The 72089-nt window shown below is 39.3% G+C and overlaps 1 long non-coding RNA gene across 2 annotated transcripts; it reads right to left on the bottom strand.

Annotated features, from left to right (window-relative positions):
- Positions 1 to 19808: 19808 nt before the first annotated feature.
- Positions 19809 to 52924, bottom strand: LOC142361979 (uncharacterized). 2 transcript variants are annotated; one of them, XR_012764573.1, is made up of 3 exons: positions 52770 to 52924; positions 23555 to 23625; positions 19809 to 19941 (listed from the first exon to the last, which is right to left on the bottom strand). It is a non-coding gene; the product is annotated as an uncharacterized LOC142361979 (long non-coding RNA). The 2 variants fall into 2 exon arrangements; XR_012764572.1 differs by lacking the exon at positions 52770 to 52924 and adding an exon at positions 52039 to 52281.
- Between the last annotated feature and the right edge of the window lie 19165 nt (positions 52925 to 72089).

The following is a 72089-nucleotide window of genomic DNA, read 5'->3' as shown; positions in this document are numbered from 1 at the left end:
GGAAGTTAATTATTTCACAGTAATACAACTGGGCTGAATAATACTAATGATTTAGAATTACTAATATGAAGTAAGCTTCTTTTACTTCTGTTTATGTTGTTGTCATCTACCCGAAATCCTGTTACAAAAGTAGTACCCAGAAGATACAGCCATGCAATGAGCATTGCCTAGACTTTTAGATCCAGGCTACATGAAAATGACTTCCATAAATACCAAATGACTACGCTTTAAAGAAATAATTTGTTGTGGGAAGTAAAATGGTGTCCTGCTGTTGCGTTGTCATGATGTGACAGCATTGAACTGTGTGTCCATTAATAACTACAATTCCTAGGGAGGATGAAGAATCCTTTATAGAGACTATTAAAAACTCTGTACCCTAATTTTCCCCTTACCACTCTTACTATTTCTGGAAAAACATGCTGATTGAATCACCTGGAATATGCACCATTCATTATGCACCATAGAAAGGTTTAAATGACATAATGCACTTCAAAACAGTTTATAGAGCTCTATTTTCCACTTTGGCAAATACACCTATAATTAAATCTTGTGGGGTCTAATTTAACCTCTTGTATTCAGAGGCAGATGCATCAGAGGATGAAACACACATCACAACTGGCAAAAGTGCACATGAAAGATAATAGGATTGTTTTAATTATGTTCATAATGATTCCTTATAAATCTCCCAATATTACTACCAAAAGTATGTACCATAATAAAGCAACAATCCGTTTTCATCTGAAAGAAAAACTAGTATGGGCAGTGCAAAACCCGGCTGTATTTCATATTTATCATTGGTCACTCACAAGAAAAACAACTAGATCTTTCCTTCCAATTGATTGGTTTTGGGGTATTTAAGGCTTTTGTTAATTTAAAATTATCCTTTCCAAAGTCTTCATATTTCTCTGATTAATAGATAACTATGTATTATTCCACAGAACATGTATTAGAATACACATAGTTTATTTAATCTTCTCTAGTTTTAGGTCTGAACTTGCTCCCATTGAATGTAATTTGATTCACCTGAAGAATTCTTACTCCCACTTACTTAAATTGTCATTCTTACAACTCCCTGCATTTAGTTCATTTTGTCTTCTTGTGACTGACAGCACCACTGAAATTGTAGTCTCAATTGAAAAGTAGGGCTTGCAAACCAGGTGCTTTTTTTTCCTGTTTTTCTTTTCTTTAATTTTTACAACCCTGCAGATCTTCCAGGGCTGACGAGACCTCTGCGGAGTAAATATAAGCCTAGCAGCAGTAGGCTTCTTTTTTTTAATTGCTTTCTGTAGGCTGGAAGTCAAAAATAGCTCATGAGCCACAGGCTGAAAACTCCTGGTCTAAATTCCTAGTGGAGTGGGAGTCTGAGCCCATTCTCAGATACCAACTTGCCCAACAGGCAAGCGTGTTCTCACATCTGGATGCAGCCTGAACTTGTTAGAGGGGTCTCACGCGCCCAGGTTCTCACTTGCATCATTCCTGTGCGTCAGGCAAAGATTCCTGGGCATACCAAAGGCTACTACAGCCCGGTTTCCCAGCAAATACAGCGAACTCAGCTCTTCCGAAGCTCAGATGATCACAAGCAACTAGCCAACAATAAAGATGTTTGAAAAGTGTCACGCTAAGGACTCAGAGAGTAAAAGCCCACTTGCCAGCCCCTAGTGCCTGGCACAGGGTCAGGTTACCTCTCTGCCTGCGCACGTGCGTTCTGGGTTTGTTGTGGTGAGGGATGTTTCAGCAGATTGCAAACTCTGTGTTAAAGTGTTATCTATAACAATGCCTGCAGTTAAAAGGCTTCCTCCCACAGAATATTTGTGTTACACACTTCCTCACATGCACTGCAGATTTTTTCTTTTGAAGGATTACCTTTTGTTAATCTCATTCTTTTGCATTTCAATATTTTTGAGTCCTTCAAATCTGAGGAAAAAATCAATTGCAGCCATTACTTTCAAAGAGCAATTAACAGTTACAGAAAGAAAAAACAAGCGAGCTTGGAATATTCCCTGTATACTGCTATTACAGCATAACTCTTATTATTTATTTTGCTCTCTTGCCAGATAGACAGACAGACAAATAGACAAGCTCTTAGATGATGTTAAAATAAACTGTCCACAATTCCAGCATCATTGAAATTAGAGCAACACTGTCAAGCAATCTTAGCCTCAATTTCTGTTTTCCAATTACTGATTCACAGAGGAATTTACACTCTCCCGTATCTTAATACAGATAGTTCTTCTTAAAAAATTTACTACCAATTGCCACATTTCCTTTGAAGTTTTAATTAGAACCTTATTCGTTAAAACTATTGTTAACAAATATTTACCACTTAAAAATCCCTTTCCTTATACTTATTTAATGTTTCTGATGATACACATGTAAACTTACTTCTGTGCTTCAGCATTTACAAAATTAGACCCCAAAAGTACAGATTATTCCAAATTTAACTCAAACACAAGAGCAAGCAGCTTGCCAAGGGAACACCCACAGTTCAGTTACAGTGATGCAAAGAGCCTGTTCCATCTCTGCAGGTCTTCACTTCTCACTACCCTCTTTACAGTTAAAAATATTGCAAACTAGTAAATGAAGCATTAAATTATTTTCTGGATTTTTAAAATCGATTTGCTATCAGCATGTAAGGGTGCAGGAAGAGATGCTGCTGCGTATTGAAGAATTGCAAGAAACTGATATTTTAGTTGCTTCCTCCAGCCCCTTGCTACCATATGAAAATGACATAAGATTTACTATTGGTGGGAGAAATAAGAAACCTCTGGCCTCCTCATATGTTAGTTTCTCCCAGTGTGGCACATCGAGCCTACCAAAACACGACAGCTATAGCCAACCTGACAGTGACAATGCACAAGAATTAGGTTTGTTGTCCAGTCACAGACCAAGTACCACACGCAGGAACATTAACTTCCTCCAGCTTCTCTTCCAACAGGTTTCCATGGGTTACTCAGGCCTCAGTTCCAAAAGGAATTTGAAAAAGCAGTTCATACTTCAAAAGTTTAACTATCTTTGCCCTTTCTCCTGAGGCCATCAAGAACTGCGGCCATTAGAAGACTGCATTTTATCATGTCAAGACAGGGACCAGGTATAAGAGATGAACCATCCCTTGCCTTCATTCCTACCTGAAGTGGAATAATCCATTTTTGCTGCACACATCCAGGTGTTAATCTTGAGTGACAGAAATTGGACCTAATGGACTATCCTCAGGTGACTCCATGATACATATCCAGGCTAAAGTCTGGGTTTTTTTGCAACTGGAGAGATCAATCTTCCACAGTCCACTCGCATGCTGTGAGTGTGACACAGCTTTGAAAGCTATAAGCATTTCCTGCTGGATTGACCATTTGACCAGATATTTTTCACCAACATAAGCCTAACTATATTTTTGTGTTCTCGTGCTACCCATCAGCAGCTAATTTAACAGCTAAACACCAGTAAGCATGGTTTTTATTGTCCAGTTCTGTTGTTGAATTCTGCAGCACTGGCAACACCACTTATCAGCAGCAGATGTCTCCTATGGAATTTGCTCTCGTGTGCTCTTTGCCAGATCCCAGCTTTACTGACCTTCAGAATGCAACATAAATCAGCACGTATTGTTTTGTTTTCACTTGCAGCTATTTGGGAGGTTTTGTATTTCATCCCAAAGCATCTGCAGCAGAGCTCTGTGATGCGTATTGATGTTAGTGCTGTTATTATTTTTAAGTTATTTTAGTGTTTCTCAGCAGCAGCTGTCAAAGCAGTATCTGGTATAAAAACAATGAAACAAATAAGTAAATCTGACTTTTGCTAGCAAGACAACACAAAGATCTTAACACAGGTTTAGAAGACGTCCCTTGAATGTGACACAGTATAGCAGGTTTCTAAATGTGCGTTGTGTGAAACTATTTCCTGACAAAAGAGCAAAAATTTAGGAGTCAGCTGGACCACAGTACAGTGTCTAGCAGCTAACCTCTAAAATTACCATTACAAATTTTTCTGCTAGAAGTTTGACCGCTGTCAAGGCATGAAAAAACACCTGCCAAAGCCTCCCTCCCTCCCCAGAACTCACATAAATGATGGTAGGCAGCCTTGCAACTACATATGCATACGAAAAAAATTTGTTTATGACCATGGTGTTTGCCAGTAGCCTATCACCAGCTCTTCATCCTGCATTAGTGCAGTATTTGAGTAAAGCCAGCCCAGAGATGTATTAAATTTATTAAAGGAAAATCTTTTGAATTAAACTTTTTTTGGCCACAGAAGAACAGAGACGTTTGTTACAGAGCAGAGATACTCATATGGTAAAATAAAGTTCTTTCTTGTTACTTTTCTGTGCTTCCTTGTACACAAAGCATATACTCAAAGAATATACGAATTATCTCATTGCCGTTCTCAGAAATTTAATAATCTGGCTTCATTGCTGAGTTTGCTCTGTAGTATTTGACAGACAAGAGCTGTTGCTATACGTCATAAAATAAAATGGCAAAACCACAGTGGAATCCTTTCTAAACTAAGAACCATTGATACGGGCAGTAACAAGCTGCGGTTTCTAGAACATCTCACTGCTCTTCATCTAGACACACCAGACAGTCATTAATACATCAGTTTAAATTCCATTACCAAACAGAGTTTGGGGGTCTCACTTGAGAGCCTTATATGTCCTAATTAGAAAAATAAAATAAAATACTGCAACCTCTCTTGTAATTCAAGACAAGTGTCCACTGTAGCAAACACAAGATGGGTGCCCTTTTCAAGCAAAAAGTGCAGTGCTCTCTTACAACATAACAAGCTTGTCTAACATGTGTGGTCTTAATGTAAAGGCACCCTTGTATTTCTTTCATTTGGCTTTTATGGTGACCAGCCCTGGTCCACATTTCATGAAATGTCTTAGTGTGGTCATTCATTACAAGGGCAGGGGAAGGCTGAATCACTCAACCTTGCAATGTTGCAACACTGAGAAACACAATGGCAGATTACGCTTTGTTCTCAATGCAGAATTCCGAATGCAGAAGAGATTCAGTCTTTCAACAAAACCTGGCCACTGAGCTCAAAACAATCTTAATCTTATTTCATGTTGTTCTAAGACTATGCTGAATTGTACATGTGAAATAAAACTCCTAAGTGTGGCTTTTTGTTCGAGACTTTGCCTGGCGTCCCACAATGTTATTTGATGTCTCAGTTTTTGCACTTGAAGGTCAGGTAAGGAAATGGTTTGTAAGGGAAAAACTTCTGGAAGGTTCACCATTAGCTAGATATGAAGAAACTGCTTTCTATATCAGCACTAGTAGGCTGCAATACGAAGTGAACACAGTCTTCAAGTTTTGAAAACAGAGCACACTCGTTCCCTCTGCCAGAGTGCAGAATTTTTCAGGTAAAGTCATTAAGGGGGTCTCAGGCAATGTTCATCCCAGTTCCACAACCCGTAAAAACAGAAGAGGACATCAGCCACAGGGAGCTACCGGTATATTCTGAACTGCAGAGCCAATCTCTAGAAAGAAGGAAAGCTGAGTTGTGAGATGAGTTGCCTGTGAGCTTAGAATCAGGGCTGGATAAGTTTCTGGAGAGAATGGAGGTGAAGATTTCTCATAACTTCAAACTATTGCGGTTGAGATTTTATCTGATCTGAACATGGAAAACAACTAAGAATAACTTGACTATACCATTAATTCTAACTCCCCAAAAGGTTTTTATTACTAATTTTAGAAAATAAAATTATTTAAATTAATTCATCTGCTTCCTTTGAGTAAAGCTGAGATTTGAGGAAATTGTAAGCACTATCAAAACAAAAAAGTTATATTGTTTAAGTATGCTATATAAAAAACAGATACCTTACACTGAAAATATACATGCTTCAGTAATCACGTAAGGAGAAACACCATAGTGTTCTGTCTCCCTCAGAGAGACCTGAAAACTAGGTAGGGCTTATTTTCCTCTATCTCAGGTACAGTAGGGTAAAATAATGTTGACATACATACTACAGAAACCTACACCACATTGATGTTTTCAAATCTGAGCTTCAAACTGAAGTTAATTTCAATTGTGCATTTAAGCAGCATTTGTCAATTGATTTTTTAAAAGATGCATAAATGGCACGTAACGTGAAAAGCTTTTAAACAAACAAATTGTACTGTATGTTCTATGGTAAAGGAAAGGTAAACTTGAGAGAAGTTTACGCCTGAGAAGAGGCTCTCATTACTAATTATTCAAAAATGAAGAGTAAGCAATACTAATGGTACCCATGCATTTTTGTACAAATACACTTTTTCTACTTTTCTAATGGCTAAAAAGCAAGCTTGCATGCAACATTTCAGTTAGCTACAGAAATGTTTGTTGTTACTTTAGTATAAAGTAAAAGAAAATCCCAGTGCCTTTAAATTGTAAACCTGATCAGAGGCTATATCATATCTGAGTGATGCTGTGTGCTCTTTACCATCTGAAAATGTAAAATCAAATTCTTCATAGCCTAAAAGGAGTGAGATTTTCAAAGATATGTAAGTCCTTTGAAGATTTACAGTCATTAAAATTTGTATGACATAACCCATACATGCATGGGTGTAAACAAGCATGTTTACAACCCTGCACGCCAGCCCAGACAAACACAAGTCAGATACAGCCCAGAATCCAGGTAGTACATTAGCATCACACTGTGTTGGACCTAACACATCCTGTCAGCACAGGCAAGTAGCGTTGGCCTGCAACAGCCCAACAAGATGCAAGTCTGTTCAGCTGCAAGCACAGGCAGGGAAAGAAACTATCTGCATACATCTGTGTCAGCACATACAATCGGCACTTCTGAAAATCCTAGCTAAAGCTTATGCAGCTCCCACTTATCTTTCAAAACACACTCCCACGTGGTGCTCAAGTGCCTCCCCAGGCTCCTGCATACCCTTCGTCCAGCAGTGAAGTTATTCTGTAGGGAAGAACTCACTCTTGGCTCTCCCCAGATCTGCCAGCACTAGGGAAGGAGGCTGGTGGCACCTATAGGTGGGCTGTGGACAATCCAGCGTTAGACTCACCCAGCATGTTCCATGTTTGGGGTCATACAAGGTTTCTGTGTGTCCATAAATGTCCTCAGTAGGTTGTTATCGTAACAATAACAATAATAATTTGTAAAAAAAATGTTGGCAAGTAATTTAGCTATTTATCATCATTCATATAAAACAAAACATACAGATAATTCAGTAAAGGGATGTTTTTCTCACACAGAATTTATCAAGAAACAGATATAAGACTATGAAACATGGCTTGCATTAGAGATTGACACTCATCTCTGTTTGAATGGCTACTGAAAGACTTAGATACCACACAGCAGTGAATGAAACCTTAGTAGAGGACTTCTAACTCTTCCTACCTTGTTCAAGAATTGTCCAGCCCTATGATTAAAAAATATTCAGCCATAAATGAAGAACTCCTTTCTGTTAAATCAACCTCCACTCAAGATCTAAGATGAAGGCACAAATGATACAGCACAAATTGCTCTAGCATAAGGCACTAAATAGGGAAGTATAAATGTTCTTGGTTGTGATTTCGTGGCCCCACACAGACAGCATTGTATTAAACAGACCAGTTACTCAGGTTATCTGAGACAATATGATATGACAAGTCCAGATGTTTGAAACTGTTGCAGCAATTCATGGACTGGGAGCAATAAATTACGATAAAGGACACATTTAAGTCAATTTATAGCGGATTTGGCACTGTCAGAGGTATGGAATTTCTACCTCAGTATAATACAGAAAACCATTACATGCTCTAGGGAACTTTGGAAGTAAACTAGTGCAAGACAGAGGACATTGTTGTAAAGCTGGAATTCTTTCTATCTGTTCATCAACACTCTCCGTACTGCATTGCTATCACATGTTGTATTACTCTAGATTTGACTAGTCAATAATTAGCAGAAAAATTCTTTATGAAAAATTCACCAGTGTTGTGTAGGCTCAAGTTCTTTTCATCCTATTTTGAATTTCAGAGATCCATGTAGCATAAACCTTTGAGAGCAGGATGTGGACACAAGACCAAAGACGTTATATGCTGCCCTAAAAACACTTATCTAAAGAATATGTTGTGCATCTATTTCATATTCAGCCACTTTTTATGTCAGGTTAATCCATGAAGACCATCCATCCACGTAATCATTGACTTAAGTATAGTTTATATACCTATGCACTGCAAGACAAGAAAATAACAATTTAAGTTTCTTTATTATTAAGGCTATAGAGCCACAGAAGTGAGCTGTTTGTGTTTTCTCCTGATTAAGGGTAATTTTCAGTACACCTGCTAGGACGCATAACTACTCCTAAATATACACCTGCATATGTGTGTATATATGTCTGTCTCAAGGTCTGTCAGAAATAAGGGTTTATTGAAATGCCTGATCCACATGCATGCCAGGAGACATGAAAAAGGAGTTTTATTTTTACAGTGGTGATCCTGCCAACAATCATTCAGGTTGTGCACTATTTTAGATTCTTCATTCCCAACAGATTAAAGGCTCAGTTCTGTCATACAGCCGGGATGGTTAGCAGCACTATTTTACACACTTGTTTATATTATTCTTCCATCTGGAGGGATGGGTATTATTATAGAATGAGACCAGACCTGCTCCATTACCTCTAGAATTGAAAAAAACTTCTCATTGTACCACATCTCCCTGTCTTCATCTCCTTCCTCTGTGTATGAAACCATATGTTCTATAATTTTCCCTTCTCTTTCACTAGTTATAAAACACAAGAAAGACAGTGAATCACAGAACAGCGAATCCAGTTTATTCTTCTGCACAGGTTCGTAGCTGCAAACAGGTCTGTTGATATTTTTAAAGCACTGCTGCATAAGGCCTTAATGCAGACCATTCAGAAGAGTGTTGATATTTACCTGGCTCAGAATCAAATTGTTCTGTTTTCTTCAAGGACGAGCAAGTCAGGTACCATCACAAGTCTCTGCCTTACCTCAGTTCCTTCAGTACCTTGTAAAAGGTTTGATATCAAGGACTGTTTTAGCAACAACGAAGGTACTCTGTGGTATTTGGAGTTATCCCAGCGGATGCATTCTCTATCAACATGTTCATGCAAATATTCAAATCATCAGTGGCATTCATTCCATAGCCACTATCAAAAGACCCTAGCTTGAGTTTAGTTTCAATTTCAAAATCTGAATCATTACATTAAAACATTGCTTAAAAATGGAGACTGACTCCCTGAAATACTCTCCCAGGTTGATAGTGAAACCTAATAATATCTCACTGAGCCAGCTGTGCAATAAAACTTGTGGGGAAAACATTATGCAGGCCTGACTTTCTAGCTTAATTCCGAGAACTGACGTGACAATACAGTAGTTGTACTAAGCTCAAGATACATCATATCTGCAGCTCCATTAGGCAATTTGCCTTTTAGAAACAGAAAATAGATACATGAACTATAATGTATTTTTGACAAATTCATGTTGTTTATCAATTTATTATTCTCCCTGTTGTTACTAAGTAATATTTTTTTTCCAGCATCTCTCTTGGAATCTATGCTTACAAAAGCCTAGCATTTCCTTTTTTAAATCATCCAGATTTTCAAAGATAATTACTCACACTTCAGAGACTAGTTTTATTATTAAGTATGCTGCTCTAATTGTCATTTGGTCCATGCAATGTGACCACATTTATTTTATATAGGCATCCTGCAACCTGTTGCTTCTGTATTCAGGATTATTGTTCTGTTTCCTTTGAAAAATACCTACATCATAATTTTTTAAACTACACACAATACCTGAAAATGGAAACAGAGAAATCATTCACCGCTTTCTGAGTATCAACTGCAGTTTGCGCTTCTGCCCTTGTAAATGAATACTCCTTTTTCTTCCTCTTATAATGAATTCCTAGAGCTTTGTTACATGCTTTGCTGTTCCTTAACTCTACTTTCTATAGACATAGTTTACTATTATACTGTTATGACAGCTGCTTTCATTAGATGACAGCCCATCCTTATTCCCTGCTCTGTCAGTTTGCCTTCCCAAAGACTTTTACTTATCAGCCTCTTGTATTTTCTGAAAGCTGATTTCTCAAGTAGTTTCTTCAGATATATGTTTTATTTATAACTTCCTTACACTGGAATAATAAATTATTTCACTGTATAGTCCCTTCCACTCAGATTATCATCAGTCCTTTCATAAAGGAGCGATCCCACTATTGGCATTAGCATCATCTGCAGTACTACGGAGCCCATGAGGTGCATCATTAAGCTCTATGAGATTGTTAATAGGGAAAAACAAAGTACCTTGTATCATCTTGAAGTTGTAGAAACAGTATCAACCTAAAGTGCAATATATTTCTATGAGCAGTTTGTACATCGCATTCGTCTTACTAAACTCTGAAAACTGGTATTCCTGAGAAATTCACAGAGTTAAAAATAATGAACAAGGTGAAGTTCAATCTCTCCTCTGATATCCCCTGACTTCTACTTCAATTCAAATTCATGAGCAGTGTTCCTTCCCCTCTTGTTCTTCCCACTGTCTATGAAACTGCAAGTCCAGGCCAGTTGTGGGGCTACCACACAAGCAGACTCTGGTAGATCTGATGGGATAGTGGACAACCAGGGAAAAGATCATGGATAGGCAAAGGCTGTTCGAGAAGGACAGGCAGCAAAAAAGAGGAGGGAGACTCACACTCTTGTGTCAAGTAGTTCCAGTATGAAAGTGAAGATGTGTCTGTTGCGAGTCTCTTAGTCAAGATCAAGATGAAGGGACACATGTATTTTTACAAATAACTAAGAGAAGTCTCCTAGTCACAGGCTTCCATCTTTACAGACGATTCCACCCATACAGCCATCTACTGGGAGAGCAACAGCATATTTTTGAAGACATTCACAGCAATTTCACAACATAAATGTTAGAGGGAACAAGCTGGGTGATACTCTAGTTGTCCTGTCGCTCAAAACAGCAAAGAACCAGTGACAAATGCAGTGAGAAATGCAAAGAGGAGGCTGGGAGGAATCTAAATACAACTTGTGGCTACTTGAAGGACGTTACGAAGGTGATGGAGATGAACCTTTTGCTAGTCGCAGCTCATAAATCTCAGGAAAATAAGCACAAACTGCAATTTAGGAGGTTCAGACTAGATATTATAAACAACGTTTTCACCAGGAAGCTAATGCATCACTGGAACAATTAACCAGAGAAGTGATGAAATCCCATTAGAGGTTTTCAAGACTTGAGTTGATAAAGCCATGGTTGATCTGATTGCTTTGGCCACAGTCCTGCTCCAGTGGGATGCTAGAGTAGAGACCTCCATTGGTCCTTTCTAACCAACATTTCTGTGATTCCGTAACTGTATGAATCTTACATAACTTTGCAGATTTCTTCTGGAACAGTTATTTAAAAGTTTTTTCCCTTATCCTTCAGCACGTTCTATCCAAAACGTCATTTTGGATATGTGTGGTCATTAAGCACATCTGATCATTCAACTTCTCAGCCAAGGTAATGAGAACTGACGAATTATTTTCTGCTACATTAATACCTCACCATTGTTTGCTTGGGTAAGAACAGAATTTTTTAAACCTTATTATTTTTTCTAGCTTTTTCAGAAAGCAGTTACATCGTAAGAAATTGAATTACACTACTAACACATCCTCTATGTATCAGATCCAAAGATTTTGCTACCGGTCCATACCAAGTCCAGTTACATTAACGATCGATGTGAAGACAGTATTTCTTTTTGCTGTTCCATTATAGTAAAGACTGTTTCTGTACAGATGTGTTGGACAGTGCTTTTCCCTAGGGAAATCGGGGTGATTTTTATACTAGGCTAAATCAGAAATGTGTTTAGAAAATATGACAGAAAAGAGATATGTGGATTATATTCTGAAGAAAGGACAAGTCTGGAGCCTTTTTTCTGGCTTTGCTTTACATCAAGGACACAACACTGCACAGCAATCCTCATTAGTAATTTTAAGAAAGCAGAGACGACTTATTCACAGTAAGCCAGTAATATTGGCTTGAAAAGAATGTAATCTCACAGATGCTTTTCCAAAATATAATTATGTGTATATGTAACTTCATGCTACTGCTAGAGACCATGTACCTCTCTTTCAAAGCAGAGATACTCATGAGGTTGAAGTGACAGCCTTTCAGGCAATTTGGCTCTGAAAGAGCATGCTAAAGTCTGCCTAGGACAGACTGTATAGCAGAAGTGTAAGTGGCACATGTTCTGTAATGGAAGCAGCAGCTTTGAGAAGGTCTCTGGTTTATCTGGTGGCTTAACGAATTGACGCCTCTGGTGTGGTATGTCCACTATACAGGAAATTCCAGCTCACTGAGGCTGATACTAATGTTATTATTGCATCAGATGTGTAAAAGGAGCAACTGTTTATATCTCATTTTGCATAAAAGAAAAAGGTCTACATATCAAATAGCAGCATGAACAGATTGTACAAAAATTAAGGAAATAGAGACGTTGTGGGTTTTCTTGAAAGACAAACAAAGGTACTGATTTAGAATCATCACTGAAGTGAGTCTCAAATTTACAAAATTTCTGCAAAAATCAGGAAAGCGCTGGAAAGTGGAGAAATCTGTCCCCTTAATATACTTTCAGCAGGAAATTCCAATCTTATTAATCAAATTATAAAGCACATACTTCACCTGAAAAAATATGAGAATAAACAAAGAGCACCAAAAATTACATAAAAGTGGAAGCAGCTTTCAGTTAAAGTTTACTATTCCCCTGCATTCCAACTATCTTCTGCATCACAACCCGGGATCAATATCTAGACAGCAAAATCTTATTAATAATTTTCTCCCTTAATTTCCACTTCACAAGAAGAGGGACAGGATTGGGTGATGTGCAGAGGATCACCATCAAACACTGAAGCTGCAGAAATTATTCACACAGACAAATTTATTACAGTGAACTACAATTTTTTTCTGCAAGTACTAATTAGTCTCCACTTTGCTGCCACTGAATGTGCAGTTCTTATTGAAGTTGATAATAACTGCAGACGTTCAGGCTCTTTAAAACTCAGGTTGTCTTATCTTAGATGTTTCTGTTTACCTCCAGTATAGTAATTAATGGCTAGATCCTCAAAGATATTCAGGCACCAACATGAAACTGATGGAACATCACTGTCTAAATATTTTTGCAGATTTTATTCTAAAGGTAAGCCCACATGTTTCAAGAACATCTGTGCTTCCAGCAGTTATTTGACTCCCTGCTTTCAGCCTACCAGTACTAATAGGCCATTCAAACATTCCTGGGAGGGAAAAAGAACTTCAAAGGATTCATTTTTTGGAGGCCAGTGTTTTAATAGTGCATTATTAGGAAGAGAACAGATTTCAGAACCTGGAAATTCCCTCAGGAAATTCTGATACATCTACCTTAGCTTTTGGATTGAAATGGGTCTTGTCATTCATTAATACTTGATGTCATATTTAATTTTAACACATCTGAAAGAGCTTAACCCACCAACATCACTTACTGGCTTTGAAACGAGTGGATGTGAATACACGTAATTTATGACAATAACTGAGTTTCACCTAAATGATTGCTGTTCCTACATAAGGGCCTCTAGGGTGGCGTGTACAATGCTTCAGGGGCAGATGCATCTCGTTGCTGCATGAACATGTGCTGCGTTGACTCGTGTTAATTAGCAGGCAAAAGCTTCCTTTGCCTCTCTCAGTAAGTCTGTATTTGAATGATTGCCCCTCTGCAGAATTTCTTTGTATTTGATAGTCCCACCTTCTCAATCGTGCTACTCCAGTCTTTCTCATTCATTCACTGGTTCCACCACAGCAAAACAAGTAGGCTTTTCTCCTTTTTATGGTCTGTGTGCAGAACTTACAAGTCTGTCCAGGACAGCTGCAGACAACGAAGAATTACAAATCAAACAGTAAGATACTGTGGTGGGTTTGACCTCGGCTGGATGCCAGATATCCACCAAGCTGCTCTACCACTCCTCTCCTTGGCTGGACAGGGGAAGAAAAAACACAACAAAAGGCTCGTGAGTCATGGGCAAAACAGACTTGACTCAGGGAAATTAATTTAATTTATTACCAATCAAATCAGAGTAGGAGAATGAGAAATAAAACCAAACCTTAAAAACACCTTCCCTCCACCCCTCCCTTATTCCTGGGCTTAAATTCACTCATGATTTTCTCTACCTCCTCCCCCTGACTGACACAGGGGGACATGGAATGGGGGCTGCAGTCAGTTCATCAAATGTCGTCTCTGCCACTCCTTCCTCTTCACACCCCTCCCCTGCTCCAGAGTGGGGTCCCTCCCACGGGAGACAGTCCTCCATGAACTACTGCAACGTGAGTCCTTCCCACGGGGTGCAGTCCTTCAGGAACAGACTGATCCAGCATGGATCCCCCACGGGTTGACAAGTCCTGCCAGCAAACCTGCTCCAGCGTGGGCTCCTCTCTCCACAGGTCCTGCCAGGAGCCTGCTCCAGCACGGGCTTTCCATGGGGTCATAGCCTCCTTCAGGCATCCACCTGCTCTGGCATGGTGTCCTCCATGGGCTGCAGGTGGAGATCTGCTGCACCATGGGTCTCCATGGGCTGCAGGGGGACAGAGCACCTCCTTCCCCTCCTTATTCACTGACCTTGGTTTCTGCAGAGTTGTTGCTCTCACATTGTCTCACTCCTCTCTTTAGCTGCAATTGGTCGGCTTTCTTTTTCCCCTTCTGAACTATGTTATCCCAGAGGCACTACCACTATTCTTAATGGGCTTGGCCTTGGCCAGCGGTGGGTCCATCTTGGAGCCGTCTGGCACTGGCTCCATTGGACATAGTGGAAGCTTCCAGCACCTTCTCACAGAAGCCACCCCTGTAGCCCCCTGCTACCAAAACCTTGCCACGCCAACTCAATACAGATAAACCCTGCACTAATTGTGTGACTGGGCCAAATTCTGCAAGTTCTGATTTGGGCAGATCTCAATGGGAAATTTTCCTCCATGGACTGCAGAATTTTACTCACAATAAACTAGAGGTTTCTTCAATTTACAAATAAAAATATCTGACTCTTTCAAGGTGATGGCATTTCACTTGGCCCATGGAAGGCATTTCTACAGCCATTAGCCCTGTGTGTTTGCCAGTCAGATGGCTCAAATCATCTCAGAATTGCATTTAGCATATATTATTTTGAGACAAGTACTTTTGGAAAAGCTGAGAAGACATAACGGAATACAGCTTTTTTAAAGATCTCGCACACTCCATCTGCACACTTTCTGATCTCTTGAACCAGGATAGCAAACACTACAGAGGAAATTCTTTGTTGACAACAAAGATGCAATAGCTTTACTGCTTCTTGCACCTCCCCCATCATCCCTTATAGGTTGATCTTTACATCAGGTCTAAAACATTAATTTAGTCTCCCTTGAGCTCTGCTAACTTCACTGTCTCATTTCTGGGGAAAAAACATCAGCAGCTACAGTTGCCACATTTTTCTGTGTTTGGTTTTAAACATCCAACTAGATTAATATTTCCTGGAACCTCTTTTAAGTGTCAGAACTTCCTAAATATTTGCGTAGTAAAAAGTGCTATCGCTCATTACTACAAAAGTTTTTTTTAATCTGCCAAAGAACTCAGAACTTTGTGCAAGCTGGGAAAAATTTATGCAGAGACGGGAAATGATTAATAAAATACCACTGAGAATAATCAAAATATATTTCCAAAATTCATTGAAAAAAGATTGATCATTCTTGCACTTTGGGGTTTTTTTGAGTCACTATCTTCCTGATGCAGAAGATGACCTTTAAGTAGTCTTTTCTTGGATAGGTACAATCACAGACAAGAATTTCATAACGGGTAAGTATATTATACTGAGTTTCCACAGATCATTGTTCTAAGTCAATGAGATAAATAGGATGACATAACACAATTTTCCATAATTGAGCAACCACTAAGCTGTGTACGACTTTTACAATATGAAAGTATTTAGTCAACAGTGAGATCCTATTTGATAGAATTGTTATCACAAGAAATCTTACCTCAATACTTGGTGTCATCACATGCAATTTCAGAAAGCATTAGCCGCAGAAAATATAGAAGTAGTATATATTATTGCTAATGCCAATTGCATGACTCTGGGAATAAAATTTTGGGGAAAAATGTTAAATTTCTAGATTTTGTTCACCCTCTACTATTTTTGCCCTTGCCTAAGGCCACCAGGACTAGAATATCACTGAATGAAAGCCGAGATTCTCCCACATGCAACACATTTTGATATGACGCTGCATCTAACATCTGTAAAAGCTACCAGAAATTAGGCAGAGTACATTCTAAGACAAAGTATTGAATTTAAACTGAAAGAAAATCCCCAGACCAGAACCACATTCCTCGTTGATAGGTCATATCCTTATCAAGAGAAAAAATTCATTGGTTTTCAGGTGACAGTTACTTATAAAAACCACAACCTGCTCCAAGCCTGGAATTTACTAAACAAATCCAGTGATGGCTACGAAAAGAATTAAAACTTTGTTCAGTTTCTTTCATAAGTATCAGTAGTAAATAAAAACCTCAAAACTGTGAGGCAAGCTTTCAAAGAATTTACTGCTTTGAGCTTAGCAGAGAACAGACAAGATCCTATACTTTGTGAGGAAGTCTCCAGAGCTCCTTTTAACAGGAGAAGCACCAGGAAATGAAGATCCCTCTGGTTTGATGGTGTTATCAGACCACTCAATGGTACACATTCTGTCACTTTTGTTCACTTTTACTGTCCACCTGTAGAATAGTATCCATAGAAAAGAGTGAATCGCACAGTCTGCCTCTCCTTACCTCACTGTCCCTCTTCCACTGCCCAGCACGCTCAGCTTTCCTTCTTTCCTACAGAATCCCATCTGCCCTTTTCTCCCCTGCTTCTACTTTACTCTTATTCACTTTTCCCCTTAAAGCACTCCGCTCCAAAATTTACTTTTGCCCATAGAATATTTTGGAAAAAGCTGCATCAAGATTTGAGACCCAGATCCTTCCAGATCCCTAGAATACGGTTCTCCCATGGCACAGACCAGGGATCTGCTGAAATAAGGCCCCAGTTCCCTCCCAGCCCATGCACATGATTTCATTTCTACAGGAATCAAGTGTAGGCACAGCGGGAAGAACTGGTGGACACATGGATCTGGCCTTGACATAAGGCCGGAAAACGGGACAGGTCTGCACTCCTGGATCAGAGAACTAAGAAGTATTCTCATACCTATACATTTAGGCATTATTTAGAAAACAATTATGAGGATGAACAATCTACATGCTACCTTCTACATACTTCTACCTGCAGAAAAACATTACTGGTGAAGGGACAAATAAAGTTGTGATGCCTGCTCAGTTGTTCTACCTTCAGCTGAGAATACTTTCAGGTATGAAGTTCTGAAACTGTCCACTAAAACAAGATTGCAGTCTAAGTGATCCACAGTGTTCAACAACCTGTGATTACATTTTTCATCTACTTCATTTGCACCTAGAAATGGGAAACAAAACAGTGTATACAAGACAACTCCACGCTAAGAGAAAAGTTCACTGAGATCTCAGGTAAGTTCTGCCATGTTGTTATTTTCTCTCTTGGTTTGTTATCACTAGCTGAGACAGATGAAAGTGAGCAAGCATGAATTATAAGTTTCTGGAATATGGAAAGTCAAAAAAAGAGCAACTTTTACAGCCTTCTAGTGACGCACACTCTGCTAAATAATCTTGCTTTACCTCAATTGCCACATTACTTACAGAATTTATGATAGAAAAGAACTGAAAGCCACACATCACACATTATGTGATGCCTATTTCCAGTAATACTAAGAGATAATCATAACATTACCATGTGTGTCTCGGCATAATGAATTTTGGCTTGGACTAGGACATAACTTCAGTTAGACAGAGACACACAAAATAATGAAAATAAATCTTGTGAGCAGCTGACAGAAACTGCTGCCAACATACCTCATGTGTACTCTGAAACAGATCTGTGATAAAATAACAGCTACTACAGTAAACAAAAGGAGATATATCTACTACCTGCTATAAAAAGAGGCATTCAAGCCTTAAAGTGTAAAGCAACAATGCACTTCTTAGCACTTCCCTCCCAAGGAAAAACTGGCATGAGGAATAAAGAGGCATTCCTATATAGGGCTGGGTTTTAACAACAGACCTTGAAATACACATGACACCATTTACACAAATTCAGTGTTATCACACCAGTAAAACCTAGGCTCAAAGGATGACACACACATGGCAAGAGAATGTTCATAACTTAGGGAGATAGTCAGCTATATACTGACTTCCCATGCCAAGCAGGAACACTTAAAAAGTTGCTTCTTTTTTACTTTCTGTCTTGTATGGCAAAAACTGATTTACATTGGCCTTCTGAAAACAAGCACAGGGAACAAACTGTGGGGCAAATACCAAAATTTCTTTGCATTTGGATATCCTTAAAACTCATCTAACAACCTACACCAAAACTCATAACTGAAATGAAGCATTTTCAGTTAATTCTGTTTTGTGGCTAAACAAAAACACTGACAACCGAAGACAAACATAAGCAGCCTCCAACAGAGACACTACTGACTTCTCACTGTGAAAAATCTAGACTGTAGCTTTATTAATTCTCACAAGCATATGTATGGGTAAACACACACACAGACAGAACTCTGTGAAAAAGCTGGAGGACAACAACATATTAAATCTGTCATCGCAAACCATGCTAGTTCATTCCTAACCCATTCATGGCTAACAGAAGAAAAACAAACAAACCAAATCCTAGCTTGATTACACAACCAGCATTTCAGCCAGAGCTCTACAATGAGGTGGCTTCAAAGGTCATCCACATAAACTACGTTTTCAGAGGAGGATCCTACATAGGGATATTAGTTTTTAAAAAGATTAATTCACCTTACAGATTGCTAGTTTTCCATGAAAGACATAATTAATATCTTGGAAATAAACATATGAGTTCAGCTCCTTTTATACACTTACATCTGAATCTTCCTAGGGAAGAAAAGCTCAATTTTAGAAACATTTGGTAATTTTGTTTAACTCGTGGTGACAGAATAAGAGCATGTTCATGTTAAAGCAGCTAAATGTTCTGGCTTCCTTCTGTCACAGACTGAACGCCTAAGATGGAAATCTAGTCTGAGAACCGTAAGTCTACAAACTGTATGGGGAAAAGTAAGCACGAGAAGCGGTCCTAACACTAGCATCTGTTGCTCAAAACTGAAAAAAATCTGGACCACAGCTGAGGAAAATAGCTCTGTCCCATTTCATATTATGGCAGGTCTTCAGGGAATAAAAACCAGAAGGTTTATTATGGTTGCGTTAAGCAGGGGACTCAAATAGATGATACTAGAAGCATTTTGAGATGAGGATGTATTATGAAGTAAATTACTACAGCTTAATTCAAATTTTAAATTCAGTCTAAAGTTATAGACTTTTTGGCCCTCTCTACTGTACTGTATGAATCCTGGTGCCTACAATGCCTGCGTGCTGTGTTAATAATGAGACTGTACATGAAACGCAAGAATTTTGAGTTCTATTTCTAACTTAATGGATAAATTCTCTCAGACTTCTCAAGTAGCATATTGTAGGGAGTTCATTTTTCCACACTGGAGTCTAAATTTTATTGTTTTATTGTTACTGTGTAGGTTTGTAATAATTTTGCTTTATACTTGCGTGGCAATGGGGATTTATGGATCACAGAAACAGCAGACAATTTAAGAAAGTTTAAAGCCAGAGTTAGATATAAGTCCCAACCTGGATCTAAATTCACGCATTCCTCAAAATGAGAGATGCTACTGTTCTTGTGAAATGGATGTTAGCTGGGTTTCACTGTCCCCTTTGGACCTTTCTAACTTCCACAATGTCTAAGTGTTGCAATACAAAAAATATTTTCAAACTTTGTCACATATGAATTTGTACCAAGGAAAAGACGGCTCTTATAATAACTTGTCACCAAGGACTCTTCCATCATCCTGGGAATTTTAAAGAAAGAAAATTCCCTGGAGAACCTGTGAAAGTAAAACAAATATAAACAAAAATGTATTTGAAGTTCCCTTACATGATCTTATTTTAAAGACTGACAACTCCTATATTTGTTATGGCAAAATCTTCACTGGAAAACCCTAGAAATGAATGAACAATCCCACCCACAACTCTTCCCACTCTTCTGCTTTGTGGAGGTGCTGGTGAAGAATAGCTGCATAAGTACACAGAACTAAAAGTCAGTGTCGAATTCTGCACATGGTTTTATCACACATAGCTGTGTAACACCTGCTACAAATAACAAATTCTTCTGGGTTTTCTTGCCTGTAAAGAGAGGACTATAATATCTTACTTGCCAAGAGTGATATGATTCACCACAATTAGATTCAAATTACAGAATCAATGGCCCTACTATTCCTTTTAGTAAGACTCAGTAGAAAAAATTACATTGGGATCACATCACTAAAGGACAATCTGTTGTTTATTACATGTAACTGCTATCCTTTCAATGTGTGAGGGATGCGCGTGAATATCAACACATCTGTAAAAGTTCAGCAGGTTGGATCTTTCTTCCTTGTCAACAGTTTTGAACATGACTTTTATTGAATGCAGTCTGCTCTGTTTGGAAGGTTAAAACTAACTGCTGCTGGGAATTAAACTAAAGATGAAAATCTTTGTTGTTACCTCTGCCAGGAAGGAAGCTGGATAAGTTCTTCTGGGCAGAACTTCCTGAAGAGCACTGCAGGTATTATTAGTGGTGCCCTGTCTCTGTTGCTTTCAGAAAATGCCTGAAGGAGCTATTCCACCAACATAAGACACTCCAAACATTAAAATTCTGACTCCTTCACCAAATCACTGTTTCAGTTTGAATAACAGCTGTCTGTATCCTCATTAAGTTGAAAGGAATTTATTTTACCTGAAGGCGTACAAAGTAAAAGGGAGGAAGTGTTGATTTAACACATTTTCTTTCACATCAGCTTTGACAGAAGTTCAGCATATTTAGAGGGTACCAGGATATACAAAACTTTCTTATTTTGTATTGTCAAGTAGAAAAGTACTATCACTAGAATGCTATAATTAGAATTATCTCAGTTGTGCTTTATCATTAAGCAGGACACCACTTCTCTTGTGATTTCTTTAAATGATTTTGTCGACCTTTTCAAGAAGGTTCCTCAATCAGGGCAGGGGTTCTATTTAGTCAGAACCATCTTGGCTCTTCCGTCTCTTAAATCCAGCCTCTTGCTACTGTTCTTTAAGTGTTGGATGTAACTCGGCAAAGGGAAGATCCTTGCTCACTGACCCTGTTCATTGTTTTTTTTCCTCATAGTTTGCCAATGAATTGTTCGGGAAAAAACAGAACTTTCCTAGAAATGCCTAAGAGAATTGTAGAAATAAATACTTGCCAGTACTTCTACACTTCCTTTCTACCTCTCTCGCATCTTCCTTCCATAGCTTAAAATGTTTTGTTCCCTTTGAGCAAAGCCCCTAACTTCTTCACTTTCATGCCTGTAAAATGCACATAAAAACAGTTGCTTACTTGGTAAAATGTCCTGAGACCAGTGGATAAAAGACTATTGTGGATCCACTATTTCTATGAACTTTACTGTCTGGCTCATCGCATGCTCCCTTGTTCATCTCATAAAGATTCCTCGCAAAAGTTTTAACTAACATATAAAACACACTTCATGGCTCTGTTAAGAGACATATTCCATTTGACAGGATTTAGCCTGACTGAGTTTACCTATTGGCTGATGCACTTAAACCTCCTGTTCTGAGCACAGTCTGTGAGCCTACAATGCCTCATTGTCTGGCTCCTTATAGGTGATAATGAAATTGGCATTCAGCTCCCACTCTGAATGGTTTCCGTGAGACTTTGAAAGAGTTGTTTGCTACTCCTGGTATTATATAACCGTCTTAGTTTCAGCATGCATAAAGGCATGTTCTTGTCAAATACCTTATCTCCAGGACTGTATTAATAACTAAACATGAATCACGCTGAGCATTGGATACGTTTGTATTCATACATGATATAGTTAGGACTTTTCTAAAAACCAAAGGTAAATCTGTTAGCTAAATGCATTGTCAGCACATTACCTTCTGACTTGGACAGTCCTTCATTTACTACGCAAGTGGCCCTGATGCACTTCTGTCTATATACAAGCTAACATTACACTGGAAACTGAAGAGAGGATCACAAGCAGATTGCATTACCTGATAGAAATCTTGTCTTGTCCAGCTAAGCTTTAAATTAGGATTTTAAAACTGCATTATCAGTGCTTAAAAAGCCAAGCTGCAAAACACTGAGCCTTCTGATCCCAGTCCAGCAAAATACTGAATCACATGCTTCACCTTAAGGACACAAGTAGTCCCACAGATTTCAGTGGAATTAAGTATGTGCTTTAATGCCTATCTCTCTCAGTAGCAGCGTTCAGCACTTTGCAAATTGAGTCACCAAAGGAAGCTCATAAGCACTGAGCAAGGGATGCAATGACCTGGAGTGTATATCTACCATAAGAATAACAAGTAACTACAACATAGTACTCTTTATGTAAGATGTGAGTGGTTTGAAAATAACAGATATTCTTTTTTAAATGCAGCTTGGTCAGAACTGGAATATTCTATTAGGGAAAAAGAAAGAAGCCTTGTCCCAGTAAGCCAAAATAAGAGAAACAAATGTTCTGACAAACAATTTAAAACATAGATGCAATCTATAATCACAAATTCACATTGTCCTTGTCAACTTAAGAGATAGAAGTTGTGTGTGTGGTCCCAGTGCTCTGAACTGCAACTATATCAAAGTTCTGGACAATAACAGTGATATTCTGTTGCTCTTTTTAGTTACATTTATAAGCTGGAAGTATTAAGAAATGCAAAGCAGCTCCAATGCACATACTCACCCACACACAAAAATCTTTGCCAGATATTTCTACAGGCAATGAAATAAATTAAACCTTCAGCAATTTATTTTAACCTGTTATGTTTCATACAATATCTTACCAGGAAAAAGGGATATAATGAGGTTCTTCCAATCAACAAATATCTGGAACCATGAACAGTTTGTCTATCATCAGGCCTTCTCAAAAGTACTGTATTCCTTCATGGTTTTTTTAGTTTCTTCTTTTACTTTAATATGCAATTATTAAATGAATCCCAGCTATAAACTCATGCCCTTCGGTGCTTAAAACAGGATTTAAGCCTTTAGGACCAATAGTGCATCTCAGAATATCCCAGACAGATATCTACCTCATGTTCGAAGTGCCTGAAAACACTAGCACATCCCTTCTTGGCTCATAATGTACCTACATGACTGTAGTCTTGCATCACTGGTGTTCCTGAAATATTTGGCCTGGGCAAGGGATGATACTCCCAGATGAGATGTCCAGAAAACCAGTGATTAGACCCCCTGGCACCTAAATCGAATAGCTGAACTAAAGGCAAGTTGAATGACAGGATTATGCTCCTTGCAGATACCCAGTCAAGGTGGTGACTGACAGCACTTTGACTAGCTGGATGAGAAAGCATTCACATGGGATGTGGAAGATTTGGGATCAAATCACTCGTATCTGACTTCAGTGTCTCAACTCTGAATTCACATTTTAATTCAGTCTCTGACTCAGGACTGGATCAACTACCTCCTACCTTTCAGGCATCCTTTCAGGAGTCACTCAGGCCAAGTCTCTTTCAGCCTCCTCTGCTAAAGCTCTTCTAATCTGTAAAGTAAAACAATTAGATTTTAGTCAGGACGGGGAGCAGAACTTTGGTCACTTTTCTTGCAGACAAATCTCTAATTGGGCTGAGGAGTCATTCCTTACCTACACTCTATGAACATGTTAATTATCAAATAAAATGAACACCTTTGACAGCATGCATTGGTGTGTGTGTGTTGGGCTGCAGGTCCCCAAATTCTGCGTGCCATGCCAAGACAAGGGACACCCCTGAGGGGCTGCAGAGCACAGGCAACCTACACAAGGGCAGGGGTACTAATTAAAAGAGTGGCAGCAGATGACCTGTAAGAAGCTCAGAGCTGCAGACCAAAATCTGCACCCGCAAAGCCAGCCTCCTGCACCACTCCTCCCCTCACTGGGGGAATTTGTACAGACCAACAGTAACCCTCAACGAAAATGAGAGAAGCTGAGACTGGGAAGGGGGAAGGATAAGTGTTTGGCTGAAGCTGAGCCTGGGGAAGTGTCAGGAAAGGTGTTTGTTTAATTGTTTATATTCTTTTTCTTCTCAGTACACAAAACATTGATCAAAAGTTTCTGTTAATGGTCAATAAATTAAATACAAGTTCCCCAAGTCTGCTTTGCCCATGGTGCCCACCTGAGCAAAAATACCCAATTCCTCCACAACTGCAGGTCCAGTCCCAACCTGTCTCCATGAAGCATCATCTCATGAAAGCTGACCACCAAACTAACCAACGTTAACACAGAAACATTAATACGCTCATTCCTGTCCATATTTGTGAGTTGAGACGTATTAGACTCAACACACGCCCACAACAAAGATGTACAAGACATGTAGGTTCACTGTGGTGTTCCACCCAGAGTTTCCACGCTGTTGGCAACAGGAGGATAAAAATGGTGTGCTGCCAGAAACTCCTGTAAAGCAGGCAGGGACACAATATCTGAACTTGTCTAGTTCATGGATTCATGTATCTATATCGTACCTTCTCTTCCAGAAAAGACCCTAATATTGAGTGACTTCAGCTTTTCTTGGCTTACAAAAACAGTCAGGCTTCTTGATTAGGTTCTCTAATTATGACTTTCTAAACTGATCTTAACTTTTATTGGGTCCTTTGTTTTTTTGATAAAACAGGTGTCAGTTATGTTTACTAGCTTGGTACTGACAGTCATGGCCTGGTTTCTTTTATAGTGCAGTCAGTATCTTTTTTTAAAAAACTCAGCATATCAAACTAAAAAGTTAATTCAGACAAATAGCTTTTCCACACTGATAGGAAATCTTAAAGTCATCAAGGCCAAACAGTGTCCACCTCTGAGGTTTTGGCTCCAGAAAGTGACTAACTCCTCTTCTGCAAATAAACAGACATCTATCTGTTCTTGCCTCTATACCTCAATAAAATCTGTAAGCAGCACATGTTAAAAGCTCCTGTGAAATACAGCACAAAGTTGTGAAAAGTAATGTACTATTCCACTACTTGCAGTAATTACAGCTGCAGACTTCAGAAGCCCAGCTGTACTATAATAAATAAACCAGCTGAAATCTGCAATAAAAAAACCATGCAAGTCTGATCTGACTGATCAGACAGTAGGCAGGCACATAGCTCATCTTAACATGTATTAAAAATTGTTGGTGCCCTCATGCAAATAATCTGCAGTGAAAAAACTATCAGTACGAGCAATCCTCCAAGTCTTGCTTGAGATTCCCTGCTTCGGCCCATGATCAGTCTTCCCTGCTTTTTTGCTGAAATGCATACAGTTAGTTATGTAGGTCTGAGACAAGCAGGAAAACAAAACTCTCTCTCACTGAGAATATTATCTAGCAGTCTTTCAGAAGTTTAATGCAAACACAGTACCAGATTATTCTTCTCTATGACAATACTCATGATGTGCATCTGCAGCTATACACATGCTTGTGTACATCTTAGATGATTTCTAAGGGGCAATCATATCAACCTTTGTTGATAGCTACACGTTCAGTATCAGAATTTGAGCTGTCACTTTAATGATTGAAATGGCCAGTCAAAACTGCCCTAGCTTGAATCCACTAAGAGAAAACAGAGAGAAAAACAGTTCTCAGAAGAAAATTTTCTTTTATGTAGAATTTCTGTTTTGTCTAGAGGTTGATTTTAGTAATGTATCTTCTCCTTAAAAATCCACAGTTCTGAATGACTCTGAGAACTGTAATAATGGTAGAAACGCTTTTACATTTAAAGTTTAATTATGAACCTTATTTCTATCTTCTCGTGCCAGACAATATTTTTGTAGTCAGTGGGAGTTCTGTATATCTAAATTCACCTCTGCAAAAAAACCACACCACCCTTTAAAGAGATACTGCCAAGTAGATTTGAAATAGCATTTATAACATTTATATAGTTAGAATAATAAAGAAAATATTAGCTATCTAAAATATGGTTTCTATAAATGGCAATAAGTTTCAAAAAATGGTGTTAACATCCTCAGTGTACAAAGTTGTAGCCTACGTTTTTATGGAAATAATTAGCTGGCACTTCCAGTTCACTCAAAACAGGATTTTTGCTGGCTATGTAGAAAAACACTGCACTAAAGCTCTGTTTCAGAAGTCAATACTGCAGATTTTTCAATCGCATCCATTTAACTGTTGACTGAGCTGCCTTCCTATCAAGACGCCTCTCTGTTTCCTTCTCTTCAAATTCACTTAAAGCAATTTATCAAGTTACAAAACTTGATATATTTTATTCTTTAACTTTTTTATTCTCTGATTTTATGTGACTAACCCAGCTAGTCCTACTTCCCATGGGCAGGTGGATCAGAAGACATATTTTGGCCTTGTCCAAACTAAATTATTCTATGATTCAATAATTTCATCTTCCCTGGGTGAAAATCTGGATCAGAGACAAGATTCACTAAAATATTCTGCATCGGTTCACAGTACATTTCTGTATAACTGATCATTATATCATAAAACATAGTTAGACATTCGGTTTTGAAAACTAAACACTCAGTACTTGTTACAGTAAATGCAGATGGTAAGTGTGTTGCAGATAATACTGGAGAGTAATTTTCTGTTGATTTTACTTGTATGTAACACTTTTTTGCCATTAATTAAATCATATTCTGTATCAAGTATTTATTTTTTCCATGACAAGAAGAGGAGGCTGAGGGGGCACCTTATTGCTCTCTACAACTACTTGAAAGGAGGTTGTAGTGAGGCAGGTGTTGGTCTCTTCTCCCAGGTAACTAGTGATAGGATGAGTGGCAATGGCCTCAGGCTGCGTCAGGTGAGGTTAAGATTAGATATTAGGAAAAATTTCTTTACTGAAAGAGTGGTCAGACATTGGAATAGGCTTCCCAGGGAAGTGGTTGAGTCACCATCCCTGGAGGTGTTTAGAAAACGTGTAGATATGGCACTTCGGGACATGGTTTGGTAGGAATGGTGGTGTTGGGTGGATGGTTGGACTTCATGATCTTAGAGGTCTTTTCCAACCTATGATTCTCTGACAATTCCTGGAAATAATCATATTTACGTATGATATATATATACTATATATAACCTGTAAATAAGTATAGAACTTTTTTAATAGTCTCGTATGTCTGAAACTGACTTTTTCTTAGCAGTTTTTTGGTGGCACAACTTCTCTGTAAAAGAAAATAACAAACATTCCTATCTTGTAGCTTTCTGACATCAGTTTTCATCCAACACCAAATCGTGAGAATTTAAAATGTGTAACATATATATTTACAGTGAAATAAACCTGACAACTTTTAATCATATTCAGTCTTTATCTTGACTAATACATTTTTCTTGCAACTTCTTTAGAACTCCAGCTAGTGAAATATAACCTATTTCTTCTACAACAGGCAAGTTACCATTGTCATGAAGAATATTTTCAGTGCAGGAGAGAAAATGACAGAATATTGCAGGAATAGCTTCATGTTGACAAGAGAGTAGATTTGGCTCAAAAAAAGAACACTGCCCTGACTCCTTAAATGTACTTCACGAATAAAACATTTCCCTAAGAAACATTTACGGTTGCAATACCCAGAAAGTCCCAGAACTCCCAGGAAATGTATTGCTAATGCCACACAATGACTAAGCTTTCTAAAAATAGTCTCAAAAGAATGAAGGTCAAAAGGAACAGAAAGAAGACACAAATATACTATGTGGTTTGCCTTTCCTTATCAATCAGTATAACTATACAGGTCCTTGTCAGATATATGCTCTGTCCCTTTTACCTCACCGCATCGGGACAAGTTATAGCTACATCACTTTCTCGAAGCCATCCAAAATCCTGTCTGACTTGCAATCCTTGCACGGTCTGACGTCTCAGGAAATCTCCATTCTGCTCACCAAACACACTCACTCTCAACCCCTCTTCCGCATTTTTCCTGGTTCTTCTCCCAGAAAACCAATGCTTTTACATGACCCTGTAGCTGGATTTAGAGAGAGATCAGTTCAGCTCTAGCACTGTTTATGAGGAAAAATAATGATCTTAATACATCCAAAACCAACCTCTTGTAGCCTCTCAACCTTCTCCCAAAATTCTAAACTGCATTTCTCCTTAGTGAGGCCAACTTAACAAAACATGACCAAGTCATGTCAATGATACTATAAGCCAAGAATACAAGAATTTTGATAAAACAGAACTGCAATGACAGTTTCAAAATGCTTAAATGTTTATTTTGATCTGGTTACTGACCAAATTTCCCAGAGGCATCTAAAACTGAAATGACATGATGTGCACAAAGTCATTAGAAGTTTGTTTTCTTTCTGATGACATTGGGGATTGTCTGAAAATTCCTGGTATTTCATGAGTCTTGAACTGAGAATTTCTCAAAGAAAGGACTGAAAGTAGTCATGGGAGGAAGAAAAGTCCTGAGGTTAAAGCAGTGTAATGGGTCTAAGGAGAAATAGGATCACTTTTGTAATTTAGCAGGCATATAATATGTCTTTTTTACGGATCATCCGTCTTTCCAGTCTGCAGACTGAGGAAAACGATAGATCATGCACACCATTTCAGGTTTTTGGCCCCTGTGATTATTTTGTATTATAGTTATGTCAAGTACAAAGAGTTTACAATCTCACTTGGGACCTCCAAGACCTAGTGAAATACACACACATTCACACAAACACACAAGATAAGAAAAAGGTACTATTACTGTGCAAGTAAAAATTAAATTGTCGTGCCGTGGTAATCATTTAATGAATTAAATTACTACAACAAACTTCTTTAGGTCCTTTTAGGATTGTCAAAATTTGAATTACTTCCTGAAATTAACATTCCCCAGCATTTCACACTTCTTCAATTCTTTCTGCATTAGTCAAATATTAACTATTTTGGCTGAAATTTTAGATGCTTGCTTCAGGATGATTAAATTATTATCTTCTGAGAGATTCTGATGTCTGCAAAATTTCATTCAAATAAGGCCAGTCTAACCTCTGAAAAACATTAATTTTCTGGTGCCAGAGAGAGGATAGTAATAATACAACAGATCCTCTGCTGAGGATTCTCTCTGCACTGGACACGCTCAGTTCCCTCAGAGCACTCGTCTTTTAGCTGAATTACTGCACAAGCTGGTATACTCTATCTCAAATTTTAATTAATTTGCTGTATTTCCCATACTTGCAGTAAGTTATCACTGGGGGGTGAGGACAAGCAAATCAAAGGCAACTAAGTTTTCGTAATACTACTCAAATCCTGCCAATCCTGCAGCCAATGAGAATTCATATCCCTTCTTCTTCCCAGGTTTAAACCTATTTTCCTGTTTTTTAACAATCTTCTTTAGTACAAGATAGAGTGCGCCAAATTTCAGGAATGCCAGGATTTCTCTTTCAGCAGGACACTGTGGGTGCAGGGGCGGAGATGGTGATATAGTGTCAAAATTCAAATTTATAACACAGTTGTGGTACATATTCAGTTACTGAGCAATTATTGCCATTGCTTAGTAACCTGCTTTCCTCCTCATGCTTTGCCATTAACATTCTGGAATATTAATTAGTGGCTTTGAGGTCATCTCCAGCATCTCAACTATGCCAGGATGTCTCAACATTTGGAAAGAAGAAACATGAACCTTGTAAGATCCTAGGACCAGCTGCAGAAATAGATCTGTTTTGATGCAACCACATCTGCAACAAAAGATATTCAATTATTTGCACTCAAAATGTCTAAATTGTTACGAAATACTTCAGTAAAATGTATATTTATCCCTCAGGGAAAGCGGGTTAGAGAGGTGTCCTCTCTTGTAAAGACACCATAATGATGTCCACTGTGTGATCAGGACAAGTCTCAGAAGAAGTAAGCATAGAAAAGCACAAAGTCAAACACGCCACTCTGAGGCTTTGGTCTTTAAGAATATCCTTCAGGCAGATAGCGAGCTGCAGCATGGAAAGGGAGGGATGATGCAAATGACGCTTTGTGCCAACACTGGAAAAGCGATTCCTACTGTTGCTTCAACCCTCTGGGCCTTAGTGGGCTTACACCCTTTCAAGGGTTGTATGTTGGACATGCATTTTTCTTCCTAAATGAAAGGCTTGGCATGCTCCTGAGAACTTCACAAAGATGGCTCTCCAAGCAGTTACTGATGGTGTCTTGTGACTCTACAAGTTTGTGACAACTTCAGAGACTAGAATTACTGTAAGCCAGTTTTCTAGTAGCTGCTGCCTCCCACAAGTTGATGAGCTCCAGATACTATGTCCAGATACTAGTTCTGCTATTCATCCAAAAAATAGAGTTTGTGCCTTTGGTACCTCTTCCAGAGGCTGCTTGCCATTCAATCTCAGACTGGGCTCAGGCATTTGACTCCCCCCCCCGCTTTTTGATCCATATGCAAGACAAGCATATGATTTTTTAAAGTATTTAGGGCTGTTTAAATTTTCTTTAATGTGACTGAAAGATTACCAGCTAAATGAACCAGAACAATGGAAGTATAGAAGAAAGATCTTACCTGCTGTTGTGTGGTATTATGACTTGCCAGCAAAGTAACATGATTTTAGGGTAACTAATGAATGAACTGTGGTGTGATACACAAAGCATTAAGAATTTTAGGATAAAAATATTGAAGATAAATTCTGCCTTTGATCTCTCAGACTGTGATTTTGAAACAAAATTTTTAAAAATATTGTATAAACCCTGTAAATTTATTCTATTTTACCCTGAGAAGTACCTTAAAAAACAAGGGAAAGGTACCTAGACTATCGCCAGTTAGTCTGTTAAAAGAAACTATTGTTTTAAAAAGATAGCTCATCTGTAATTTTCTGAATTACAGGAATGACCTGTCACCACCTCCCAGTGTTTTCCAGCTGTATGCATGTTGGTATACATGGATTCAAGGGCAGTAAGAGTGCTATACACCACAATATATTGATCTGGAGCCAACTCCATCTAGCCTTTTTTTTTTTTTAATCCTTTTGCTGTCTTATCTACCACACTTACATCTATGCTTTATGATAAACTATGTTGCTAATGTTACTTTTGATCTTTCATTCAGCCTATGGGCTTAAGATGAAATCAAAGTTGAGATACGTAACATGGACTTACAGGCAAAGCATTTATAAAGGCATTATATAGATACTACTTACCAATTTTTGAATCATTTAAGTAACGGAAATAAGGCTTTGTTTTTTCTTCCAAATCTTTAATTAAAAATAATTTAACAACACATTCTTTATAATCTGTAAGGATAAATTCAACCAAGACATTAAAGCTGTATGCTTACTTGAAGTCTGAAGTAACCTTTTCAGACGAATAATAAACTGAATTTATGATTTTAAAAAATACATATATGCATGATGAAGATGACTTCAGCACTTTCTGGAAATGAACATTGTTCTACCTGCAATTATTTGAGCAATTTCCGAGGAGATGGCCAAAATATGCACGGATATATAAAAAAAAAATTCTTCTCAAAGGAAATATTACTTGTTACCACTGTATTTACTCAGCCACAGCTTATCTGACCTAATTTGGTGAGATCTGAAAACCATTTCACTCTAGCATAATCTCAGCTGCTGAGTTACTTATTAGATATTCTTCTGACAGGCTTAACCACTTTGATTTCACGACAATCACACAATCTGTTTTGCTACAGCATTGTAAAGCTAAGCTCTCTTTTCACAGAAATTCATGGGAATACAGCATGAATATTACAAGAGTACAGAATACAAGTAAAATTCTACCGAATTCAAAAAATATTAACTTGGTTTAAAAAAAAACACAATCTGGTACAAATTATTAATTGTAGTCATGTCTGACACACGTATAACAAGAAATGACTGGAACCACGTACACAGATTCTAAGTATAAAAAGGAAGAACCATTTCTCAGCAGGAAGCTACAGAAGAGAGATTTGTGACTGATTCGATCTATAAAAAAGCACAGCTGAAATCATCTCCAGGTGAGAGGATAAGTTTGCATCTGGCTGGGAATGAAAGGAACAGTTTTGAGCCCTTCTACCTACTACTGAACACTTCCATAGCAGTGACAAAACCGTGCTGGGGTTATCTCACAGCAAAGCACTCATGATTCACTAAAAGTGTAGAGACATGTTTTTTTTTAGGGTGGACATAAACCACGCTGTTTCAACTAAAGCACTTGCACATACCCTTATCAGACTGAGAGTGCGCTGCTGAATACAGACTCTGGTCCCTATTAAGACTGAATTTTAAAAGACATGAAAGGCATATACTGCTGCTACAAACTAAGTTTGTAACTCCTCCTCACCCCCTACTCCTTACATTTTAAAAATCTGTTAAAAATGAAAGGTTTCATTGATGAGCTACCAGCCTCCATCAAGTGCTTGGAAGGAACTGCTTTCTTAACCACTGATTTGACTCAAATTCTGGCAAGAGAATGCAGCATCATATTTTTCAACCACACCTCCCCCCCCGCCTCCCTCCCCAACCCCACAAAAAATATATGAAATAAAAAATCTCCTGAGCACAGAAAAAACTGAAACACAGGTTATAAAGGAACAAGACAACCCAGCTAAAGAATCTGTTGGGCATTTCAGGTTACACCTAGGTGCTAAGCAAAAGCAAGGCATACAGCTCTCTAGAATAAAGAATTGCAGGGAAGATGCCTCAACGGACAAGAACAAACATTTATCTACTTACAGAATTAGATCATATGCCAGAAGGTTGAAAAGAGTTGAAGAAAGACTAGGATTCTCTCTACAATGGTCTGCATCATCAACAGAATTATTTACTGTGTAACAGATCCACAAAGGGGGTTTAGCATCATTGTCACAGCACTGTCTACCACCTCAGGGAATTCACAGCTGTGAACAAGGCAATTCAGTTCCTGTTTCAAGGTGTTGCAGAGTTTAGCAACTAAAAAGGAGTTCCACAAAAGCAGCACATATTTGGGAGGCATTTAAACTAACAAGGAAATACTCCCTTAAGCTACAACCCTTCTCCAGGACAGAGACTTATTTTTTTCTAAAAGAAGATGATGATTAACAGTTTTCCAAGATTTTTCTTGGAATTCCAAGGGTTTTTTTTCTTGGAATTAAAATGTACGTTAATGGTTTCTCACAAACCACAGCTAGAAGAGGCAGCACAGTAGCATGGGAGATTTTTTTTAAATGTTTGCACTTCAGGTGTCAAAATTTGGCTTTCCTACAGAACACGATGCATAAATTGCAAATTTACAGTGATTTTCATAGTCCTGAATGAATTGCCCTGTTTTTAGGGAGAAAGTCTGTAAACCAAGCACACTCAAAACAACAGGGCAATGGAAAAGACGGGTCCAATTATGCCAGTCACTTTTTAAAGCAGAACCATTCCATTCAAGAAAACCAGTGAGGCAGGTAACTTGTCTGAATGTTTGGAAGGGAAAGTTACTGTAAATTAAATAGTCTTCAGTAAGTGTACTTTTTAGAGAGAGGTTTTTTTTAACATTCTTCTAATCAATTAATTACCATCCATTGCTTTTCACAACAGGCTGATTGTGGATCAGGAACAAGAATGTAGCTTTCAGTTACAATCAGACAGTCTCCTTCATCAGTACATCAGACATAATTTTAAAAATATGTAACCTGCAGATACCTGATTAAAATCTCTTAGTAGCAACCCCCTCAAATTAAGACCTTAAAGCTAATGGCTAGACAGGACATGGAATTACACTGAGAAAGAGTCAAAGACTGTCACTCCTCCTCCTGCGTAGTCTGTGCAATTTCTACTGTGTGTAATGAATCACCCTACTAGGAGTCTGGAAACTTCCAGAAAAAAAATTGCTACACAAGCTAAAGTTTGCAAGTGCGTTATCTTTAAGATGAGACACCACGCACTACTAGCTTGACTGGCTGGAGTAATTATGTCCTGCCACTCAACTACACATTTCCTGCAGCACTGCCTTCCATCACAGTCAGTGGAATTTGGCAGAGATAAAAATCAGGTCACCTTCAGCTATGCAAAGCCTGGCCAGCTTGAGCAAGGAGTGACAAATTAATGAAGGAAACTCAAAGAAATCACGCATGTCTCTCCCTAATAAGAAAAACAAACATCCTCTTCACTATCATAATTTCTTCACAGACAGAGAGTGCAGACTCAGTATATGACACATCAGGTAGAATGAAACTTCAGAATACCTGTCAGCATGCTAGGGTGAAAGAAGACCGTGGCGACACCTGGACATCTGTGCTTTGAGAGCACCTTCCCTTCAGCACTTCATCCTTACCTGCTTTGCTAATGTCAGCACACACAAGCAGTACCCTAATGGGAAGCTGCATTTAGCCAGCACTCCATAACAGAGAGATACCTGAAAATACACTTATGTCACAACACAGCAAAATACCATCCTGAAGAAAGAGAACAGACATCATTCTCTGGGTTATTTAATCCTCGACACCTCCCCCAAACTCACAACTGCATTTTGATTTCAAATAAGTCTGAGCTATGCTAAGTGTTACTAAGTCAGAGTTGGTGAGCTGGCCAGAAATATACAAGAGGATTTAACTGTACTCCTACAAAAAACACTCCAACTATATCTTTCAACTGTTGGGTTACTCCTTATGTCTGTGTTCCTCCCTCCACCTCTTGCAAGTTATTGCGTCCTCCTTGTAGCTTGGAAGCAGAATGAATAACCTTTAGACTAAACAGATTATTGTCAGAGTACCCAAAAATATGAGCAAGTCTTGCTGGAAATTCTTTTGAGCATTTCATTATCCCAGTCACCCAAAATTTAAGGCCCTGTAACTAGACATCATTTATGGTGGGTATTGTCATTATTTGGAGATGTGCATATTGCACAACAAAAGGGATACAATCCAATCGTGGAGCAAGAGTGATCCAACACTGCTGTTTAAGGCACCTTATTTGAAGTAGAAAACAAAATTGTGCTGTCATCCTTTGGCACAGAGATCAGTCATCCCAGAGTCCCTATCACCTCCCATCTCTTTAAGCAGCTATTCCTACAGCATCTCCTATGGTCACTCATTTCATGGGGCAGGAAGGACACTTTTAGAGTAAATAGTTCTTTTGCACAGGGAAATGCTGAAAGGGTAAGTGACTGGTAGTTTACTATGAGGACAATGTTGCAGAAGGATCTGGACAGACTGGATTGATGGGTCGAAGCCAACTGTGTAAGTTTCCACAAGGCCAAATGCCAGGTTCTGCACTTCAGTCACAACAACCCCATGCAATGCTACAGGCTTGGGGAAGAGTGGCTGGAAAGCTGCCCAGTGGAAAAGGATCTTGGGCTGTTGGTCGACAGCCAGCTGAACATGAGCCAGCAGTGTGCCCAGGTGGCCAAGAAGGCCAGCAGCATCCTGGCTTGTATCAGGAATAGTGTGGCCAGCAGGAGTAGGGAGGTGATTGTCCCCCTGTACTTGGCATTGGTGAGGCCACACCTCTAGCACTGTGTTCAGTTTTGGGCCCCTCGCTACAAGTAAACATTGAGTTGCTGGAGTGTGTCCAGAGAAGGGCAACAAGGCTGGTGAGGGGTCTAGAGAACAAGTCTTACAAGGAACAGCTGAGGGAGCTGGGGCTGTTTAGTCTGGAGAAGAGGAGGCTGAGGGGGGACCTTATTGTGCTCTACAACTACCTGAAAGGAGGCTGTAGTAAGACAGGTGTTGGTCTTTTCTCCCAGGTAACTAGCAATTGGACAAGAGGCAATAGCCTCAAGTTGCATCAGGGGAGGTTTAGATTAGATATTAGGAAAAATTTCTTTACTGAAAGAGTGGTCAGACATTAGAATAGGCTGCCCAGGGAAGTGGTGGAGTCAGTATCCCTGGAGGTGTTTAAAAAACGTGTAGATGTGGCACTTTGGGATATGGTTTAGTAGGAATGGTGGTGTTGGGCAGATGGTTGGACTTCATGATCTTAGAGGTCTTTTCCAACCTATGATTCTATGAAAAAAGAGTAAATGTGATGATTTTATACAAGACATGCTTCTACACAAGCTTAACAAGCGTACCATGATATTAAATGGCTCCCACATGTAACTTGCATATCCCACAACATCGCAGTTTGCAACATCATGTAAGGTTCTATAAACAGAGATGATATGCTTGAGGTCATTACAGTGAAAGATACGATAGAAATACAAAACAATGTTGAGTATTATTCTGTCTAAAAAACATGATCTTTTTCATGGATTCCCTAAAATACATTAAATCACTCGTAATTCTACTGGTTTCTTGTAGCCATCTAGCATGAAGGAATGACCTCAGAGGTGAAATACTGGAAAACTGATGGCCTTTCTAGTTAACTTTAGTGTTGTCTACATGTCTGTTCAAATAAACACACAAAAATAGTAAGACTATAGAATAAAAGAGATGGCAAATGTAAACTGCTATTTATACCCAGATTTCCCTACTCAGCTGCTTACACAGAATAGAAAACAATGGCAGCATCTCAGACACAGGCTGTTTTGGAAAGGGTTTAAAAGGTGACTGGATATTTAACTTAGTATCTCATTTTTTGGATTGTAGTAATATCTGTATAAATACAACCTACAAACTCTGTGAATTTCGGTATCAGAAAGTATTACCAGCTAGAGCTTTAGTCAATGACCTAAAGATGTCCTGTTCCCCCTGATTTCTTGATAATGAAGTGGAGAAGAAATCATGTTCTATCTGAGCACGACATAGATTGTTTCAGATGCCAGACTGCCTTTGAACTGAAATAGAGTCAAAACAATTTGTGCTCATTTCAACAGGCAATTGATGCTCCTTTTACCAAGCCAGGCAAACATTTCCTTGAAGTTTTCGAACAATAAGAAATGTTTTGCGCTTCGGTGCATGACTTTAAAAGCAGCCAAGTTTTCATTCTATTCACACTACATGCCATCTTATGTTTATCTTCGGGCACCTGCGTCCCTCCATCACACAAAACATGACATGATAAAACCAACAGTGACTAAACTAAATTGTTCGGATGGGACAAATTTGTGCTGGTGAGTTTTTTTGTTCCATCAGCTGAGGTCTAATGAAGAAGCATGTTAAAATGAGTCACTATGGAAGTGAGCAGTTCAGCTTCTATGTGTGATTCATTCCTAAAGAAGTTGGATGCTTGTACACGCCAAGGCCTCTTTTGAGAAAATAATGTATTTTGTGATTTATGTTGTTTCTCTGTGTAAGTATTGGGCAATAGTTTAATCTCAAACAGATCAGTCTTCCAGACCCTAATTTATTAATAAAGAATTAATAGGCAAAAATGCAATTCAGAAAGCTGTCCACCACAGCACTTAACTTGAAACAGGAATGTAAGATTATCAAATACTCACATGATTTGAGCAATGCTGCTTCTTTTAAAGTGTATGTGAGTTACAGCTATTGGAAGCATCTGTTTACTCAAATACAGTGTTTGGTAACCTTAGCAATAGTTTATTTATTTATTTATTTATTTAATGCACCACAGGTCAACCCCTCAAGCTTGTCAAATTGTTGGCAGTTTCTTAAACAGTAGTAGAGTCCAATAAAAAAAAATTGATCTATATTGTTGGGTCTTGAATAGTGCCATGTATATTCAATAATAAAGAACTTCGGTTTCTAAAATGCCGTTAATCTGGGAGATTTGAGCAGCACTTTACAAAAATACAAAACAAAAAACTCTTGGAAACAAAATTAATTAGTCTGGTTGCCTAACTGATTGATCTAGGAAATTCTTGCCAAACATTCATGTCTTACTGTTTCTTCCAAATTTTCAGAGTTTTTAATGTTTTTTAAATTATAAAAGCGACAAAGCACAGCATCATGCTGGATACCTCATCAACAGAAGTATGTTTTGGGAACTACTAAATTTAAAACTGTTGCATGGCACTTTGCCCTTGGCTTGTATCACTCGGGAAGCCAAGCATGCACACATGACGGAGAGGCCTGACAGTAAAAGAAACACTAATATCTCAAATGTTGTCATGATGCACGATTCATAAAAGCAGGGCACTGAAACTTCCTTCTTTCTTGAGACACCTCCTAAAGTGCTTTCACACTGGTAATTCCTGGAGTTTTGGTATCTTTCATCCACACACTGTGGGAAATAAAAATAACAGTTTATTCATTTGGTCTTCTTTCCTAATCAGGGAATTGTTCTCCCCTTCCCCGCGGTTATTATCTGACTTCCGCTTTCTTTTAGGGCTTTGAAGTATTTTTCTCTTTATAACAACAGATTCAGAACCTCCTATGGTTTGAACAACAGTGGTGCAAATGAGGCATTTCCATTTTATTTAAAACAAACTCCAACATCCTCTAATGACAGCTCAGAAAGGCTGTCATCTGCAGGGCTGCCCCAGGCAGCAGCATCCGAGGCAGTAGCACTGCTTCTCTGCCACCAGCTCCAGCGTCCTGCGCCGGGCGCAGACAGGAGGGGAGAGAGCAGGAACCAGGGCCCTGGCTGATGGGGCGAGCATGGGGTGCTCTGGCCCCTCCTGCCCAAACTGCACATCTCTCCTGACAGCCAACATGTCCTGACAGTCCATTCAGGGCTTCTGAGGCAAAGGAGTGGAAATGGCCCTGGCTGGATGGCTGGCTTAGCACACAGAGCGCAGAACACGCTGTGCTAGATGTCTCCAACATTACAGGAAAACCCAGGTCTCTAACACGGCCAGGTTCCTCGCAGACCAGTACCCCCTGCACAAGCCCTAGGAGAGCACTTGCAGCACTCCTCGCAGGCTCCAGTCAGCGGAGGCTGCTATGGAGGAGACCAGCTGGGGAGGTAAGACCTGTTCAGAGGTGTGGCTTCCAGCTCCAGCTTCTCCTACTGCCATAGTTCCTCCTCTACCCCCGCTCTGGCAGCCATGAGGGACAGGAGGCTTTTTCTTTCACTCCCCTTCCCTACACAGCCCAGGAGAAGCCCAGTTAAACCATGCTGTCCAAGCGCACGTGGAAAGGCAGAGCCATAAAAATGAAAGCTTTCTCATTTATCAAGGTTTCTTTTATAAAACTCTTTTATTGTGACCTACAACTGCATTTCTGCTAAGAACCTACACAAATTTGGCTAAAATCAAAATCCATATTTCACATTTCCTGATGGGGAATGCATAGCTCTGCAGACACACTCCCAGGTACAGTGCTCTCCTCTCAGTGCTCTGGCCATCTTCACCCCGTGTGGGACCTGACATGGCAAAGGTGGACAATCACTGAATGCCATCTGAATGCAAATTGGCAAGAAAGGTCTTCATTAAAATTGGATAAGAAACCCAGAGCAAGAATTTGGAAGTGAGATTAAACTGAGCTGAGTGTGGTTCAGAGGGAGGTGAGACATGACCAGAACAAATCAGGTAGTAGTGACCAGGCAAGGGCTGGGACCAGAAGAGAGACTTGGGTTTGCATGAGAGGCAAGGCAATGACAAGAATAAGATTGAAATGAAGAAACTGGAAAGCAGAGACTGGGACTGGACAAGGAGTCAGCATAGGGGAGAGACAGGACTGTACCAAAGACAGGCAGAAGCGGATGAGTGGCAGAGTTGAAGCTGGCAAAAACTGGACATAAAAGCAAACTGTGGTGATACAGTCCCCCTGACTGGACCTCCTGGTGATCTCAGAATGAGCTGACATTATGTTCTTGCCTGTACTGCAAGAGCAGTGAGCCAGGACAACTTGGCACTTGTACAAGAGCGGTGAGTTGGGCCAACCAGGGCACTCGCTGACACCCCTGGAACTCCTGCTGCCTGGATCGTACCTACCTGGTAAATGTCAGAACTGTACATTCCGGGAAGTACTGGAATTGTATGGTTGCTGTCAGGACAACAGAACTACCTCATACAGCTGTGGCCAGGATGGAAATCTACTGATGCCTAAAGTCAATCATCTCACGACTCTATAAACAGTGGTACCAAGTGAGGCCAGTATCTCCCTCTGGTGGGACGCCTCTCAGAGCCCTCCAATGAAGTTTGAAATTACTGTTGCTGACGGAACCTGGGCTGAACTCACTCCTCGAGGTTCAGCCTTCATCCACTGAGGAAAATAATTTGAAATATTTTACTGAACTCAATGAGAATTTTTAACAGGTACCTTTATCTATACACATTGTCTGCATGCGTGCGTGTGAATCAATTCAAATCATAATACCCTATTATTGTGATTGTAGTGAATTCTTTTTCATAATTTTATAAATGCTAAATCAACCAATGATTAATTACCGCTAAATTTCCGTGATTCTCTCTCTTTAACTATGAACAAGCCTTAAATTGCTGCTAGACATATCCTTGAGACATAAATCATTGTGGTCTGAGGCTAAGTCTGGATCCAGCTGCACCTAGGATCCTCTCTGAGAAGGAGTTTAGAAAGCAAGGGGGTCCATTTCAAACCTGGTGATTCAACAGGAGGGTCTTCCTCACCCGTTACATCTTTCTTCCATCTCTGTATAAATCATTCTACCTTAATCCTACTTCGATTCTGTATTCTATTAATTTCTTGCAAATACCTTTGACAGCAATTCTTTAAGTGTCCTAACCACTCATTCACGACAAACTTCTTCCCAGGGATGCTGCTGTACAAGGTGCAGGCTGGAACCACGACCTCTGAATACCACTGTTTCTCTGACTTCTGAACAGCAAAAAGCCTGTAAACAGTGTAGGTATTAAGAGGATGACATGCAATGTTTCTGTATTTCCACTCTGTTTTACGAATAACCTAATTTCACCCATCCCTGTCAGATGAGGACTACATCCACCTGTAGGAGAAATGAAAGCACACACCACACTCTCAAACACTGTGCTCAAAATGAGTGGAAACTTCTGATCTTAATGCTTCTACATTTGAATTTCCTTTCTCTAATAATATCCTCATCCCCTCTTACTGAGGTATTGTGAAAAACAATGAGGCACTCCAGGACTACAGTTATGGACATCAGAAGAAATCCACTACGAAAACAACCACTCAGTGTACAGAACAGGATTTCAACAGTGTACACTAAAATAACCTGGGACCATCCATTCTACCGCAAAGAACACAATTAAAAATAATCTTCTTGTTAAATGAAGGTCATTTAAGTTTAACTGTGAATGAGACAGAAAGCTTCTGGAGAAAACAGCCTATTTCCATATGATTAAAAATAAAACATGCACGTGCCTACACACAAGGAGACTGAAGCTTAATTCTGGCATTCCCTAACTTTTGCAAGCATCATACTGCTCCTTTAACATCAGATATCCTGCATATGTCTGTGTTTAGACTTAGATGGATGAGACACTGTGAGAGCCCATAATGACCAACACAAAGCTGAAGTGTTAATCTTTCAAGGTCTTGTGAATAGCAACTTACATTACCTTTACATATTCCAGAAAAAATACAATCAGCATAAGAGCCTCTTTCCCCTGTACGAACACCTGCTCATCATGGGAAGCAATAATTACCATCTATCATGGGAGATGCAGTTACACAGGCCATTCTGACCCAGCAGAGCAAATAGGGAGAGGAACCCTTAGACCCCAATGAGAATTGTGCCATCTGATGTAAACATTGCATTTCTAGATGAGTAACGACCAATTCGTGATCACGTAGTCTGAATTCTGGGATGGCTTTCTAACTCTCTAAAGTATTTGAAGACCTTTAAAGTCTTCTTTTTTAGTCTTGAAAAAATTCAGGCTTTGTGCGTAGACGCAGAAAAGGAACAGCTGCTCTGTTTAGCTGGTGTGAAGATGCACCACATCTCCAAGGACAGTGAAAGAGACAGTGTCCAAGAGACAGAACAACAAAAATTTTAAAAAGCAAGTAAAAATAATCAATTGAAGAAAGCAAGAAGTTGCCTACAATGACCTAAGATTATCTAAGGACTGCCACAGCTGTTTCTCCTTCCTACATACAGAAGTTATAGCTAACAAACAAGTACACTGGAAAATGCAAAAATCGCAGAAGAGAAGCTAGTGGTAACCTAAAGGCTACAAAGAAGGCCGTTTGCAGGGAACAGCTGGATTTCCAGGTTCCTGCAAGTCAGATATTTGGGTAGGATCTATTGGAGGCTTTTCAGAGCTTAAACCTGGATTACCTGAAATAGCTGTGTCTTAGGCATTTTCTTCTGAAATCACAGAACTCACTAGCCTTTGGTTCACCCTGAGGATTCCTTCAGGCTGCAATGACTAAAAGATTTGTGCTATTGCAACTGAAAGGTAAAGCAGGCCCTTTGATTTATTACAAAATGTAGCTGTTTTTCAAATCTTAGGTGACTGTATTTGCATGTTGAAAGGTTCAGAGCTAAAATGTGTTAAAGTCATACCAAATGTTATAGCCAACATATCTACTTACTGACAATAAGTAGAAAAAATACTATGACAGTAATACCACCTCAGTTATGGATGATGATGATGGTAGTAGTAGCAATAATCACCCCCTACCCTCACATTTTGTGTCTCCTTTTTTCCAGATTTCTATGGGGGTTTCTTGTGCTTTTGTCAGAGGAAAAGGTTTAGGTGGCTTTCTCCCTTCCGTATCTCAGCCTCAAAACATAAGGGTGAAAGGAAGATTGGAAAAATGCTGGAATTGCTGATAGCTTCTGTGGTGAGATGGTGTTTGCACTTCTAGAAATTCCAACATCACCTTAAAGAAGTGCAACTCTACAGCCAAGTCTTCACTCAAAATTGCACCAAAACAGACCATGCTTTTTTAAAAAATGTAAAGAGATCATCATACGCCCTTATAAACAAACACTTTTTTTTCAATTTCAGTACAAATCTGCAGAGACAGTTAGAAATATTTTTTTTTGTCTGCATGGAAAGGGAGATTATCTAAAACAAAATGTTTTTTCAGAAAATAAAGACGCCTTTTTCTATGAAAATTAGCATCTTTTTTCACTAGAGGATCTTTTTTTTTTTTTTGCCAAACATTATAAAGAAATCAATTCAAACACACTTGATTTGCATTTCAGATTACAAACAATAAATCTAGAGACTTTCCAGATATAGGCAGTGAGGTACCTGCAAAGTTCTGGTAATACAAACTTTTGGCAGGTAACAATGGCGGATGTATCAACTTATTTTAGTATCATTAAATTGAATTTGTGAATGTTCAGCATCATTGCCTATGTCATTGTACACTATCTTGGAGAATGTTTTTTTTCAGTGGCATTATCATAACTTTTATAGTAAACACGGCTCATCTCTAATCATTCTACACTTCTCTCTATACAAATATAGCCTCTTCCCATTTGTCTGTTGCTGCTATCAGAATGCACCGATAGCAGTAGTATTACCCTCTATATTATTATCCTCTACATTTTTTCTTGCTGAGATGACTTTTTTTATTTTCATTGTCTATGAATAGCAGCTATACAGTATCAAATATTTCCTTTGCTTTTAAGATCATCTCCCTCCTGGAGAACCAGAATAAATTTTATTTATAGGCTAATTTATTTTTAGAGATAGATATAATAATAAGCAATCCTTGACATGTGGTACCATCAATGAAGGAATTTTGGCCTGCTATTTCTTACTAATGAATGAAGTGCAAGATGAATAAAATCTCATCTGTTTCCTGCACTGTAGAATATATAAAACGACAGGAGCAAACTTCATAAAAGAGGTCCGTCTCTCAGGTCTGTTCTAATTGTATGTCCTTTCCACTTCAGATGGAATCTAGATGAATTACACTTCCAAGAGTTCTTTCATGTTCTATATGTCATACATCATTTTCCAAAGCACCATAAAGCAGTTAAGTCTCTGACAACAGGTTTCACCTGAAAAACATGAATCTGCTTCTGAAGGCAGCTGTATAGGATTGCAGCAGCCTAAGTGTATTTGCTCAGCTTGTAGATTCACTGTCCTGGGTAGTGACAGGTGTCATCAGTCATTGGAGCAAAGATACATTTATTTCTAGTGGTATAAATGAAAACCTTTCACTACTTCTATAAACAGATTCTAAATCTGCTTTGGAGAGAAGGAGTTTAAATGACTAAATTTCTACCCCAGATGTGAAATACTGACTTCACTACAATTCCAAAGCCTTCAAAAGATACAGAGGGCTTGATGCAAGCTGATCTTTAGGAAAAATGAAGAAAATGTGCCCAGAAATATCAAGGGCCAAGAAACATTAGCATCACCTTTTTAGAACATCGCCTTTTAAGAAGCATTAGCATCATCCCACTCAAAATTTTGAGCAGTGAGTTGCACTGGTCAACTAATGCATGGTTTAACTAGAAAGAGATGCAAAATATCACTGGTGACTTCCTGCAGGAAGACAGCTACAAAAGCTATGTAAATCAAATTACAGAGAAGTATGACCCAAGTGTTAATAAGTCTGCATGGATGGCCTGCAATCTCAGCCATGGGTTCTGCAGTGCAGGAAAAGGACATTCCACAAGCCACACTTGTATTTCCTCAGTTCTGAACAGACTCAAGAGCCAGGCAACCCCTGGGTATGCAATAGCCCAAGCACCACCTTGCTTCACAACAGTGTTTGTATTGAATCATTTGCGTCTTTCTGTCTATCTGTTTCTCCCTATTGCCTAGTGAGAAAAACTAGATAATCGGAGAGACAATGATACAGTCTGGTTCTCCACAGCAGTGTACTGTTTCTTTGAGCACAGCAGCCCTATGAAGAAGGGACTGGCAAGAAGCTGACACAACTAAGTTTTTTGCAAGTTCGCAAACAATAGTTGAGCATCCCCAAAGCCCTAGATGGGTAGATTCATGTTCTGCAACTTTCATCCATCTATTCTGATGTAGCAGATTCTGATTAATGTAGCAGAGCAATCTGAAAAAAGTTTTTTTCATTTTCCAAGAGTCAATGTAAAACTTACTCTTGCTTCTTCCAAGATATCATCACATTTCCTGAATACTATTTTGAGTCTGAGATTCAAGCAAATTTAAAAGTATGAGAAAAAAAAAGCTATGTCTTTCTTTTTCTTCCAAGTTTTACAGATTTTCCACATAAACACATAAGCAGATGTGATTCTGTTAAAACAAGTCACAAATCCTTACCAAAGTTCAGCTTGGAGGTTTTAATTATATCAAAAACACGTTAAATCTCACCTACTTTTAAATCTTCCATGTGATTGCTTTTCTCATCTCTGATATCAAACAACAAAGCGAAGACCTTCCTAAGCAATCTTCATCTTTATGCAAAAGACCATTCCACTTAAATAACTGAAGAAGGCATCTGAGTATTTTACCAGAGAGCAAAGTGTCCCAATCTTCTCCCCTTCTCAACAACCTTCTGGTTTGAAAGTCCAAGAACTTTTATGAAACAGTTGAGGATTTGCTTGGACTTGTAAGCAAAACCCAAGTGACACTTGTCCAGTGCTGCCCTGATGTAATTGTGGTTGGATTTTTACTTTCGCAATCCGGTTGCACTTAGTATTATTCTTTCTATTTCCAAATTTAGGTTTATGGAACTAATCTACTTCCAACAAGATCATTCACTGAAGCCCCACCAAAAATCCTGCAGAATGGAACTTTCAGTGTTGTTTAAACTAGAGCCATCTTGTATATTATTCATTTCAAAACCACAGCTTTTCAACACGCACAAGAAGTTGGAAAAACATGTTGAAAAGGCATTCTGCAAATCAAGTTTATTGACAATTCGAAATTTCTGTTAGCCAAAAAATTTTCTGAGTATTTTCTAGATACGCTGATAATCTTACAGGAATTTAACATGTGTCTGCTAGCTATGACAATGTACATTTAAAATTCTGTAGCTTATGGAGACAGCTACATATTGTTGCATGTGAACCAGACCCACAGGTGTGTTAGCATTAGGTACAGGGCAAATCAACAAGCCATGTCACAAACTGCACTTAGCACGTGACTTTGACCACTTCGCCTGCCTTCTGCCAGCAAATCCATTTTCTCTCAGACTACTTCTGACATTCCAGTCCTCTGAGCAATTCTAAATTCTAAACAACCATTGTTTTCCAAACACCAGCATGCCACAAAAATGCTTTCTACTTTCCCCCTAAATACAAAATTTCTCCCAGAAAATAACCCTGGCCTGATGTTGACACTGAGGAATATTTAGTCTTGCAGATCTAGAGATCTATAATGGCATCTTGTGACAGCAGAAATGGGACATTTAGATTATGCAAAAAATCAAGTCACTGGGTATGAAAGCAATTATGAGTTTTTTAATAGGAAAGCTATTTTTGTGGGGTTTTACTTTAGTTAACTCATTTATCAATCAGGATTTTCTTTTTGTTTCTGTGGGTCCTTAGGCTTGGACATCCATCTCCAGAATACAGATAGTCGAAGAAAGAGCTTTTGGGGTTTATTAAAAGGGTGAATGCTTATCAAAGATGAAATTGGTGAATTTTCCAAGGGTCTTGATTTTACTTATGTTCTCTCTAATTAGGTATAGTGAAGGCATGCCTATTCTTACTCAAATTTTCATTGCTCTAAAATGAGTTATTGCTTTCAGCAAAGCAGTGTTTTCATTATTTTGATACTCCTCATTTTGCCAAAAAAATACTTTGTAATTTTTTATTTTACTTTGTATAGTATTGATATTCTTCATAATCTCCAGAAGTCTTTCTTCCTACCTGTACTCTGAGTCCTTTAGACCACTAGAGTGATACGAAGGCATTCAAGTGTAAATGACAATAAGGCTCTGGTTTTCCAATCTGAGAAAACTGAGTTTTCTATTAGAAATCAGTTCCATTAGAAAATTATGACAATGACTTCAAATGAAAACAAATTCTCTTTGGTTTCACTAGGGCTATTTTTCATCCAGGAGTTGCAGCCCTATAAAAATGTCACAAGAGACACTGAATAGGAGGTAGTGCAACTAGAGGAGGAGGAGAATGAGCTAGGAGCAATGCACTTAATAGACAGAAATTAAAATAATGAAAAATATTTGCTCACCTTTTGTACAAACATCACTCTGAAAAGCAAACTGAACATCAGTCAAATTCAAATACAAAAACAAAAAATCAAAATTAGAAAGATAAACATTTAATGCAGACTGCAACCCCATGGGATAGATTGACTGCTCTTTAATTGTTGCAGGATAAGCACTAAGACCTCCAGTTTCAGGGCTCAATAAAGTATGGATTTCAACTGACTTTAGAGCAGGCCCAAAGAGCCTGACTTTTCAGACTTGAGGAGTTATCCTCCCAACTATAATCAGTAGCGGCAGGTCAGGTCTAAGTCGTTCCTAATAAAATCCTGTCTTTTTCACAGAGTGACTGGTTAAAAGTGGTGAAAGAATTATCACTCTGTAAATTAATTAGATGTATTAAATATTAAAAATGATAAAACAGTCTAATAAAAATATTATTAAAGATAAGCTCTTCTGTGGTATTAGTTTATGAAAACAAACATGCATTTAAGCACAAAGTATCCTCAAGAGATTTAAAGAATATCAATACAAAATAACAGATTAGACCGCGAAGATCCTACTCAGTTTGTCCTGAGGGAAAACTTTGAAGAAATTTAATGAGAAATTCTTTAAAATCCAACAGAGAGTTTAACTAATAAGATTAAATCCTGGCACTAGAGTGAAGCAATATTTTGATAGGACAAGATAGAGTCCAAGAAGAGGAAACAGAAAATATTCTCTATTTTGTTAGAAGTTGCTTTTCATAGTTTCTGATTTGCTCCTCTGTAGTAGGGACATACACTTGCCTGCATTTTACAGATTAAAAACTGAGGCGTATGGAGGGAAACAAAGACAGTTGTGTAACACTATTTAGATACACTATTTAGATATTAAAAAAGCAGTCTAGCATATAAATAATGTTGTGAAGATGCAATCACAGGACCATGCTTGCTTCCACGGCCTTATCTCCGAGAAGAAGGAAGAAGCAGCAAGGGACAGTGACAGATGGAAATAAAAAGCAGATCTTAGCCTTTCTTTGATTTCTTTCCAAACAAGTGCAACACGGAACACCTGGAGTGCTCCTCCTCTCTTATTGTACAGATCAGTGTAGAAGACATCCTGATGACTCCAGTGCTGGATTGTTAGATAGATAATCTCTAGAGTAGCCAAAGGCATGAGTAGTTGTGCTGAAAAAAAATCATTATTGAACTTGAAATCCACCTAACACTAGAAAAACTTCTGGGAACATCCTTTTGTTCTTCACCAAAACATTTCCACTAAATTTGTTTAATAATGTTTTCAACATTTTCTCACATTCAACAACTTTTGGACATGAGCCAGCAACATGCCCATGCAGTAAAGAAGGCCAGCAGCCTCCTGGGCTGCATTAGGAACAGCATCTGCAGCAAGCTGAAGGAGGTGGTCCTTCCCCTCTAATGAGCATTGGTGAGCTGACATTAGGAGTGCTGAATCCAGTATACGAGGGACATAGCGCAAGTCCAACAGGGCCACAAGGATCATTAAGGATTTGGGGCATCTCTCATACAAAGAGTGGCTGAGAGTGCTGGGACTGTTCAGCCTGGAAAAGAGGGAATCATATCCATGTGTACACATACCCGATGGTGGGAGTAAAGATGACAGAGCCACAGTGAAAGGACTTGAGCAATGGCCACAAACTGAAATCTCCATCCTTGAAGAAACTGAGAACCAAATGGACACAATCCTGAGCAACCTGCCCTAGCTGACCTTCATTGGAGCGGGAGGGGTTGGACTAGATGATCTCCGAAGGTCCCTTCCAAACTCAGCTGGTTTACGATTATTCAGGGAAAATAGCAGCAGGGAGGCAGTTGGATCACCACGAACACATAAATGTCTTGGCCAGTTTCTTCACTGAAAATTATTATGCTACATGGAATCAGTAGGAATTAGTAGTAATTTTGCATATTCGGTCTCTAATTTACACCCCAAACCAGGCTAGCTAGGCCAAATTTAAAGCATCACTGTGTTTGAGGAAGAGGGTTGTTCCCCTGTGAATGGGAGCTGGGTGAAGGGGAAACCTACATAAGAGCTGTTCAGGAATAACACATGTATTTCTTCCCTGCAAATAAAACACAATTTAACTGCTGATATAAGCTAGGTAAGAGAAATCATACTGCAAAATTTCACTTGAGGTACACTACGTGATGGTATTACTGCAGACAAACTGTTCTAATGCGATCTTAAAGCCTGACCAGCTAACACCTTTTGTTCCCAAATGACCAGCATATTCCTCTTAAATGCAGCATTATACTCATGAGCGGTTGCATAAGGACAAAGCTAACCCTAGAGGAAATCTGTGGGTCATAACCGCAGTCTGCTCCGAGTGAGAGCACTCGTAGGTAAAACAAGCTTATATGGATGCCAAGGTTGTCATTTCATTAAATGAGCGCTGGATGCAGTAATTCCATCTTAAGAACATTTCAGTCTTAAGAGCATTCCCACAACACAGCCTGCAACAATTGATGTAACTTTTTGTGGGTCAGTCGAATAAACTGCTTGGAGAACATACCCAGCTAAAGAAAACTGGCAAAAACTAGGTTAAGCTAATACTGGAGTTGAATTGTCTGCATTGCACACATTAGTTTCAGTCAGAAGCTAATAAATTCACCACCAGTATACACTAAAAGTTTTGCAGATATAAAGAGGCATTATGCTCTTTAACATGCATGTTTTTGTAACACTGAAAATCTTGTCTAGTGCCCTAGGGTTTAATTACACACTTCCACTTTTTTTTTTCCCCCACAGTAAAGATACTGTCCCACTTTTTTTTTTCCTTCCTGCAGTGCATGCGTCCCATGGAAAAATTCAGTAGAACTGAACAGAAAATAACAGAATTTTGAAAATATTTGGTGGCTTCTTGTCAAATTTAAGAATCATATTGTTGTACAGTAATTATAAAGGGTGCAGGAAATAGCTACTGAAGATATTGTATATACTTGATAATGGATATGTACAAATAGAGACCTAAATTGGCCTTTAGAATCACTGCAGCTAACTCTTATTGCTGCAACTGATAGTATGTGAACTACTTTCCATTGAGTCATAACACCTTTATCACAAAATATCAAAAGCTCTGGAGCTCAAGATAGCAAGGGTGTCATAAAAATAAAAAGGAGACCTGAGTAAAGAGTAAAGCTCTACCTTTTAAGTCCAAGTTAATTCTGGCTGCCTAGTGATGCACTTGTGTACTTCTGACCAGCATGAATTGAGTAAAGCTGCTCCGATTCAATCATCGTTATCTCGGAGTTACTTAGCTTTTGTTAGTTTCAGTCAGACTCCATAATGCTCTTTAAATTTTTAGAGTTTATTTTTGTTTAAAGAAAAAGCAAACTGAGTTTTTGTCTAGACAACATTGTCTTTAACTATAAGCTTCTGCTGAAGTAGCAGTATCTGTGGGGATATATCCTGAAACTGGCCTTGCGTATAGCTTCTTGCATTTGGCTTTTTGCTGGAAGTGAGATAAAGGAAATGAAGATAAAACAGATTTATATATCAATTCCTAAGATATTCAAGCATGGCATTCTCTTACCTACTGCACAGAGCTGAAGCAATGAGCTGAGCTCACCAGGAAGAGTTGCCAAGTGGAAAAAAATCTCTGTGCAATTTTCTAAATTAAAAATAATCAAAAGCCACGTGGCTAGTTTCAGTAGTTTGTATAACTACTAGGATGCTGCAGCCTGGTGTGTTTGAGTGTTTCTGTGTGGAGATTGCATTGATTTAATCTCGGATTTTATATGATTTGAGGGTTAAGAACATTGTTGGCTCTGAGAAATAAACACACTTAATACCACCTACTAAGTATGGTTTCACTTTCACAGGACTGCCTGCTTTTGCAGCATGAAGGCTCTAATCAGAGCCTTGACATTTTCAATGCTGCTTTCTGAGTGGCAGCTTTGAAAAACTTGTAGCTACCTCATCAGGTGTTACAACAGACCTGGCCAGGGACAAGTTAATGAAGATTATGCAACGATGGAAATATACTGCAAAGAAATGTACTGAAAGAATTGTATTAAGACAGGTTTAGGAATTCTAAGTCCATGAAGGCTCACATCCAGCCACGTAGGGTTTTAATGTATGTCATGCCCTACTTTTAACTCTGCATATTCATAGACTCTTCATATGAAAAGATTTAGGATAGATTAGATATTTCTGGTTTTATCAAAACCTCATTGTTTAATGGAAATAAACCTAGAATATTTGGGAAGGGATATCAGAGCATTATCTGATAGAAAGATGAGGTGGTTATGTGAGGGAAAAATTATCTTTAACATAACAGTTTTACAGACATCAAACCACTTGCACTCACTTGAAAAGAACAAATAGCTCATTCCTTTTCTCCTTTAAAATCATCAAGATTAGATGATGGAGACTCTGAACTCCGGAGTTTCCAAGCTCTGATGAACTTACAGCATGAGGAAGCAGACAATGGTGATGGAGCCTTGGCTTTACTGACTGGACTACCTCAGAGGTAGAGGACTCTGATGATACCACTAACAACAACTTAAAGATCTTCTTCTGTTATTCCACATTATCCTTTCTTCACAGTGGTTTTAAAAGCCTCACTCAAGAATAACTGTTGCCTAGATGTCTACTGAAATAAATAGATGATTTTATAATTGGGTTAAATTTCCATTTTCCCCCATAATTTCAGTTGTTTTCTGCAGTGCTAGTACTACAGGGAAAATTAGGACATTCCTGTCTTGTATAAGTAACTTATACATGGATAAAGGTACCAAACTTTAGATTCCTACTTTGGGACTAGGTTTTTCATAATCCCCTCAATTTAAAATCCTAGTTAAGAACAAAAGCAGCAAAGAGAAAAGAACCAATATTCAAAGGATTCTTGCATAAAAAGTAAGCAAAAAGAACTACCGTGAAGCAAAACTCAAGAAGGATATGCACAAATAAAGCACAAGGGCCTTTTTAACAATATACCCAGTTCAATAAATCAGCATTTTCTGAGCTATGTCTATTTCTGCTCAAGGCAGTCAAATACTCCCCTTACTTCTGTAAGGGTTGGATTAGGCTCTTAATCAGGAGCTCAGAGCCACATTAGAAATACCAGTGTGAGTTGGTTTAAAAAAAGTAATTTTTGTTGTGAAATGTTCCTTTGGACTTAGAAAAGGAAAATGCTTTGCATTTTTTTTCTTCTAAAAGAATAGGCCCCAGACATTTGGAAAGTATCTGCTCTGAGTCACAGGCACCGGAGTCTGCAAAGTGCCCCTTTATGCAATCAAAGACACTCACCCTTCCAGCGTTATATGCACGTCAGTACATCAGATGCACTATTTTGGGTGTTCCACAGGCACTTTGAGATCAGACACAGTCTTGGCAAACTTTGCAAATCATGTCTCAGCCTGACCTGACACTTCAGCCTCATGAAGTTGGAGCTTCTAAACGTTCCCATGTCACTGAGCAGGGACCTCGGCACACAGACTCAAACACATCAAAGAATCCTTTGACTGCCGAGTTATGAGGAGACTCCCTTCTCCTGAGCAAAGGGGCCAGGGAGAGAGACAACATATTTGCTGTGTTAGCTTTAGAGTCATACACTGTTTGCAGAAGGGGTTATCTTGTGTCCACACTCTCTGATCTAAGCTAATGTTTGTTTACAAAGGCTCTAAAGCAGGAGGGCTGGAGAACAGGAATGTTTCACAGTATTACTTGTGGTCTCCTCTATAAAGGGGTCTTTGAGACAGCCTTTTGGGATGTGGGGGTAGAAGTCACCTGTAATACCCACATGAGGAGATGTCTATTTCCAGGAAAAAGTCAAACTCCTTTTGCAGGGTCTGAGTGATCACTTGGATGTATATTTTGCTTTCAATGCTTTCACAGAAAGAAGAAAATAAACCATGAAGAGTGTTATAGCTCAGTTCAATCATTTTTACAGCTGGTAAGCCCAATACCCGAAATCAAATACTCCAAACCATTTAGTAGTTCAGTGGCTCCCAACTAATTTTTTGCTTGCTACTACTCACCTTAGGTGGTGTCCGGAATTTTTTGGCCCATGTTTTCACAGAAAAATGAGCCTCCAAAAGTCTTGAATAAAATAAAAAGGGTGATGCTCAATTAAAACGCTACCAGCATAAATGACTTCTTGACCATAAAATATAGAACCCTCTGTGTTGTGATCTTCAAGTTTCAACTTCTCCAAAATGTTTTAAATTACTTCTTCCAAAAGCTAAATTATATTTACCAGTAGCGTGGAGGCTGTTATTGATTCTTGTTAATTTTTAATGAACAAAGCAAACTCTCAAAGCATAAGACTGCTCAGGCTTCCTCGCAGAGAACCTTTGGATCACTCTGAATTTTATATAAAAATACACATTGAGTTCCTCAGATGCTTCTTTATTACTGTTAGTTCCCCCACTTTATACAGGAATTACAAAAATCTGTTAAAAAAATTCAATATGAGTAGCAGCTAATCAAGAATATGAGAGCAGACCTCCACTATCCTAACAGGTAACAAAAATCTTTTTGGAGCTAGAAGAAAGAATTTCTGTGACTCTAGACTGCTTTCAACTTCTGAGATGTCTTCTGAGCATCCAGCAAATCTGCGACATGCACAGCCCATTCAAATTGTCACCTGGAAAAGACAACAAGGAAATGCTGCTTGTCTTGATTCATCAGTGATCCTTTTACCCTAAAATGCAGCCAGGAACACAGGCCCAGTCATGTACCAGATGCATTAGGGCATGATGGAGCTCTCTAGTATATGGTTTCTCATGTATGTTGCAACTGTATAAATCACACTTGACAGCCCTCAAAACTGAGGAAAGACTACCATTTTTGAAGGCGTGTGTGTGAATCGGGGCTTAGGGCTATCCTATTCTTAAAATGTCAATCAATGCCATTTTGTCCTGCAATTCTTTATGTCTGATCACAGTGGCTTAGTGTGCACACACCGTGCTTCTCACAGTATACTCTATTATTTATAAGTTTATGCCTGGTTGAAAAGAGCAGGGGTTCTCAGTACTATTTCAGCAAGAGTATTATTAGCTGCTAACTGCTGCTTGCTTATTTGGAGTCTTTCTGTGTTAACTTCATGGATTGGTTCATGAAATGTTCTATGTGCTTTTCTTTATATGTATTGTTTAGATTAAATTTATCTGTGTAATAAGAAAAAGTCAGATTATAGTCTGTTGCATTTAATGATAATGAAACAAGGTCTCCTTACTTTCAGTTCTCCATGTCTGTGAACATTGGGAAAGCACCCTTGCTTATAAAAAAATATTGCTCTGAGAAAATACTACTACCTGAACTACCTGATGCTAATGTACCATTTCCAGAAACACACGGGAACAGGGTTTGGGTTTTTCTTAAGTGGTAGGGAAAGACTGCTTTAAATTTGATTTTACTTACAATAATTTTACAAAGAAGTTATGAAAGCATTTCAATTAATATGAGGTATTTCAATAAAATCCCCTTAAAAACCATTATCAGGAACTTCTTCAGTGTCCTTTTTCAAGGACTATGCAGCCGCCAGGCCTGATTTGAGTATAACATACTTGCAAGTCACAGAAAGGTTGAGAATACAGCTACATCCAAGAACACTTAATACATTATGTGACCTCCTTGTACTTGAAGCGATGCTTTTGTGACAGCTCCAACTCAGAGAACTGCAGACCACTCTGAGCAACAAGGTGTATGCCAGTAGTTACAACAAATGGCTGACGAGTACGGAAACCGCCACCTCTGAAGACAGAGGGCTGAAGAGCTCCCCAGCAACTCCACCTCTGAAGCTGCAGTCCCTGACTGCTATTGATCTCAGGGCCTCTGCAGGCCTGTATGCTTTCAGCTCATGGTTTTATTCAAACCTTGTCCACAGACAGTGCTAAAATTAAACATGGTACTCAATTTTTCATCAGAACAAGATGACTTCAGACCCTAGCATTTTGAAAAAAGAGAAAGAGGACAACAAAAAAGCTGTTAAGACTCTCCCTTGGCTTGTTTAGTACCGGTTGCCATGTAAGTGAGCTGGAATCTCCTACTGTAGTGTCAAAATTAAACTGCAATAACACAAAATGCAAATGAAATGTTAAATAATATTTGTCACAATGACTCGGACTTTGTGTCCTCTTCGGATAAGCACTCCTGTGATGCTTGGTGTTTAGAGATTAAGTAGTATTTCTGAAAACGTCACCGACAAACTGACTGGAAGCCAGTTCTAGTCTCCGTTTTCATCAGGTTTGCTATGGACACTCTTGACTTGTTCATCAACTTCACATCGCAACCTTGCAATGAAAGAGCAAGTGTGGTATTCTTATAGATTTATAGCTTCTCCAGCAGACGCACAGTTGTGAACAGTGTGCTTCAAATTTAATTATACTATTAGCATTTTGAAACACAGCTGTTCAGAAAGCCAGCTTGTATAATGTGGAAGAAGTTCAGTGAAATCAGAGGAGCTGTACTCGTTTACACCAATAACTCCAAATTTCATCATCTGGGGAGAATTTTTTCATTTGTTCCCTGCTGTCAGACATAATTTAACATGAGAATTTCTTGATATACATTCAGCTTCATGGACATTCTTTTGTTTTGCAATTTTTTTTCCACTATTGTCAGTGTTCAAATATATTTACATATTCCTCTATCTGTCTCATCACTTTCGAGTCTGAATAGCTTCCACGATAGATGTCCTGCTGATTCATGGTGCCCATGGCCTGAGCTTCTACACAGGGCTAGATTTGCTTTTACTGTAGCTTTTGGCTTTCTCAAAACACTAAACATAGTCCTAATCCGAGACTTATGCAGGGGCCCCATGAGTTCCCAAAGCTAAGGGCTGCTTGGAGGAGAATTCTAGAAGTGAACTTCGTTTAAGAGGTTGAGGAAAACACTCCAGTAACCTATGTCAAGATGGGAGAAAGCACAGAAACATTAGGCATCAGGTTTCCACAAGGTTCAAGGCCATCATTCTACAACTAGCTGCAGCTGGTTCTTACAGTCCTTGCTACTCTGCTCCACATATGAATCACTTCCTTGACAGGATAATGGACATCTAGATTACTTCACCTACTGGCTTTCTGGGTGAAAACTAACCTGTTCAGTTTGTTCAGTTCCCCAAGGCTGTTTTAACCTGCATCAGTTTGATGATGTGGCACTCCACACACACATACAAAGAGCTAAGCAAGCATAGTGCTGAGGTTGGTGGAGAGGTAAACACAGGCTGGGAACAGCTTAGGTTAAGCTGTGCAGCTGAACAGCCACAATTTGTGTCAGAGTCTGGGGAAACATGTGGGAATTACGTTTAGACATATTCAATAACAGATTTCTTCATTGCATTAAAGATTCACTGCGGGGGGGAGGGAATCCCACATATACCCTTAACAGGTAATCCTGGTACAACTAAAATATCAGCAAACAATGATCAAAAAAAAGGAGGGGAAAAAAAAAAAGGCAAATGCCTAAATTTGTGCTCTCCAGAAACAATTTATCATTCTTGAACCATGATTTACACACAGATTTGGGATCCGGGGTGGAAAGTTCATAGGATATACTTAATTCTAGCATGCTTTGTGATCCTGTTCCTTCATCAACAGAATCCATGCCAGACTGAAAGAAACATTCTTGATAAATGTTAATAAGAAACTAACGAGCTCAGTTAACTAGCTTCCTGTCCACACAGCCTTCCCTCCTTTCAAACAGCAATCTTTAAACTAGGGAGATAGTTAGCTCTTGTTTTCTCAAATGCAGAGTGGAATCCTTTATAAAGCAATGTTGAAGACCAAGGTAACTTGGATAGTTCCAAAACCATAATTCACAAAGGAAATAAAAAGTTTGTTCTCTTAAGAGGAAAGTCATGTTTTCCATCAGTGGAATAAAAAATAAGCCAAATGTATCCTTTAGAAAAGTAGTTCCTGAAAAATCCTCGTATAGCACCAGAAGGCATTTAATCCTGCCTTGGATACATTCAATCAGGTCACAGATACATTTGATTTTTAGGGAAAAAACAGAATCATATCTACTACAATTCCAGGAAAAGCATGTCTGATGCTGTTTCCATCACTGATTCAGTGATCTGTATTTAGCTTACAGTTCCCTTCCATTTTTCCATTATGCTACTCATTAAAGATTTAATGTCATTCTAAGTGCAGGAATGCTTACACTGGCAAGCAAGTATAGTTTTACATGCAGCGTAACATTTCAAAAAGGTTATGTATTTGTTAACAGTTCTGGAACATTTATCCTAACCTTTCACTTTTCTTTTATACAGTAGTATTCTTGTCTCTTCTGCATGAAGAAGCTAGTGATTATATACATTTCCATGATACGTAAAGTAGTTCTGAGCTGGGGTTTCTAAAGCTTGAATAAACTGATAGCTGAATCAAGTTTTTGGTGGGTCCACACACAACTTCTCAGCTAAGGCTTCTTCTCCCAACATCACATTTCCATTCCTGTAAAGCTTTCAAGCACGAGATCTGAAGATACATATTAACTCCAAAGCAATATCTGTATGTCTGATGCTTTGCCATTTTCTGTCAATGCAGTTTCTTTTAATATAACCAACTCCTATCTCTAATTTTCTTTCAACCTTGCTTTGTTTCAATTTTTCACTTGCTAAAATTTCCATAAGAAGGCCTAGACCTCAGCAGTTTAAAGATTTTATGCTCATCTGACTCACAGCCTAGTAAGTATGGGAAAAGTACTCCAAATTCACTCCAAATAATTAGCTTTCTATCGAAAACACTGGGGCCTAGCACAAGAAAAGCTTTAGATAAATTGCAGATACAATTTAAATACACTAGGAAACCAAGCTACACCTCTGTAATTCATCCAGAGATGAATTGCAGTGATGTCAAGAAAGCAGTTGATGTTGCTTTCCTTGACTTCAGCAAGGCTTTTGACACTGTCTCCCACAACATCCTCATTGGGAAGGTCAGGAAGTCTGGACTAGACAAGTGGACAGTGAGGCGGACTGAGAACTGGCTGAATGGCAGAGCTCAGAGGGTTGTCATCAGCGGCGCAGAGCCCAGCTGAAGGCCTGTAATTAGCGGGGTTTCCCAAGGGTCAGTACTCAGCCCAGTCTTGTTCAACTTATTGATCAGTGACCTGGATGAAGAGACAGAGCGTACCCTCAGCAAGTTTGCTGATGACACCAAACTGGGAGGAGCGGTGGATACACTGGAAGGCTGTACTGCCATTCAGCGAGACCTGGACAGGCTGGACAGTTGGGCAGAGCGGAACCTGATGAGGTTCAACAAGGGCAAGTGCAGGGTCCTGCACCTGGGCAGGAATAACCCCATGCACCAGTACAGGCTTGGGGTGGACCTGCTGGAGAGCAGCTCTGTGGAGAAGGACCTGGGAGTCCTGGTGGACAACAGGTTAACCATGAGCCAGCAGTGTGCCCTTGTTGCCCAGAAGGCCAATGGGATCCTGGGGTGCATCAAGAAGAGTGTGGCCAGCAGGACGAGGGAGGTTCTCCTTCCCCTCTACACTGCCCTGGTGAGGCCCCATCTAGAGTACTTTGTCCAGTTCTGGGCTCCCCAGTTCAAGAAAGATGAGGAGCTACTCGAGAGAGTCCAGCGGAGGGCTACGAGGCTGATGAGGGGACTGGAACATCTCCCCTACGAGGAGAGGCTGAGGGAGCTGGGCTTGTTCAGCCTGAAGAAGAGAAGGCTGCGAGGGGACCTAATAAATGCTTATAAATATCTGAAGGGTGGGTGTCAGGAGGATGGGGCCAGACTCTTTTCAGTGGTGCCCAGAGATAGGACAAGGGGCAACGGGCACAAACTGAAGCACAGAAAGTTCCATCTGAACATGAGGAAGAACTTTACTTTGAGGGTGACGGAGCACTGGAACAGGCTGCCCAGAGGGGTTGTGGAGTTTCCTTCTCCAGAGATATTGAAAACCCGCCTGGATGTGGTTCTGTGCAGCTTGCTCTAGGTGACCCCTGCTTTTGCAGAGGGGTTGGACTAGATGATCCCCAGAGGTCCTTCAAACCCCTACCATGCTGTGATTCTGTGATCCTGAATTCATCCTGACAAAACACAGGCAAAATACAATGTTGACAGTAAGTTCAGGTGTATTTTATACAACTTGAAAAATATTTAGCCCTTACAATCACTTGAAAAAAATTCTTGTACTGCATTTTTGTTAATTTTTTTTTTTTTTTTTAAAGATACAGTGCAAAGTTTTGGAAAAATCCAACAGTATTTTCATTATAAATATTTTCTCGATTTTTACAAAATAATTCTATTAAATATTTCCTACTCAAAAGCAATTGAGTATTAGATTCTGTAATATTTCCTGAAAGTGAACTTTAATTTATATCTTCGATCAGCCTTTAGATATCACAGGAGCTACATCCAAATTTGGTCTCCAGTTCTTCCCAAGACACATAAGGAACTGAGATACCTATTGTGCCTATCCATATCTACAAAATGACATTAAAAGCCTCAGTACCACATCAGTAACCTTGCAGAATCATGCTTCCAACTTTACAGCCTAGAAAACCTACACATCTAAGGAAGGTATTCTCTGCCGTGCAGCTGCTTCCTGACAACATTTCTTAAAGTCAGCAAAACATATTGCAGTAGATGAGCATTCACACAGAAGTCATGCAAGAAGCAAAGGTTCAAAGCACAAAGTAGTGCTTGCACTCTTCATCTTGACAAATATGGGGGTACATTGAGTCTCACACATATGATGTGTTGAAACCTGATAATCTTTTGTTCTTAAATCCATCGTTTTGCTCAAAGGTTTTATTTTACACTATGTAAGACATACTTTTATTTAGAGACACAGCATAAAACAGTGCCTTGAGTTCAATAAGCAAGTTCTACAAAAATAATTCATGAGCAGTTATAGAAAAGTGTAGCTGTAACTGATGATGTTGTAAAATTAATAACAGTGTTTTTCATGATCATATATTGTAATACGTTGAAGATAATGTTAAATAAAGATAGTCACATAAGCCATTAACAGTAGTCAAAAACTACGGGGAAGAGGACATCTGTCAAATACAAAAGCCAAACTGACAAAAAAATAGTTCTCATTTCTCAGAGTACTATAAGCACAGGACAGTTCTCAAGTAAATGAATGGAAAATAGTCTAAAGATGGAATATAAATAATTTAAAACATTACATGGAGAAGGTGGACAGTGATAAATGTATTGATAAGAACTTGTAAGACTCATTGAAATGAACAGATGTTTTCAGAAGTTTATAAAGTGGTTATTAGAAATGCATGAATGTGTTCTGAAGCCCTTGTGCATGAAGTTAAAGACCTGTTTTCACCTTCATTGTTCATGCTTTCCTTGTTCAGATCAACAATCACATTGAATTGTACAAAAATCTCCATGAGTAAAGTATTTCACACAGTTTCCACTGTTTGCAAGCAGGTAGTTATTAGAATTTCCTCGACCTAGAAAATTGTTAGAAAATTCAACAGGTCCAGCTTTCTATAGAGATCTCTGTAAAAAAAGGGTTTGGATTATTTTTTGCCTTCATCAGTTATTCAAACAAAGCATTTCTCACAGCCATTCATCATATTTATCTGCATTTTTATGACAAATCAGCTTTTAAAGAAAAGGCCAAGAAATCCTTATTTTTTAAATAAAGGACATATTTCTTCAGAAGGTTTAAGTGAAACTGCAGTATTCAGAGATTTATCATTTATGCAATGAATTCTAGATTATTAACGTCCATTCTATTTTTCAAATATTTAACATATTTTCCATATAGACTTGCCCAAATTTTCTGGAAAAAAGTTGATCTCTTTCCTGTTGGATTCAGTAGTACAGGGCATTCCTGTAAAGAAGGAAACTGGACTAAAGCAAAAAAAACATTTAGTTCTCCTTAGTTCAAGAGACAAAGTTGGAAAGGAAAACTTGAGCTGCTCCTTAACTTTCCCAAACCAATTTGCTCGTACTGTCTTTGTACTTTGTAGTAATTTATACTATCTTCATGGAATATCTTTTTCCTTACTCCATTTCACAGTTGGTACAGGTAGGTGGTCATAAGTTTTTCTCTTACTATGACTATTGCATGCTTAGGGTTAGCCCTCTCTGAAGCAGGAGCCAGATGTCTTTAATCAGTTCTTTTTAGCCTTTTCTTACAGCTCCTTTTTTCTCCCCACAGTGTGATACTATGTAGTCTGAAGCTGTAATTTAGGGATTTTGTCAAATCCAGATTAACAGTTGTCTGTAGTATTGCTGAGACCAGAAATGGAACTGGAAAGTCTTAATCAAATTCATAAATACATAATGTGTACATATTTTGCAAGGAATCACAAGACCTCTGTGTAAATTATATTTTTGTCTCCTTTTCATTATTAGTATGTTCCTTTTTCAGTTCTTTGTTCATGCTATTTTCATCTTTTTACTGTGATGATAAATAACAGGTCCTCAGAAAGGAGAACTGAAGACTCACAGGCCTTTACACAAGTCACGGGAACCTACTGCTGCTATAGAGCCAAAGGTCCATTAGTTCCACAAGCAAACTGCATTTTTCAGCACATAGTGACAAGATCCACAGAAAAACTTCACTTTCCTCTGTTTCTTGGGCACAGATTCCTTTTTTCCTCTGCACTATCTGGACCAAATTTCCTGTACTTTACCCTCAGTAGCTGAGGGTGAAAGCACTCCAGACAATCTAGCTGATAGCAACAAGATTTCAACAACATTTCTTTTTCTCAGAAATAGCTTTGGTTTTATGTTGGAGAGCCGCCAGCAACTGCTTCTCCTGCATTTGTCTCCAAAGGGCAACATTCATGCTGTAATGTTGAAGCACAGTTAATCGCAAACACTATTAGACCTCCTAAATAAACATGTTAACACACAGTTTAAAAAAAAAAAGTATGTAGAAAAACCATTTTTCCACAAAACTATGTTTTGCAGGCAGTAGAAAAGCAAGCCTCCATAAGCTACCACACTACTAGCAGGACAAGCCACCACTAACCTGATACTGGACTAGGTCCTGTCCAGTGCCAGTGGAAGCCTATAAAGACTTTCTCTAAGCGGAAGCAGCCTACAGACTATGTTCTTGCCCATGAAGTTTGTCAAGAACGCCAGCTGAAGTGTTGGTACTTAGTATTGTAGACTGCGGTGCTTGAAGACTTGACAGAGAATATCAGCTTAATCATTTCAAGCTGAATTCAGAAGGTCATTTCAGCCACTCAGTTTGAAGTCAACACCTCCCCCATATCTAAAAATTAAATGGAGCACACTGTAAGTAACACTTCCAGGATCTTAAAGGTGGCATTCATGGACAAAGACACATTGAACTTTTGGGGATCCCAAGTCAAAAGCCTTTCCCTACCTACTGCATTGTGCAATGCTTCTTTAAAATACATTAGTTCAAGGCGTAACACATGGAGATGGTTTGGAAGGGAGTATCCATACCACTACTTATTCTATGTTGATAGCTGCTTGGAATATTTCAAACTGATCTAAGAAAGGATTTTTGCAATTTTTGTTCAAAGTACAGAACGTGCTGGGTAGATCATCAAGTTCTGGTGTGTCACTCACCCTCCACACAACCCTTAGCCAAAAATGGGGAATGGCTTATAAAGGCATGAGGTTTCTGAATGACAGCATTACTGAAATATGCATATCCTTTTTTAGATCACAGAAGAACTTCGCTAAAATATAGTATATTAGATCAAGTCAAGCAAGGTCATGGCAGCAAAGTACTCATTTAATATGAAAAAACAACTTATTCCTGGCCTAGTCTCTTATGAAACCTGAGCCTGTAAGATTTTGTATGTATACTTTTATATGAATATACTGTACCTCTTTTGCTCTTAATTTTTTTCAGTTTCTAGACACTTCGCCTTTTTTTCAAAGGCAAAAAGTTTACTGTTACAGTAAATTTAAGCCTTCTAACAACAGCTTAGCAAGCTCACTTACTCACTAGACAAAGCTCTTGCAGCATGAAGGACAATTTATAGGGACAAAGATTCACCCAGCATTATGCAAGGGCAGCCACGGGAGTAGCAACAAAACTCCTCAGTTTATGACTCTGGAATTAATCGTGTGTATTGTCCAGATTTCTGGTAAGCTCCACATGATATCACGTAGTGCTGCCAAAATCATGAAAAGTCAAAGTAGATGGAAGAGGTACTGTTAACTTATGAACTCCGGCTACGAACACACAGTTGTTCTGAGAATGGGACATTCACAAAGACAACCAAATCCCAAACAACTGGAGTATCACAGCCGGCACATGGTGGGTTTTTCCCCCAGCCCAGATTTTCACAGTATTTCTGTTATTGGAGTATCACAGTTCTTTCTAGTGTAGAAGTGTTGACTTTGGCAAAATGAGATAAAGCTGAGCAAACGCAGTAAAACAGAAACGAGTTGGACCTGGATGTAGACGCGACATGATGAAAGGTGAAAAAAAGGGAGCATGGGGAAATGTGAGGTAGTGACATAGAGTCAAGCCTTTGGGTTCCAAAGGAAGCTGACTCCAAGCTTTAGAGGAATCTTCCCTAGAGCGCAAGTGCACTTGATGATCCAGGGCTGACTGCCTGCCTTCTACTTCAAGCAGGATCAGAAAGCTGGTCCAGGTTCCACAGTTAGGCTTTATTATACATCATCACGTGCATGATCCACATGAAGAGACTCATGACAGGATTGTTTACAGTCTGACAAAGGTGAGAGATTATTCAATTCCCACAAAGGTTTTCCCATTTCTGCTGGTCATTTAAGAAAGCAAGACATGCACAACATCAGTAAGATGCCCTTACTGTTACAAAGTTATAAGCAAAGGACAGATCGCTTGCGTGGATCCTGCAGACTGAGAGAAAGGAGAAGTGAAATCCTTATGGAGTGCTGTAAACCTGTTTCTGGCAATGGGAGAAAAAAGTATAAGTCAATATAAACACGGAACTTCTAAAGCATAGTCTCATTTTCCATTCCCCTTATGGTAACACCTTTTGGGCTTCCCAATACTGGAAAGACATTGATAAAAAGCAGCAAGCTCAGCACAGAGCCACCAAGATGGTTGGGAGCTGGAGCACTTTCCTGGTGAAAAGAGGCTGAGGGAATTGGGCTTGTTCAGCCTGCATAAGAGATGGCTTTGGGCGGGATCAAACAGCAGCCTGCCAGTACCTGGAGGGGGGAGCCAGGTATCAAGAAGACAGAACCTCTCTCTTCAGAGTGGTACAGGTAGCGAGGACAAGAGACAAGAAGCATCATTTGAAACAAGAGAGGTCCAGACTGGATATAAGGAAGACGACCTTCACAGTGAGTACATTCAGGCAGTGTAGCAGGTTGTCCAGAGGTGGTTGTCGTCTCCAGCCTCAGATGTTTTCAAGAATGGAGAAGTCCCTGAGCTACTTTATTACTGACCTTACAGTTGACCCTGCTTTAAACAAGAGATTGAACTAGAGACTTCCCAAGATCCTTTCCAATCTGAATTTTCCTACACATCCTTACAATATAAGGCTGCATTATTACACATTTTCAGTTTACTGTGTGCGATTAAACATTGAACATCTATACACAACACAGCTACCCATATTGTAGAAGCAAATTCTAAGGCAATTATTTTTATAAAAGTATCTAAGAATAAGTATTTTCACATTATTGTAATATTCTATATTACTGTTACATTTTTATATCTAATACCTCCCCAAATAATTATATTTTACAAGGGCTATCTTTTCTGAAATCTTTCTAAATCTACATAGTAGCTACCTCTTATATTGCTACTCAGTCTAGATTCAAATGTTCCCTCTACTAGTCCTCCAAAAGACTGAAACTTCCTTCCATGAGAAAAGATGAAACAGTGTCCATTCTGTTCTGGTGTTTGTTTGTCTGGGGTTTTTTCCCCAGCATTTTCTGTTTCTTCCAAGCTATGCCTCCAGGTTTCTTACTGCCCCATGCTTTGCCTATCAAAATGCTGTTGAGCACATGGATGGAACTTGGGCTGCAAAAATGTGAAATTGAGTGAAACTTCCCCTTTGACCTATGACAGCAGCTCTTTTTGGACACTAACATAGGAAAAGTGGAACAAATTAGGCAAGCAGAACAGGAGACTTTTTCCCTCTCCCATTAGCTTCCCTTCAAATCAGAACTTCCCTTCCTAGATCTCTCCTGAATAAATACATTAATTAATAAGATATTTACCCTCAGCAACAAATAAATAGCAAATGGTAGCAAAAAGAGAGAATGGTCAAACCTTCAGCTTTAGATGGGGGATTCAAAACTCCCTCAAGACAAGAGAAAGGGCAAATGATCATCCAGCCCACAGTCACCTGACTCCCACACTGGACTGCAACTTCTTTCAGTGCATTTTCTCCCATCCACCCACACAGAAAACAGTTTTGGTTCGACCCTCTGTAGAGGGCTTGATATGAAAAAGACATAAAATTTACTCACAATCCAGGTCCAGACTCCAATCTCACTGTCAAAAAAAGGATAAAAAAGGGGGGGCAGGGGGGGAATAAAGTAGTTGCTGGTTGAGGTTCATGTCTCTAGAAATAAGCAGGACATAGACAGATTAAATTCCTTTTGCCTAGTGGGATGCATACAAGAAACCACAGGTTTAAAGACAATAATTTTATAAGAAGGTTGATTGGCCAGCTTCTAGAAGGGAATTATAAAAAAAAGCTCTAGATTTTCCTTCTTTATTTCTGATCACCTGTCAGGGCTTCTTTTCCCTGAAATTCCTCAAAACAGAGAAAGTGGCCAGAAGCCACAAAACAGATCAAGCAGCTAGATGCTATGCATGCAGTATGGCTGTTAATTTTGCAAGGAACAGACAAGAGAGAAGTCTTCTCAACTCCATTACTGTAATCATTTCCATTTAATGTTAAGGGCATAACGTGACCTTGAATACAAAGGCAAAGTTATCAGCCTAAATGAAGGAGAAACACCAGCAGCTCAGTCAGGATGTACTGATCTACATTTCCAGAAAATTAGGCCAATGGTATCCTGTTCTGTGGTTGCTATAGGGTTTGCTAAAATCATAGCCACCTTACTGAAGCTGAAAAACGTTTGATCCTGCAAACACTGTCATAACAGGACCACTCGGACTGGAATTGAGAACCGCTGGGATTTAAAATATGGTCTGAAGTGAATCAGTTAACATTTGTGCCACAAACAAATTGTAGAATAGGAACAAAAATAGCAAACTACCTGATACAGATTGTTGTAAAGTGATCTCAGATCTGTAACACCAAAGAAAGCCAAAACAGACTACTGAAATGCTTGGCTTTATATCCACTGGAGCTGGCTGCTGTGGTTACTTAGTAATGCTGCAGTTCCTCTTAGATTGAATATTTGAGGAACATTCTTTGCAGCACTCGGCCACTCCAAAAACTCACATCATACTACAAAGTACTGGGTAAACAGAAGCCATGGATCACTTATTTCATGAACGCTCTGACATCTGATTAGATGCAATACAAACTGCATCCACATTCAGGTGTTTACTTTCACCTCTTCTTTAGTATGAAGATTTGTAAGCAATGTCCTTGCTTTTTTCGTTGGTAAGTTACAGTATAGACACATAGTTGGAGGAGATTGTCCCATCGTGTGAGCTGGCATAGAATCACTGAAGGCAATGAAATAATGACAACTTTCATTCTCTGGCTATGTGGCCATCTTGAGTCACAAGCACAAATCTTAAGCTATTTAAATTGGACAACATTTTCAGACTGCAATCATCTTCATTTGACAGCACTAGTACTCTGTCTACAAGAGTCTCTGTACCTTCTGCACAAGTACTACTCAAAGTTTATATTCATTTATGTTAACAATTTTGGCAAAGTGCTTGTTTTTACTGAATAGTAAGATGATTAAATTTGAAAGACACCTATTCTGAGATGTTTAATCCCTTTCAAGGAGGAATGAATACAATTCCATAATTAAAAGAAACCCCATTAAATAATCTGTCAAACACCACTTTAATGGACTTTTGTCAAAAAACTCAGATCTTCATTGCCATCAGGGAGATCTCATATTTACCCAAAAAGAGGAAAAAAACTGATGACAACATGAGAACAGAAAGACTTAAACGTGATGCAGTAGGCTTGTTCTTGTTACCTGAGAAACTAAAATTTTAGAAAACAATAGAAAAGATCACATAAATTGTGACAACGATTGCCTTGAATACTTCAGCTATGTTTTGTGATGGTACTGAAGGTATACAAAATGAGAATTAATTTTAAAAAACCCCAAAACCAAAAAAAAAAACCCAAATCTAATCTAGACGAGAAGGAGAACATGCAGGGATGCGACGAGGAAGGCCAAAGCCCACCTGGAATTGAATCTGGCAAGGGATGTCAAAAACAACAAGAAGGGCTTCTTCAACTACATCAGCAGCAAAAGGAAGGCTAGGGACAACGTGGGGCCGCTGCTGAATGAGGCGGGTGTCCTGGTTACGGAGGATGCGGAGAAGGCAGAGCTACTGAATGTCTTCTTTGCTTCAGTCTTCAGTGGTAAGACTGGCCCTCAGGAATCCCAGGCCCCGGAGGTAAGAGAAGAAGCCTACAAAGAGGACGACTTTCCCTTGGTCGAGGAGGACTGTGTGAGGGATCGCTTAAGTGATCTGGATGTCCACAAATCCATGGGCCCCGATGGAATGCACCCACGAGTGCTGAGGGAGCTGGCGGATGTCATTGCTGAGCCACTCTCCATCATCTTTGAGAGGTCCTGGAGGACAGGAGAGGTGCCCGAGGACTGGAGAAAGGCCAATGTCACTCCAATCTTCAAAAAGGGCAAGAAGGAGCACCCAGGGAACTACAGGCCAGTCAGCCTCACCTCCATCCTGGGAAAGGTGATGGAGCAGCTTATCCTGGAGGTCATCATGAAGCAAGTGGAAGAAAAGAAGGTTATCAGGAATAGTCAGCATGGATTCACCAAGCGGAAATCATGCCTGACCAATCTGATAGCTTTCTACAATGACATGACTGGCTGGGTAGACGAAGGGAGAGCTGTGGATGTTGTCTACCTTGACTTCAGCAAGGCTTTTGACACAGTCTCCCATGATATCCTCCTAGGGAAGCTGAGGAAGTGCGGGCTGGATGAGTGGTCGGTGAAGTGGATAGAGAACTGGCTGAATGGCAGAACTCAGAGGGTTGTCATCAGCGGCGCTGAGTCTAGTTGGAGGCTGGTGACAAGTGGTGTCCCCCAGGGGTCAGTACTGGGCCCAGTCTTGTTTAACTTCTTCATCAGCGACCTGGATGAAGAGTTAGAATGTACCCTCCGCAAGTCTGCTGACGACCCCAAACTGGGAGGTGTGGTAGATACACCAGAAGGCTGTGCTGCCATTCAGCGTGACCTGGACAGGCTGGACAGTTGGGCAGAGAGGAACCTGATGAGGTTCAACAAAGCCAAATGCAGGATCCTGCATCTGGGGAGGAACAACCCCATGCACCAGTACAGGCTTGGGGTGGACCTGCTGGAGAACAGCTCTGCGGAGAGGGACCTGGGTGTCCTGGTGGACAACAGGTTAACCATGAGCCAGCAGTGTGCCCTGGCTGCCAAGAAAGCCAATGGCATCCTGGGGTGCATCAAGAAGAGCGTGGCCAGCAGGACGAGGGAGGTTCTCCTTCCCCTCTACACTGCCCTGGTGAGGCCTCATCTGGAGTACTGTGTCCAGTTCTGGGCTCCCCACTTCAAGAAAGATGAGGAGCTGCTGGAGAGAGTCCAGCGGAGGACTACAAGGATGATGAGGGGACTGGAACATCTCCCCTACGAGGAGAGGTTGAGGGAACTGGGCTTCTTCAGCCTGAAGAAGAGAAGGCTGCGAGGGGACCTAATAAATGCTTACAAATATCTGAAGGGTGGGTGTCAGGAGGATGGGGCCAAGCTCTTTTCAGTGGTGCCCAGTGACAGGACAAGGGGCAATGGGCACAAACTGAGGCACAGGAAGTTCCGTCTGAACATGAGGAAGAACTTCTTCCCTCTGAGGGTGACGGAGCACTGGAACAGGCTGCCCAGGGAGGTTGTGGAGTCTCCTTCTCTGGAGATATTCAAGACCCGCCTGGACAAGGTCCTGTGCAGCTTGTTGTAGGTGACCCTGCTTCGGCAGGAGGGTTGGACTAGATGACCTACAGAGGTCCCTTCCAACCCCTACTATTCTGTGATTCTGTGAGAGGCGCTCCTTCCACAGATTTACAGTGGTATTTGCTCTTCATAGGATCTGTATGATGTGACAGTGTTCAGAGGGATCCAGTTCTGAAACACCTTGACTAATGTATCATTTCAATATCTTCTGAAGGAAAACCCAATGCAATGGGAAAACTGAAAGATATGGAAAGGAATTAAAGATTTGTGTTTTCCCAAATGTTATTCATTTAGGAAGGAGTTTTATAAAAGATTTATTCTTAATTGCTGTGGAGCGTGGAAACAACGCAAGAGGAGCTGAAAGGCTAGGAATACAACAAAGTAGTAAGACTAGTAGAGTTGAAATAAATTAATATTAGCAAACGGACTGAAAGGTTATCGGGCAGAGCGGGGAAGGGGAGGGAATTTGAGGATGCCATGGAAAAACAAAATCTGGTGGCCAGAATTGAAGGTGACCTTGAGGATGTTTAAGGGGCACTCCCAGCTACAGGATGCAGCACAACAGAAAGCACGAAGAGCACTGTACTGGAAAAGAGTTTGTTGCATAAGCTGACTTATTTCCCAGTATACTATAACTAAGCCACACAATAAGTGACAGATGCACACACCGCATTTCTGGCTGCTATCGTACTGCACTAGCAACACATTCAATTTTGCCCAGATACACATCTGGCATATGCCAGATAGTTGATTTTGTTTTCCAAAACAGGAAGATAATGAAATCTCCTCCTGACTACTATTAGACATTTGCTACCATGGAATTTGGAAAGCCAGACACTCTTAGGTAAGTCCAAATCTTCTCTTAAATCTGCATTTAGGTCTTCAAATTGACAGAAGGTTAAAGGAAAACAGTAATAGGCCTCAGTTTTCTTTTTCCCATAATTCTCAAGGTCACACAGGAAAGGAACATCAGTATAAGAGTGTGAATACCCATACTGCTGGTTAAATTAAATTTTGCACCAAATACCCTGTCTTTACTTTTACACAACTGTCAAGAATGCAAACAAACACTAAATCAGAGACCAACCTGCCAGCTGACAGCAGGTTACTCAAGATTATAATTTAATTTAAAGAGATATATTGACATTTCTCCTAAATACAAAAAGCAGTACAACACAAAAGATACCACCTTTCCGCTTTCCTCAGATACCTGAATCTTCCTTCTTCCAGTTTTATGCTTTTCAAACACCAACTTCATAAAATTCATGGGCTTATAGAAAAACAGACTACAGTGCTTTCCCACCAGTAGATCATTTTATCAGCTTCTCAAGGCCCCTTAGACAGAAGGCAATATCTATACTGGATATCAGTGTGGTTTTAGTAACAATCCTGGCAAAATCAAGACTTCTCCCTCACACTGCATAATGAGAAACACTTCAGCTAAACACAGCCTGGGCCTGTTGCCACCAAAGCAAATATGACTTTCATTACTCTTTTCAAAAGACCACACTCTTTCGCAAGAATAGTATTCGCATCACCTTTAGTCAAAGCTCTTAACACGCAAGAACTACACTTACAGAAAAAGAAAGGAGTGAAGAAGGAGAATTAAGATCAAAGTTCCAGAATCTTTTTTTAGATTAAAACCTTTCCCCTAAAGACTCTCCAAACAATCCGTTTCACCAAATTATTTGTAAAGGCATATGAGAGAACATCCGACAATCTCATTTGATGAGAGCATGTGTAAGACATCTTTAAGATGTTTGGTCTGCTCATCCTGCATTGTCATTCTTTCTAGACTCTCTTGGCCTTCTCGGTATCTCTGTCTGACAAAGCTCTGCGCCACACCAGCTGCGTGCCAGACTCTTCCAGCCACACCGAACCACAAACAGGGAAGAACTGCAAGTTCTCCACTGCGTGTGCTAGGGCACTGTTCCTCTGATGACCTTCTTTAATGAGCTGCTCCCGGAATTTTTTTCTTCTTTAAACAAGGCAATGGAATCCTAATGTCACTCACACAACTGGATTAAAGAACATTTCACTTCTGGGAAATAGCTATTTTACTCTTTGGTTGAGCAAGAAGAAAGGAGGAGTTGGATACCAGAAAGAGCTTGACCTGTTTATTACAGAAGACCGAGTGGCTTTAGCCATCCCCCACCTGGTTAGAAAGGCTAATTTCCCATGTGATAAAAAAAGAATTTCCAGTATACTACAATTCCTGTAAGAATTTTGGCATTTGTCTACACTTTCAGATGTGTTTTCAGTAAATCTTACTGACAGAAAATTAATCAACAGACTAAAACTGAGCATGTTCCAGTGCAAAGGCAAGAATACCCATTCAAAGGCAGGAGTCACCTTGGATGTCACCACAACCATCTGTCATGATGTCAACCCAAGCAAGACTGGTATAGTTAGTGGAGGGAGAAGTTACCAGTAACCAAGCTGTGTGCTTTAAGTCAGCATGTGAGGTACTTCAGATAAGGGAACTGAACACAGCATCTGTTACAGCATAAAGTAGAAGACATATAGTTGGCTGCAGACCAAGTCAGCCATTTTTAATACCCATATTACCCCACACAGTCTTTCTGGAGCACAAAAAACAAACTAGTAACTTCAAAAAGTCTCGCAAATGCTTTTCGTACCCATGAAGATGGTGATCGTGGAGGCCTGTGTATGCTTCTAACAGTTGATCTTGCTAAAATAAAAAAGGTAACTGCAGCCTTTGCTCTTAATATGACTGAGCACTAAGCCATCCTGGACCAAGGAGGCAGTGGAAGGAAAGGAATGACTGAGAAAATCAGTGATAAATGGACTCTTGATGAATAAAAAGTAGTAAAGTTTCCCAAAACTAACTTAACCCACGTTTGTACAACATGGTCATTCACAGGTGAAGTCCAGGTCCTACAAACAATAATTGGGACATTTCCTTTCCACAGCTGCAACCTTCAGTTACAAGGAGTTCATCAATGACTATTCATGCATCAGGAATCCAAAATATACATCTATATATAACATGGATAAGTCACTGTATGATGCATTCAACACAGATGAGTCAACATATTCAACAGCTTAAACCATATACGGGGAAAGTACTTCCTATTCATTAATGACTAACATTAATCAGTCCTAACAAGCAGAACCAAGGGAAAAAAGTGTTTGTGACAATTCACTGCCTTGTCTTTTTATTTATTTATTAAACAAAGTTTTCTTGAGTTCATGCTGTCTGCACAACATTATTTTAGCCTCGGGTACAGGATTTCACCAAGTCATGTTATCATACCTATCACTTAAAAAGAATTTCCTACTACAAAAAAAATTGCAAGCAAAAAGATGATTTATCACAGC

The sequence above is a fragment of the Opisthocomus hoazin genome, chromosome 7 (assembly GCF_030867145.1).
Source record: "Opisthocomus hoazin isolate bOpiHoa1 chromosome 7, bOpiHoa1.hap1, whole genome shotgun sequence".
Lineage (NCBI taxonomy): Eukaryota > Metazoa > Chordata > Aves > Opisthocomiformes > Opisthocomidae > Opisthocomus > Opisthocomus hoazin.
This window is presented reverse-complemented; position numbering and strand designations above follow the sequence as displayed.